The sequence below is a fragment of the Balaenoptera physalus genome (genome assembly GCF_965194825.1).
Source record: "Balaenoptera physalus genome assembly, chromosome: 2".
NCBI classification, from domain to species: domain Eukaryota; kingdom Metazoa; phylum Chordata; class Mammalia; order Artiodactyla; family Balaenopteridae; genus Balaenoptera; species Balaenoptera physalus.
In genome coordinates this window covers 97,340,250-97,394,578 of record NC_138883.1, presented here as the reverse complement: position 1 = coordinate 97,394,578, position 54,329 = coordinate 97,340,250, and the positions used below count along the sequence as shown (strand labels likewise).

Sequence of the window (54,329 nt, the reverse complement as noted above, 5' to 3'; positions counted from 1 at the left end):
GGGAGCTTGCAGGTCTGAGAAAGCGGGCGCCTGCTGAGGAATCAATAAAGGAGGCAGAGCAAAGCTTTGGTGTTTTGCTGTGTGCAGGGCAGAGCTCTAACCAGGCTGTGTCGGCCCGGCGTGGGGTTCCCTCCGAGGCCGAGGGCGCCTAGGGATGAGGCCCCGTAGCTCCACGGCGAGGGGCCTTAGCGCGCCCCGCTCCTCGCACCGCAGGGCCAGCTGGGTCCCGGCGCGCAGGGTGGAGCCGGGGCGTCGGCTGGGCAGCAGCCGGAGCTCGTTTCGCTCTCCTCCCTGCAGGTGCGCCAGGGAAGGCGGGACGCGTAGGAGCAGGTGCCCGCCATGGCCGGCCCGCAGCTTTCCGCCGCGGCCTCCAGCCCGCCGCCCCCGCGGAACGGCCTTCCGCAGCCCCTGTGAGGAGGAAGAGGAGGCGGCGGCGGACGAGGCGCCGCCCTCTTGGCGAGCTTCCCGACCCAACGGCCTCCGCAGGACCCATGGCTGATTCCTCGCCCGCGCGGTCCCTGCGGGCAGGCGGACCCCGCGCGCCCCGGCCCTCGGCCCCCTCGCCGCCGCCGCCGTCGCGCTCGCTCTCCGAGGCCGAGGAGGCCGAGCTGTCGCTGAGCCTGGCGCGCACCAAGACCCGCTCGTACGGCAGCACGGCCAGCGTGCGGGCGCCGCTGGGCGCCGGCGTCATCGAGCGCCATGTGGAGCACCGGGTCCGCCCCGGCGACACGCTGCAGGGCATCGCGCTTAAGTACGGAGTCTCGGTGAGCAGTGCTGGCGGCTGCGGGCGGGGGCGCAGCGAGTAGCGGGGCGTGGGGGAGGGAGCCAGCAGTCCCCCGGCGGCTCGGCCCCGAGCGCTCGCCCAGCGCGCGCTGCCGGGACAGCTACGGTCGTCAGAGCCTGTCTTGCAGCCAGAGGGGCGGGCCGCCAAGGCTCCCTCCCCGGGTGGGTGCATCCAGTTCTCGGTGCCCTGCCCGCACTCGGACCGGATCTGCCGCGTGAGGAAGGAAGGCCAAAGAGGACCAGGGCGTTGGCACCCTGGGAGCCAAATTCGCCCGATTTTGAGTCCCAGTCGTACTGCTATATATTTCCTGAAAGCCGAACTGAGGTGCGGACTTGGGCAGAGAATTTTGTATTCTGGGTAAACAAGCGCTGTGATGAGTCAGGAAGGGTACAGTTGTTCCCGCAGGATGGTTCTGTTTCTATTGATTATGCTTCTTTATTTAGAAGTGAAATTACACCCCTGGGCTCACTGGCAACTGTGAATGTGACTCCTGTCGCTAAGCAGCGGCCAAGAATGTGGTCTAGGTGAGCTGCAGAGCTGTGTTTATTATAAATTTATAAATGTGTGTGTCTTGGGCCTATTGCATTACACCTCTAGGAAGAACATGGAAAGTTGAGGGAACATACTGTTTCATTAAAATTACTTATAATTAACTCTGAACTATGTGGTGGCCTTTTTACATTTGAGTTCTATATCAGTTTTCAATGTTCTTTCCTGAAGCAACCTAGACAGCAGTGGGAAGAAAGGTGATTTATCTTTATCTTTCTCTTTAAGTGAAACTCTTTCTGGCCCTTCACCAGTGACAGAGACTGAGTCATCTCCTTTGCACACCCACGCTGTTATGTGTTTACCTGGCAGGTCCTTCTAGCCTTTAAACATTTTGAGAGCAGGGATCTTGCTGTGCAGGCATGTACTGAAGACTTCATGCCATGGTTAGTCCTATTCCGCCCTCTTGGGAGTTTCTAAATGTGAACATAGAACTTCAATTCTTGTATTTGCATTCATGGGGCCTCGTTTGAGTCAGAGCCAGAGGAAAGCAGCGTTGGGAAGTATCAGCAGCTACTTTCTGCTGAATGCCTGCTGCATTTGTCTTGTTCCATCTTGTTCTTATTCAATTTGATTTTCCTAGTAAGCCTTGGAGATAGGTGTAATTAATCTCCTTTTTACAGATGTGAAGGTGGATGAGAGGTAGGATATTTTCCAAGTATGCTTATTCATTGAGACCAGCTTGAATTAGCACAGTGACAAAGCATTTGCTTTGCCCTAGGTATTACTTCTGATTTCCATCCTTATTTTTATCCTAGTCTTAATCAAGAGCTCTCTTAGCATCTGAAGAAGGGAGGTCTTTTTTGTCTGGTTTCTGTGCATCTTATCTACTAGGCCAGGCTGACTGCACCTAGGAATCCATGATACCCAGAGAAATATTGTTTCCCTGGTCCCTACCCACAGCAATCTCTCTGCATCCCACTGCCCTCCATGACTTCATTTGGGTTGCTTAGAGCTCCCGAACATCTGCTCACTGCGGTTCTCCACCTTTAATCAAATGCTTTCTTTCTTTTTTTTAAAATAAATTTATTTATTTATTTTTGGCTGCGTTGGGTCTTCATTGCTGAGTGTGGGCTATCTCTAGTTATGGCGAGCGGGAGCTACGCTTCGTTGCAGTGCGCAGGCTTCTCACTGCGGTGGCTTCTCTTGTTGCGGAGCACAGGCTCTAGGTGCGCAGGCTTCAGTAGTTGTGGCTCGCAGACTCAGTAGTTGTGGCTCGAAGGCTGTAGAGTGCAGGCTCAGTAGCTCTAGAGCACAGGCTTAGTAGTTGTGGCGCAGGGGCTTAGTTGCTCCGTGGCATGTGGGATCTTCCCAGACCAGGAAGATTCTTAACCAGGATTGTTAACCACTGTGCCATCAGGTAAGTCCTGATCAAATGCTTTCTAATTCCTGTTTTCACTGATGTAGATCCTGTTACTTATAAATTTATCCCTTTTCATTAAAGCATAAATCAGGTTTTTCATTACCTTTATAAAGACTTGATTCTAAGATGTTAAGCTCAAGTGTAATGAATTGGGAACTATAATCTGTAGCCGCAGACAGTCTGTTTCAGGGTTTCTCAACTGCAGCCCTATTGATACTATGGACTGGATAATTCTTTGTCTTGGGGGGCTGTTCTGTGCATTGTAGGATGTTTAGCAGCATCTCTGGCCTCTGCCCACTAGATACCAGTAGCACTGCCCTCCTCCCCCCCATCCAGAAATGGCCAGATATTCCCTGAGAAGCACTCACTGTTGGTTGAGATTCACTGGTTCTCATTTACTTTGGACCCTGAACTCTAGTTGATGCAATTGTTAGAGACTCTTTCCACTGGTTCTATAGAACTAGTGAAAGTGAAGATAATCACCATAACAGTGAAGTGATATTCTTGCAGATATTAACTACAGACATTAATCGGATTTACTCATTGAAATTGATATTTTAGGTGGAAGTTAAAAAGGCAGAAATGTTTTTTTCATTCCCCGACTGAACAGAAAGAAGTTGAGTGAGTTAAGTTTCTAATATTGACTGCCAAGATCACCCACATCGTATTTCGACTGTTTTTGGTTTTTTTTTTGGCTGCTCGGCATGGGGGATCCTAGTCCCCCCTCCCAGCCCCAGGGATCCAGCCCACGCCCCCTGCAGTGGAAGCTGGGAGTCCCAACCACTGGACCACCAGGGCAGTCCCACCCACATTGTATTTAAATTCGTGTTTAAAGGAGTAGGTGATGAGATGTTGGAAATTTAGAGCCTACCTTGAACCTGCTGGATCAGAATATCCAGTAAAGGAGCCCAGGAATGTTCCTGTTTTACAAGCAGGGCCTCTTTGCTCTTTCTCAATGCACTGCCCCTTCTTGGGGTCTTTGCCTTTGCTGTTGCATCCATCTGTTGGGAACACTTTCCCTGATAGCTGCATGCAGGGCCACAGGTACGTGCAGATGTGGGACCTGTGTAGTCACATAGGCCCTATGCTTAGAAGAGCCCTGCACTTAATGCTCTGCTGTTGCTGTCTTGAAATTTTTAATAATTTGTGAACAGATGCCCCACATTTTCACGTTTCTCTGGGACCTACAAATCACGTAGCTGATATTGGCTGTGTGACTTCCTCCCTCACTGCCTTCAAGTCTGCGTAAATGCAGACCACTCCATGTCAGACTGCAACCCTCCCTCATCCCAGTGCCCCTCCCCCCTTTCCTGTTTTGTTTTCTCAACAGTGTTTATCATTCATCTGATTTTTCTTTCCTCTTTTTTCCCAGCTTCTACCTTTCTGGTGATACATTAGTGAATAAATAAAAATCCATGCCCTCATGGAGCTTATATTTTAGTCAGTGGAGACAGTTAGTAAACAAATAAATATGTTATATATCAGGTATTGATAAGCAAAATGAAAAAAAAATTAGGAAGGGAAAGGAGACGGGGCTGCTGGAGGTGGCTGCAATTTCAAATGGTGTGGCTGTGGAAGACCTCACAGAGAGAAACTGAAACTGCTGGGGATGAATTGAGAAACTATTAAATGTAATTCAGATCTCAGACACAGACGTTGGGCTGGAATTTCCTGGGCTTTGCTTATCTCCACTGAGACATTAAGTTTCCTCCCCCAACCCAGTATTCTAGATTTTGCTACAGCTTTTGTGGTGATCCCAGCTCCTTTCAGTTGGAGGCAAGCCTCTGGAGGGAACTGACCAGCTCCAGGCAGCTGCTGTGAACTTTTTGTTAGGAAGCCCTGTATATATAAACAGAAAGTGGGTGAAAGGCAGTGAGGGAAACTGTTATTTGCACAAACTTTTTCTTAATCTTTTTGTTCCCCCCTGGAAACTTCCCTGTCCTCTACCCTTTCCAGACCATTGCCCCCCATATCCTGAGTCATTTCCTATCCAATTTTATTCCCGGGGTCTTCTCTTTCTCCTCCAATGAGCTGCTAAGCCCACTTGCTTCTTCACACTTCTCCTATCAGATGTCACCTTGCTGAGAAAAGGTGAAATGATTATCATTTTAGGGGGAGCAAGTGCAGTGAGTTAGAAATATAAGTGTATATAAATCTTTTGTGTTTATAACTTTAGCTTCTGCTCTTGCTGGAAATTGTTGACCTTTGCTGGTCAAAGGGAAGAGAAGCATAACTAAATAGTGCCACCTGTAGTAAGAAGTATGGTAAAGTAGCCCTTAGTAGTTTTAGGTTTTAATAGATTCTCATGCATTCTTTATTTAAAAACAGCTTTATTGATGTATAATTTACATATTACAGAATTCACCCATCTTAAGTGTACAATTCAAGGACTTTTAGTAAATTTACAGAGTTGTGCAACCATCACCACAATCCAATTTTAGAACAGTTCCATCACCCTGAAAAGATCCCTTACTCCCCGTTCTCTTCTATTGTCCCACATAACCATGAATTAGCTTTCTAATCTATAGATTTGCCTTTTCTGGACATTTCATAAATGGGATCTCATATATTCTTCTGAGATAGCATGGAGAAGAAAAAATCCTTTCCCTTATTAGCACATGGCAATGGAGGAGGCTGATCGCCGCCAACACCTAGCACTTAACAGGAGACAGTGGGGTGAGGAGGTTGAATCCAGCACTTACTAGAACATGATCTTGAGAGAATGCTTTAATGTTTAAGTCTTTTTCTCTATAATGATGATAATAATCAAATGAGAGTTGTGTGTGTATGGAAATATTCCATAAGCAACACAGTGCTGTGTAAATGTTAGTTATCATGGGTCCTGAAATGTTTTCAGAACAGTTTGTCTTTTTTTAAGGAATGGAGAGGAAGAAAAAGAAGCTTTGAATGTTGCATTCCCAGTTAGGCAGGTGGCCTAATGAAGCTGATCGAAAGTAGCCTTTGGGGAGAGTTCTTGATCGTGCCCAGCAGCAGCTATTGAGATAACTTGGGGGCGGGGGACATTTTGTGAGTTCCCTCCAGAGTGAATTCACCTTTACAAATGTATTTACAGGGGAGTCATTTTAAACAAGTTGTTGATGGTATTTGTTCTACCTGATTTCACCACGGTGGACTTTGTGGTCATCTTGTCAGCTCTTACTTGATTATTCCATAAATTGTTTCTTAGTAAGCAGATGGTAAATTTCACTGAATCATGCTACTCAATCCTGATTAGGAGAGAGTTTTAAAATGAAAGCATTTGGTTGCTGTATCTCCCCCACTAGTCATTTGCTCTCAAGAAACAGAGGGTAGTTCTGCATTACTTTGAAAAGGTCACACTTTCTATTCTCAGCGTTCATTGGGTAGTAGGAGATATTGAACAGAGGGCAGGTGGTAAAGCTGTAGTTTTTCAGCTCTTCCTTGTATTGGATCATGACTTTTCTTAGTTTTATGTGAGGTGAAATTCCCAGAACATTAGACCCATCCAAGTTCAGATAAAACTATAAAACATTCCAAAGCAAATTAAAATATCATTTCACTGTTTGGGATTATTTATATTTCTTATCTGTGCTATTGCAGTTTCTTCCATAACTGGGCTTCCTGTTTCCACTAATGCCTCTTTCTTACCAATCCATTTTCCATAAGGCTGCTGGAGTGATATTCAAATCATGTCACTCCCTTCCTTTACCCTCCAATGGCTTCCCATCACATTTAAAGTAAAATCCAAATTTTATTTATTATATGAGTGGCCTGCAGCTTGCTCATTACTCCCTATTTCAGCCACACCATTTTTTCCTGCTCTGGGGCCTTGTAACTACTCTTTCTGGAAGGACTCCTTTTTTTCTTTTTCCCTGGCTTTTTGCGTGGCTGGTTTCATTCCTTAACTTCACTACTGGTAATAGAGTTTGGAGCCTATGGTTGTAAAGGAGAACAAGTTAAGATCAAATTAAATACCTTATGAAAAAAAACGCTCACACCTCAGGGCAGTGACAAGATATTATGTTATTCATCTGGGCTTGTTTATATGAAATTTTCTTTATATATTTTTACTTTGTGGGAGAAATATTTTTTATGGAGAAAAAATTCCTACCTCCTTCCTTCTCATTTGCTGAATACATGTTAGGATCTGCCCTTACTTGTTGCTTTCTCACTTTTAACCAAGTTTAATGATAGTTGCTAACATTTTTGAGTGCTTCCTGTGTGCCATCCATTGTTCTAAGTGTTTTACATGAATTAACTCATTTAATTCTCATGATAATCATATTGCGTGGAAAGTACTATTTTCCTTACTTTACAGAAAAGAAAATAGACATAGGGGATGATTAGAAAGTGGTAAAGCCAGGATTTGAACCTAGAAAGTATGGCCCCAGAGCCCTTGTTTCTAGCTACTACCTTATATTAACCTCTTTTATCTGTTTTCACCTTCAGTTTCAAATCTGCCCATCCTTAGATTGGTTTCCACCTTGATGCTAACAATGTCTGGATATCCCTGATGTCCTTGATGCTGGCAACCATGTGTCACCTTAGAGTCTAGACCATAAGGGTCAACATACACCTTAAATGCTTGCTGGCAATGCTGAGATGGAGAAGAAGCAGTCCCTGACACTGGGAAGCTCATAGACTTGTTAAAAGAGGCAGTTCTATTGGTGAATCAGTGGTAGAATGGCATGCACGAGAGCTAGGAGAGCCCTGCCCTTCACTCCCTATGGACTCCCTGACTACACCCAGCCTTTTACTCAGTCCATTTGTCTTGTGCTTCCTGTCTTCGGCCCCTTGCCTGGCTATGATGGCCTGTCTTTCTCTGAGTGATGGATGTATCAGCGTCCCCACAGAATACGTTTAGCACACTCAGAGGATGTGGCCAGAGAGGGTTTAATGCAGGGGCATTTACAGAAGTGTGAATAGGATTAAGAGAACCAGGAAGGGATGGTGCAGCACCCGAGACTAGCAACAGCAGGGAGACATTACCCCTAGGCCTGAGGGCCAGGGGAAGGAGTGGGGTACCCGACACCGAGGAGAACGGGAGGAGTGGACAAGGGGCTGCCTGGTAGGAACTCTGCTGTGGAGGGATGCAGGCACCAGAGTCATGGTGTAGTTGTTCTGCTGGTGCCTTCCTTGGGAACACTGACTGGAATTCCAAGAGCGAGGGGGTTTGGGGAGTGCAGTTCTGAAGAGGTCAGCCTCCTGCGGTTAGAACAAGTTCAAGAAGACTGAGGAATGGATTGGGAGGTGAGGGTGGGTTTAAAGGGAGAATAACCAACACAACAGATAACTCACCACCCCTTTCTGGTTACTTCTCTGGGTTCATCTTTTATGCCTGTTTCTCTGACCTGTATTAATTAATTAATTAATCCATCCATCCTAAGCACTTAGTGTGCATAAGATCTTTGTTAAACCTGGGAGGCTATAGAAATAACAGGTCTTGACCTGAGGGAATTCACAGTTAATGGTTGATGTTTCCAGCCCAGCTTCCGCAATCAGATCCCGGTGTTCCTGGCTGTTTCTGTCTTCCATCATTATTCCCAGGAAACAGTGTCTATTAGCAGTTGTAGGCCCCTGCCAATAAGTATTTCAAGGGCACTGTTTCAGTGAGGGTTCTTTCATTTACAAGTGACAGAAAACTCAAGTTGGCCTAAGCAATAAAAACGAAACAGAGTGGCATTTACTGGCTCATTACTGGAACTGAAGGGTGCGAGGGTATTCTGGCTTCAGGCTTTGATTCAGAGGTCTGATCGCTCTCCTTCAAGGTGGCGTTGTTGTTAGGTTCCTTGTGGTGGAAAGATGGCTGCCAGCAGCTCCAGGCCCATCTCTTTCTCACAGAAAAAAATAGAGGTCCTTCACCTCCCAGACTCAGCAGAAGTCTCCTTGCATCTCTGAATTGTTCTGAGACGGGACTGTGACCTTTCAGGAGCCTGGGCACTGTGATGCTTCAAAGGGCAGGAATGAGTCATGTGCTCACCCTGGAGCCAGGGGAGGGCTCCGTGCCCCTGGAAGCCCTTATACTAAGAGAGATGGTGAAAACAAGAGGTACTAAAGGCAGACTAGGATATACCTGAACCTGCTATGGATAAGTTTTCAAGTTCTTTAATTCGCTCAAATCTAAGCCTAAACTAGACCAGAGATACTTAGGATTTTTAGATGTTAATTCTGTCTCTAAAAATGTACCTGCCTATTCATGTTCTTTCTCACCCTTGCCTTCTCTCCTTTAACTAGAAACTAGAACATAAAAGACCACCCTACACAAAAGATACTTTAATGTAGTATCTTTAAAAGAAAAAAGAAAGCATTGAATGTACTATTTGTGTGGATTCAGCTTATAGCTAGAAAGCAGGAGGAACAGGGCCCATTTTATTCAACCATTATTTTTTCAGGCTCTTTGAAGCGGAAATCTGATTTTTTCACTCAGTCCATTTGGCATTAAAGGATCCCAGAATTGGGTTCCATTAGTCATGCACTTTAATCTTGGTGTTGTATGGACTTTAGAGTCAGACGGAAATTCTGGCTTATACAGTTGCGGAGCCATATGCACTTGGTCAAATCAGTCATCTCTTGTGTGCCTTAATTTCTTCATGGGAAAATGGACAGTAAGTACGATTTACTGCTAAATTGTCTCTCCCTTTCACATCTATATCTTTACACCTACATGTATATCCTCTATGCATATACATGTATAAACTCTCATTTAATCCTTCCAACAACCCTGTGAAGGGTAGATGATACCTGTTTTACACATGAGGAAATAGGCTCAATGAGAGGAGTAACACGCTTACGTTCAGACAGTTCGTGTTGGTGGAGCTGGGATTTGAAACTAGCTCTGTCACATTCCCAAGCCTGTGTGCTTAGCTGTTGTACCAAGCTGTCTTGGTGACAATACCTCACAAGAAAATTAGATGGTACAGTGCATGTAAAGAACCTAGCATGGTGCGAGTTCCCAGGCTAGTTGGGTGGAGAAGTCTGCAGATGCATGATAGTCCGGTGTGATGAACATGAGGGTAGGTATTCCTCCGACAACTCTGCAGGAGTCCTGTCTGCACTTACCCACATTTGTGGACTTAGGCATGCCACTTAACTCCCTTGAGTCTCCCTTTCTTCATCTGTAAAAAGGAGGTGATAATATCTAGCTTGCAGTACTGTTAGCAAAGTTAAATGAGGTAACATATGTAAATTCCATTCCCCCTTTCACCCCTAACTGCTATCCGCATTTCTTTGGTTTGGAGGAATTCACAGGGTATGAAAGAGTTTGAAGTTTTGAAACCTGTATTAAATTCTAGCTTCTTCATCTGCTGGTTGTATGATGATTCCATGGTACATAATCTCCTTGAGTTTTGTTTCTTTTATTTGAAAAGTGGATCTTCGAATACCTAATCCATAAGGTAGAAAAAATAAGATACTCTATGTAAAGTGCTCCCTACCTCTTTTCCTTACCTGTCCTACTTCTACCCATTCTTCAAGGCCCATCTAAAGTCAAAAGAATCAAAATCAGAACCCCACCTTCTCCATGAGGCCTTTCTTAATGACTGCAGCCCCAGCCTACACCATTCTTCCTAATTCTCGTACTTTTTTCTTTACCACCCCCTGTATCCATTAAATTTACCAAACACAATTCTAGAGATGGGAAGCACTCCATAAGGAAAATCACAGCACTAAGAATTTTGTTTTTTTAAATCAGATAATAGAAATGTTAAAATAAGATTGAAGTGTATTAAATAAGTGCTAAATAGTCTACATTTTTTAACTTCAGGGATTTAAGGCTGCTTGGTAAAAGCTGCCTTGTAGGGGAAATAATATAGCAGGGGAAAAACTAGTCTTTCTTCTTATAAAATTGTGAAAGAATTTTCTGGCACCTCTTGAAATAACCGGGGGTATCTGGGGAGGTGACTAACCCCGAATTAAGAATTTCAGATCCAGAGATAGCATTGCACACATTTTGCTTATGAATATTTTTACTTTGTGTTGTGTAATAAACCCTACTTTTGGATTTATTTATATGTAACTCTGTTGCTTTTTTAAAATATTTTAGATGGAGCAGATTAAAAGGGCAAATAAACTGTTTACCAATGATTGTATATTTCTGAAGAAAACTTTGAACATCCCAGTTATATCAGAGAAGCCTTTGCTGTTTAATGGACTTAACTCGATAGATTCTCCAGAAAATGAAACTGTTGATAGTTTTTCTCATGAAGAAGACCTGGTAGCGGCTGGGGAAGACCTTTCCCCTCCCAGTCCTCAAGAATCTGATGCTCAGCCCATGCAGCCCGAGGAAGTGTCAGCCAGAGATTTCCTGCAGAGGCTGGACTTGCAGATTAAGTTATCAACACAGGCAGCCAAGAAACTAAAGGAAGAGAGCAGGTAAAAATATGCTGGAAAAATGTCAGAGGCTGAACAAATTACTCTTAAGATGTCCTTGCTTGGTCAAATTCTCTTTTCTTTTTTTGCTTTAAAAGCTAGATTTTAATTCTAGACAGGCATTTTTAATGTATAAAGTCTAAACAGAGCCACTGCATTCTGCATAAAGCTTTATCTGTGGCAGTGCTTTTGTTTTTGTTACTTCTTATAAAAAGTTTATTTCTTTGCTTTAAGAGCATAACTATCCAGCTAGCAGTTCTGGAGAGCATCCAAGTAGACATCTAGTTGACACCATCAGAGGAAGCAGTGCCCTAGAGAATACTTGTAAAACACTGTTCTTTATAAAACTTGCCAAAGACATTTATTACTTGTTACCAGGTGTTTCCTATATAAGATCTCATGTGAGCTTTTTTCTTTGTTCTTTAATTTGGTACTAGGGCAAAACTTTCTCTCTCCTATAGAATTGGCTTCCTTCTTCCTTTATCATTCCAAGAATGGCACAACCTATTGTGTTTTCTTTTTTGCCCTGGCTACGAGGAAGCTTGCAGCCAAAACTGGTCCTCAGTTCAACTACAATATTGCTGATGGTTAATATATTTGTATCCTCCTTTCCTTAGTCGTGATTTTTAATTTCTATTTTATTCATATTATATGTATGCCATTTGTTGTAGGTACCTCAAATCCTTTTGAGAAAGAGGTAGAACATTAAAAATATAAACAAATATAAATGCGAATATAATTAATTTATAATTTAATATAAATTTATATAATATAAACAAATACAAATATATAACAAGTACCATTCTTTATTCCAATAACTGAGACAGCAGTAAAATGGGGACAATGAAGTATTCCTTAGTGAGTGTTTGCATTTCGTACAACTTTCAAGGCATGCATGATATTATAAGTTGATATAACTCCTGCCCTTCTTTGGCAAGTGGATATTAAGTTGTATAATGAATATGTGTGTTAGTTTTCTGAGTACAGTTTTTAAACACTGATTTATGCTGTGTTTCTTTTTTTCAGAGATGAAGAAAGTCCCTTTGCAGCTTCCCTCTATCACAGTTAGATGATCAGGGGGCATAATCTAACCTGGGTTAAGAGATGGTTAGATCATAAAGAAACCAACAACTGATGATGATTCCAAAGCATCCCTTTTGGATTCTCATAGCGTACATCTTTAAATCACGATTAAGTAGTTCCACCTACGGCAATTGCACTGACGTTACTAGCTCCCTCTGGCTTTCTATGATTTTCAGTCTTTATTATGGCATGATAGCAAAATTGTATCTTAAAGCTCATCACTTTTGCAAGCGGTGGTAGTTCTTAGACTAGCTTTTGTAAATACTAGTTGACATAAAGCCACAAAGACTGTTTACATATTCAAGGTAAAAATGTTTATTTCCTGAGAAATCCTAATTATGTGAAAAACATGGTTGCTGTTTAAGTGATGCTGATTTTGCTATGTGTTTATAACTTAAGTGCTATATATATATATATTTCGATATGTATTACATATTCTGTATTACTATAAAGAAACAAATTTTGTCTGCTATTTTGTAAAAATAAACTCCAAAAGTCTGAATGAGAAAATAAACTATGTTTTCATATTTTAGTCTTCAATTTTTTTCAACAAATGGGAATATTAAATTGATTTTTAAATTATATTTTTATAGGTGACAGCTTCTCCTCTACTTTAATGGTCTTTATTATTATTACTGCAGTTTTGAAAAAGGTTTCAATAATCTAAAAGCAAATACATTGCAATTACTAGTAACCTTTGCATTTAAATAATATCTGACTTGGTGTGTTTCAGATACAGTGAAAACATGGAATATATCAAAAGAAGAAGTAAACAACACCATGACTGGATACACTGGTGAATTTTAGCTTAGATTTCATTGATAAGTCACTTTATAGAATGTTTTACAGCATTTTACAGTCAAATGCTCATTTGAATTGAAGGGTTAGGTTTTTATTCACATAATTTGTCTTAGTTTTTTATATGTACAGGTTACAGCAGTAAAGTTTAAGCAATGTATTATTTGCAATTAAATTTTTTTGGATCTCCATTTCTATTCAAGTATCAGGTTAAATAAATCTTTAAGCTTCCACAAAAATTCCTTGTATTTATCCCTCACCAACATCGCAAAAGGCGTCTGCTTTTTGTGAGGCAAGAAGGACCTTGTTACCCTTCTCTTCTCCCTCTTTTCTTTTTCCTCATTTTCTTCTCCCTGCCTTGCTCCTCCAGGTCTTCCATTAAGCAGGAAACAAGTGCCCTTAGGTGTTGGTGCAGCAGAACTTGTAGAACCAGAACTGCGTACATCCACCCCTTGAGACTAACAGGGACATGAATGGGAAAACAGTAGCTGTTTGCCCATGTCTTGAATTTCTTGTTTGTTCATAACGTTCACAATCCCTTGTATTTTGGGTTTTTTTCCTCATTATTTTTTCTCATGATAACCTGTTTTTATTTCTCATGGTTTTTTTTCCTCACGTTATTATCATCTTTGCTATAGGGTGGTCTCCTTGTCATGCTTTGCTATTTTCTTGTATCCACCACTACCTGAACTATGGGGAGGTAGTTGGAAAAGCAGAAAGCTAAAAGAAAAAAATAAAGGAAGGGAAACAGTTATGTATGTAAGAAAAGGTCAAGGCCTCTAAAAAAAAGTCCAGGGATTTTTTTTTAATGTTAATAGTTTTTATGCTCTTTAACATAAAATAATCTGAAATTTGAGAGTAATCCAAAAGACACAAATCCAAAAACACTATCCAAAAGACATAAGTTCAAATTTGAAATGAAGACCACAATCTCAAAAACATTTTTCTGAGTATTTTATTTTTGCCTAAGGTCTCTCTTAGCAATTCCTAGCCAAAACATCTCTGCCCTCATCTTCAAGTTACTAAAAACTGAATTCACTGAGACCACAGTTGAAACGTCCTGGACTAGAGTTCTTTAGTCGCTGCCTTGCACACGGAAGTGCTGTGGAGGAGGGAACTAAGACAAGAACATGGGTTCTAATCCTGGCTTTACCACTTCTTGGCCATCAGAGTTTGAGCATGTCCAGTGCTCTTTTTTTGAACCTCATGTATGAAACAGGACTGAAGATCTCCCTTCTGTCCTTATCAATAGGAGCTAATGAATGTCAATGTGCTCTGAAAGCTACAATGAACTCCCTTAGTAAATGTCTTATTTTAAAAAGTACTGCATAGATATTTAGATAAACTATAGAAAAGTGAATGGATAAAATGCTTGAGTCACAATCAGTTAATTCTCTCTAAGGTAGAAGCAGCGTGTTTGGACTACAGGCCATGGTGAAGTCGAGTCAGCCATGTTATCAAAGATGACTCATTCAAACAGTCTGACTCATTGTGCTTTGGCAAGTATAGTTCCAGCAAAGACGTTTTTAGTTCCCTCTCACTATTCACCAGTGGGTATTGGATTCTCTAGAACATACTGAGTTTTGTTTCTGTGTGTGTCAGGCTGTGGTTTTTGTTTTTGCAATTCTAGAGAGGGTGGGGAAGAGCAGCAGTGGTCTCCTCCCTGTGAAAACAGCCTCTTGTAGCTTCCCGGTATGTTCCCCGGTCCTCTCCAAAAACTGAATATGAGGTAGGGACGTTCAAGACAGGTGTCAGAAGCCATCTGAAGTAGTGACAGCTGATATACAAAGCATTAAGTTATTTTTATGATTTTCAACTGAAATGTATAGAAAAATATTTATGTAATTAATTTATACTGAATAATAACATTTTCAAAGCATTCTTTGGTTTGTTAATTCGAAGCATTAACACTTCCGGAGGACCTTGGGTCACTGTGTGTTGTTTCCAGGACTGTGTTGGTGGTGGTGGCCGAGGAAGAGGGGTTGCAGGGATCTGACATTCATTAACCCTGTCCTCTAGGGAAACTCATCTACCAGCTGTGGTTCACAGGGGAGGGAATGATTTTTATCTCTATATCTACCCTACTTCCTGGCCCTCTTGCTCTCTGTTGAGAAATCTTGGCTTGGATCAAATTCCGTTTAGATAACTCAGACCTGGCATCAGTTTTTATCTTGCTTTATGTAGCATTTATGACCTCATTTATCTTGGAGAGTACATAGGTAGGTATCCCTCTTAAGAGAAAAACTCAATGTCTGAAAACTCACTAATAGAAAATGTTGAGAGTTGGGGGGAATTGTTAATAAATCCAGCAAATCCTATGCCCATTTTTCAGGTTCCTTTCTGTGCCATTGGGCCTGATAAAGAGCCAGCAGGAGCAGGCGAAAAGCAGATAGCTATACTTTAAGCTATAGAGGCTATGAGGAAATGTGAATTTATTTCAACTCCCCAAAGTGAAGAGGTATGGAAATGACATAACAGAGATATCCTATGAGGTGCTTTGGTACGCAGCATGCCTTGAAAACAGAACCCCCTAATTCTTCAGGGGGTGCTTGTATGTGTGACACAGTGGGATGAGGGTTCAGTTTTAAGTTCAGTCCATTACAGGCTTTTCCAAAGCAACATATATCTGCTTATAAAATGTAAATCTATAAGGAAATAAGGATTCTATATACAAAATCTCAGCTTACGTACAACTTTACTTTTTGGATAGTTTTTATGGCAAGAAAGCTATGTTTTAACCACTTCTAACAGATTAACTACTGTAAATTCAGCACTTTCTAATAATCCTTGGGTCAAAATAACTTTAATCACAGAATTAGAAGTGTTTTAAGCTACACTATGTTTTCTGAAACAGTTAAAAGACTCTTGGGTCATTTGCCATTTTTACAGGGTGCTGTAAATACGCTTAATGGCATCGGCTTCTTCTTTATCAAGGATGCCTTTCTCCACATAAGCATCAGCTTGTTGGTTGATGAAGTCCCTCATCTTTGAAAGGTCATAATCTGGAAAATATCATTAGAGTATCATGAGCAAAGATAAGGAAAGCACAGCCCATTACAGTGATTACCATTAACGAAGAAGCATTTTGTAGAACGTCATTACCATGCCCTGTCTTTCACGTTGGAAGGCATTTTAGTTCTTGGCATTTGTGCTATAGTTTGCAGCTTCAAATCATGTTTACACGCATTATGTTATCCCATCTGCTCTTCATCACAACTTTTCGAGGTGTTCAGGTGGGGAGAACAGCCCTCATTTGACCAGAGAGTGAACAGGCTCATAAACCAGGCCTTGGAAAACTTTAATATTTATACCAATCACCTGGGGCTTTTGGAAAGTTGCAAATTTGTATTCAGTAGGCCTGAGGTGGTGCCCCGGATTCTGCATTTTAAACAAGGTCCCAGGAGATGTTGATGCTGCTGGTTCAGGAAACACACTTGGGGTAACAAGACCCTAAAGCTTAAGTGCCTTATTCAAGGTCACACAGCTAGTAAAAGTTATGATCAGAACCAGGTGTTCTGACTTGAACTTGTTACACTGGTTAAGCCCATGTTGCTGTGACAACCCACTTTTTTTTTCCATATTAAGAATTACCTTGATTTTCATGTTGTTTGGATTACATGCATGGAGTGAAAAACGAAACCATAACCTCTTTGTGGTTCCTCTGTCCTACTTAAACAAAAAATTTAGGTAAACCATTGAACCGTCCACAAAAAACAAAGAGATCCTCAACCAAGTAAGGAGGCTGCTGGTGGCATCTTTCTGAAGGCTTGAAAAAAACCCCACATCTTCCCTTGATTCTTTAAGTGTTATATGCTTATTGTTTTAAAATATGGGAAATACAGAAACATGAAAATAAAATTTAAATCACCTGAATTCTATGAATCATTGATAACCAGAGTGGATATTTTGTTCTGTTTCCTTTTAGCTTTTGGATGTATCTTTCTCAACACAGTTATGATCACGGGGTACATTCAACCTTATACCTAATTCCTGTCACTCAGTTTACACAGTGAGCATTGATATTCCTCAGAAACACCATTTTTAATGGCTACATACAATACATCCTATGGAGGAGAAAGGAGAGAGGGGGATACAAAAGCTCAGGGCATTCCATGGCCACCTTTAGCTACCCTGAATAGAAGCTGAACCTGGGTCACTTGGGCATCTTTAAGCCCCTGCATGAAAGGAAAACCAGACTTCAAGGACCTCTGTACAAGCACCAGGTGTTTATCATACCACGCTGAGCTGAGGCTCAGAGAGAGGTTGTTTCCTCTCCACCCAGGAGGGCATTTGCTCCTTTCAGTTTGGGCTCGGCCATGAGAATGGAAGAGAGAACTCCCAGCACTGGACACTTTACAACCATCATCTTATTTGCTCCTCACAAAACCCCATGAGGAAAGCATTAGCGTCCCCGTTTCAGAGACGAAGAAACAGGACAGAGGAGGTAAGTCACTTGCTCTGGTCATAATAGAGTCAGGTTCTGAATTCAGGTCTGTCTGTAGTCACTGCTTTGACCACTCTACGGCCTTGAAGTAGTGAATATGAAGCATCTAACACGTGCAGAACATTCAATAAGTGTTTGGAGGCTCAGTTTTGTTTTGGTTGTTGACTTTCCCTTTCTCTCAGGCGCGAGTTAGAGAATCAAGCTGAGTGTACATTCTGTGTGCACCTCCCGAGCTGATTCCTGACCGACTCATAGGGCACAAAGGGGCACCTTTTAATCATCACTGGTTCTTCAGAATCGGTTCTGGGTCAGTATCTTTAGTGGGACAAAAGGCAGACTCCCCAAAACAGCTGTGAAGTGGTCCAGGTGATTTGAATGGACAAACAGGAAAATATTTTGCTTTCTTTTGAAATGGAAAAATGGTCTCTTGATGACATGGCTGTCACTGTGTGGCATGGGAAAACTGGCATGGTGCAGAGGAAAGGCCATTGGAGTCCATCCCAGCTCTGCCCTAGCTGGCTGTTAGAGTACACCAGGAGTAGCTAACTTGCTACTTAAAAGAGGTTTTAAGGCTGTAAGGCTCAAAAGAGATAAGGGCTATAATTCACTTTTCTAAAAGTACAGACTTTCTTTTTAAGGCTCCATAAGATTTCATCATCTTCCTCACTGTCGCATCACATGGACTTCCCTTTCCTGGATTTGGGAAGGAGATTCAGGTCACCCAGGCCCCTGTCAAGCAAAGGGCATCTGCAGAGGTTAAGGAAGGTCAGAACTAATAGACTTCCTGCTCCCACAGCTGCAGAAGCTGTATGGCTCTAGGACTGGGTCCCCACAGGCTTTGACAGATGGCCCAAGTCAGGCAGAGCACATATGAAGGCAGGGGAAGAAGAGCTCTGTTTCTGCCTTCAGAAGGGTGAACTGCATGTCACCCTCACTTCCTGGAGGCAGAAGGGAGCCTCATACCCACCACTGTCATTCGGAAGCTTGCTCACAGAGCCTTCAATAAGCATGCACTAGAGTTCCATGATTTACTAGGTTGGGCGTTTCTGGAACTGGAAGACTGAATTGCAGGATGTTGCTGATTATGATCAGGAGTCAGATTCATGTGTTAGTCAGTGAAAGAAATAACATAAATACTCTAAATGGTTGGTCCCTACAATTTACATTGGTTTCAGAATGCATTTTGGTACACACTGTATTACACTAAGATAAACTTTAAAAAATTTTTAAAGTCTTTGCCATAATTGATGGCATGTTCTAATTTTTCTTCTGTAGTGGTACATGAAACAATGGTGCATTTTTCAATCAATGACAGATTTGATGAAATATGGTTCATGTGAATTTTAATGGAACTGATAGCCCAGAAATTCGTGTCATTTTGAACCAAATAAAGTATGTGTGAAGACCTGATAATTGTTTCCATCTCACTCAACTTGTACAATCACAGGCTAAAGGGGTGCTGAAAATACATACCTCTTGCTCCCACTGTGTTCTTTCTCATCGGTTTTCAAACTTCGTTGCACAGTGGAATCATGAAAGTTTAAAAAATACTGATGCCTGGGTCCTGCCCCTCAAGTTTGATTTAGTGGTCTTGTGGGCATTAGGATATTTGGAAGCTCCACAGGTGATTTGAATGCATTTTCAAGTTCGAAAAGCACTGCTAATCTCATTTTAAAAGCATCACTTTGCAACTGCTCTGGCCAGACACCTGGGAATCATACTAGAATCCTCTCTCCACAGAGCTCTTGAGCCTCTCCCTTCTTCTTTATTTCCTCTGCTTTGCCTTGGTTTAAGCCGCATTATATCTGCTCCAGATCCTTACTTCCCATCTCTTGCCTGGCTTCTGGGGTTTTATTTTTTCAATCTGTAACCATACTGCTGCCAGAGAGATTTCTCAGTCCTTAACCTAATTAAGCCCTAATTTTAAGCCCTTGGGCTAAAATTAACCTCCTTTGCAGGGTGCACAAGCCTCCTCCTGACTTGGCCGCTGCCCACCCCCCAGCCCTGTCTGCAGACCTCAGTGCTCCTGGAAAACTGGCTCCAGTTCCCGTAAAGCATCACTCTCTTTTGTCCCTTCATGTCCTTGCACCAGTGTTCCCTCTGCCTCTATCTCTCCTCACTCGTAAATTCTTCCTTGCCTTTCCAGCAAAGGCTTTCCTGCAGCTCTTTCTCCCGATGTAAGGAGATGTGCCCCCTCCTCTCACCTCCTTTGCACCACCATGTTATCTGTGTTAGCCCTGAGCAGGGCCCGCCGGAGGTTTATTGATGGTGTGAGCAACCTGGCAGGGGGTGAGGGGCTGCATCTTATGGTCCTTCACATCTCTGGCACTCAGAACAGAGTCTGGTTGTGTTTTGTTTTAACTAAGTGAGCGGCTACCTTTGTGACTGCAGGGTGCACCTAATACGTGCTCAGGAAACATCATTGTTTAAGATACTCCAAGAGAAGGGGGGCGGGTGGGTACACAAAACAAGATTGGCAAAATGTTGATAATCATTGAAGGTGGGTAATGGATGCATGGTAATTCATTATACTGTTCTCTGCTCCTGTTTGACATTTTTTATGATAAAATGGAAAAGAAAAGAAAATGCCTTTGCTTGAAAGGCTGATTTGAAAAATAAGAGAAATGGAGGTCTATTCCCTTCCGCATCTGAGAAGCACCTAGAGTCTTTTGGGCTCTGAGAGGGGACTTTAGCCTACTTTGATTGTGGGAATCTTTAATAAGAGCTCCTGGGAATTCCCTGGCGGTCTAGTGGTTAGGACTCCATGCTTTCACTGCCGTGGGCCCGGGTTCAATCCCTGATTGGGGAACTAAGATCCCACAAGCCGTTCGGCCAAAAAAAAATAAAATAAAATAAAAAAATAAAAAATAAGAGCTCCTGACAAATTGGTGAAGTTTGCAATTTATAATGACACTAATTCCTTACCTTCTTTATTTTCTTTTTTGTTGTGTTTCTTCAACCATTCAATATTTTTTCTAATGGCTTCCAAATAGGCTTCTGTTTTCCCTGGAAAAGGCAAGAGAACCCATATTAAACACTCATAAAAATATCACTGCATCCCTTTTTAAAGACCACACTTATGTTTGAGACCATGAACTAATATTGGACTTATCAAGCACTTGGTGGGGACCGCCCCTAAGTAGGTGGTGTGAATATTTCTGTGGGTGGGTGGGATAAGAGTTCAGGAGGCAGATCCAGGCTGGCAATGTCAAGAGGCCATTATCCCCCAACACAAATAAATACAGTTTGATGTCCTGGCAGAGAAGAGTTTTGATTCAGTTCACTGGATGGGTGGGTCCCTACCAGTCTCAGATTGGGTCATTTCCAGTTAGGGATGGTTCTTTCAAACTGAAGAGTATTATCAGGTCAAGAACTGAATCAGAGTGGCAGATACTTAAGACTCCATCACCAAATAAATGATAAGTAAGTCCAAGTTTGTGGCTTTGTGTAAGCTGCTATACAGGTCTTCTGCCCAATCTGTTAGGGAGTATGTAAAAACTCAGATGAAGAAGAGACCTGAACCTCATTTCAAGGCTGGATAGTGAAACTTAGTACTCCTTCTAGTAAAATTCCCCTGGATGTAAACATTCTCTGATGGGCTTTAAGTGTGGCAGGAGAATACCAGGCATCACTGAAGCACCCGCCCTGTGACACCCTTTAGATGCCTTGTTGTCTGCAAGTGGGTATGATCATTAACTTAGAGATGAGGAAACTAAGGCTCAGAGAAGCTAAGTGATTTGGCTGAGGCCATACAAGAAATAACAGAGGTGAAATTTGGACTCTAGTCTGGCCAAGTTTCTGTTACCTGCACTATCTGAAAGATAAGACTTGTACTCAGACATGAGCACTGATGTACCTTTGTTCTGTCTCAAAGAAATCAACCATCCCCTTAATCAGGTGGGTCCCTAATGCTCAGAGTGTCTGCACCAAGAGGTCAGGTGATCTGGAGAGTACCGGATGGCCTAAGAAAAGAGGCCTTTAAAGTCCAGGGCCTTTGCAGAAGCAATGGCTGTCAGAGCTCAGTGTGGTGACCACCTGTTCTGAACCCCCTTTGAACCCTGTTACCCCTAGTCTACTGCCCAGACCTCTTGGTTGAGCTACCTGTACTGTGTGCTTACTATGTGCCAGGGGCTGTGTTTTGTGCTCCAAAATACATTCTCTCTTTCATTCTTCACAACAACCTTTTGACGCAGTCCTATTTAATCCCCGTTTTAGAGGTGAAGAAACTGAGGCTTAGAGAGAGGAAGTAAGGCTACTACTTACTAGCCTTGTGAAGTAAGATCACAAGGCTAGTAAGTAGTAGAGCCAGGCTTGAATCTGGGTACATCTGACTACAGTCCATGAACAGTAACATTGCCTTAAGATTTGCTGATGTTCCAATTTCCACCACAACAAACATTTACTTAAGTGACTTCCTGAGCATCTTTCTTCCTGATCTTGTGAGCTCACTCTTACGTCACCACTGGGGTTCCATGTTACCTGGTCCCCAGTGAAGCACAAAGAAACTCCTTTGCAAAAAGGGGTAAGTGGACAAAAGGAGAGAGCCACAATTTTCAGCCCCTATTCAGTTCAATTGCCTGTGTAAATGATTTTAATTCTTTGCTTTTAAGAACGTTAGAGCATGTGAAAGACCAATGTCCTCCTGACTGATGTTATAACATTGCAGCACAATGAATGTAGAGATTTTCATAGTCTGTTGCCCATTTGCTAAGAAGGTCATCAGATTTGGTAACAACAACAAAACAAACAAAAAGCAAAACCAAAAAACACAGCATTATTTCAAATTAATTCGGTTAGAAAAAAGCATTTTGAAGAAGGAAAGAAATCTTAGACTATTTCTAAAGAATGCAACTTCGTTATTTTTAAAGAATTTAAATCAAATTAGTGGTTCTCATAGGGCTTGCTTTAATGAATAGATAATAATGATTTGTCATTAGCACATGAGGTAATTAGGGCTTCTGAAACTTTTGAGGATGTGTGAAAATAGTCTTGCTCTAAAGACGCAGACGTACAGAATGGACTTGAGGACACGGGGAGGGGGAAGGGTAAGCTGGGACAAAGTGAGAGAGTAGCATTGACATATATACACTGCCAAATGTAACATAGATAGCAAGTGGAAAGCAGCCACATAGCACAGGGAGATCAGCTCGGTGCTTTGTGACCATCTAGAAGGGTGGGATAGGGAGGGTGGGAGGGAGACGCAAGAGGGAGGAGATATGGTGATATATGTATATGTATAGCTGATTCACTTTGTTATAAAGCAGAAACTAACACACCATTGTAAAGCAATTATACTCCAATAAAGATGTTAAAAAAAAAAGAAAGTCTTGCTCTTTGAATAACTTTAAGCATTCTTCCCACAATCTTACCTATGATATTATATCCTAATATGGAGAGCTTATTTTTTTAAATAAATTTATTTATTTATTTTTATTTTTGGCTGCATTGGGTCTTCACTGCTGCGCGCGGGCTTTCTCTAGTTGCAGCGAGCAGGGGCTACACTTTGTTGCGGTGCGTGGGCTTCTCATTGCTGTGGCTTCTATTGCTGCGGAGCACGGGCTCTAGGTGCACGGATTTCAGTAGTTGTGGTACGTGATCTCAGTAGTTGTGGCTCGCGGGCTGTAGACTGCAGGCTCAGTAGCTGTGGAGCACGGGCTTAGCTGCTCCACGGCATGTGGAATCCTCCTGGACCAGGGCTCGAACCCCTGTCCTCTGCATTGGCAGGAGGATTCTTAACCACTGCGCCACCAGGGAAGTCCCCTTATTTTTAATTTTTTTTAAGTTTTAAAATTTATTTTATTGCAGTATAGTTGATTTACAATGTTGTGTTAATTTGTGCTGTACAGCAAAATGATTCAGTTATATATATGCACACATATATATACATTCTTTTTCATATTCTTTTCTATTATGGTTTATCACAGGATATTGAATATAGTTCCCTGAGCTGTACAGTAGGACCTTGTTGTTTATCCATCCTATATATAATAGTTTGCCTCTGCTAATCCCAAACTCCCAATCCATCCCCTCCCCTGCCACTGGCAACCACAAGTCTGTTTTCTATGTCTATAAGTCTGTTTCCGTTTCATAGATAAGTTCATTTGTGTCATATTTTAGATTTCACATATAAGTGATATATGATATTTGTCTTTCTCTTTCTGACTTACTTCACTTAGTATGATAATCTCTAGGTCCATCCATGTTGCTGCAAATGGCATTATTTCATTTTTTTTAATGGCTGAGTAGTATTCCATTTACATACCACATTTTTTTTAAACATCTTTATTGTAGTATAATTGCTTTACAATGTTGTTAGTTTCTGCTGTACAACAAAGTGAATCAGCTATATGTATACGTATATCCCCAAATCCTCTCGCTCTTGAGCCTCCCTCCTACCCTCCCTATCCCACCCCTCTAAGTCGTCACTAAGCATCAAGCTGATCTCCCTGTGCTATGCAGCTGCTTCCCACTAGCCATCCATTTTACATTTGGTAGTGTATATATGTCAATGCTACTCTCTCACTTTGTCCCAGCTTCCCCTTCCCCCTCCCCGTGTCTTCAAGTCCATTCTCTACGTCTGCGTCTTTATTCCTGCCCTGCCACTAGGTTCATCAATACCGTTTTTTAGATTCCATATTATATGCGTTAGCATACGGTACTTGTTTTTCTTTCTCTGACTTACTTCACTCTGTATGACAGACTCTAGTTCCATCCACCTCATTACAAATAAGTCAATTTTGTTCCTTTTTATGGTTGAGTGATGTACCATATCTTCTTTATCCATTTATCTGTCGATGGACATTTAGGTTGTTTCCATGTCTTGGCTATTGAAAATAGTGCTGCAATGAACATTGGGGTGCATGTATCTTTTCGAATTATGGTTTTTTCCAGATATATGCCCAGGAGTGGGATTGCTGGATCATATGGTAGTTCTATTTTTAGTTTTTTAAGGAACGTCTATACTGTTCTCCATAGTGGCTGCACCAATTTACACTCCCACCAAGAATGTAGGAGGGTTCCCTTTTCTCCACACCCTGTGGAGAGCTTATTTGGGAAAAGGAATATCCCAGCTTAGACTCTGTTTAGGCACTATATTAAAAATTCTGAATTAGGAGAGTAAAATATAAATATGAGGTTTTGGCCATAGTGTAGCAGACACTGTTGATTCCCCACCCACATGCTTCCCGTATTTTAGATATGCTAATAGAGGAGCCCTCAGCCAGTGATGGACAGGATTGGCAGATACACACCCCAGCTTCCTCACTCCTCGGGCTCGGTCCACATGGTCCCCAGAGGTCCTCACGGGACTGAGCCCCACACCCACAGCTGAAGTCTGCTCATTAACACACCACAGTGGCTTCTTTCCCTTCCCTGTCTCATGGACCTATCCCCCAGTAGAGCTTCCTGGGGTCACCTGCCAACTAAAAACTCCACCTCAAATCCTCCTCTAGGTCTGCTTTGGAGGGAACCCAACCTAAGACAATTGGAAGTAGGGGACTCAGCGTCATCTTGTCAGGTTGCTTTCTGCTCAGTGACCAATTACCTATAAAAATGGTGTTGAATTTTTAGAAGTATGAAATGCATGAAAAATAATTTTATTCACCATATTAACATTATCATCCCACAATAAAGACTGAGTTTACTGCAGCTTAAAGAAAGCTAGACTGTAATCCATTAAAAGACTACTATCTTGTGGATCATAACATACATGATTAGGGCTGTTTCTCTAACTTAAAATAGAATCCCCCCGCCCCCATCACCCTCATTCCCATTTTCTGCTTTATTTTTATCCATAGTATGTATCACTTTCTACCGTATCACATAGTTTATTTATTAAGCTTATTATTTGTCTTCCTCCCTTAGAAATATATCTTGTTTGCTGATGTACTCCCATGCCTAGAATAAAGCCTAATACACAATAGGCACTAAGTAAATATTTGTTGAGTGAGTAAATGGATGAAGCCTTCTTATATAGAAGCTAATCATAATCAGAAGATTGTTTGGTGAGCATGGAATCCAAACTAGGGAAACTACAATTGTTAAAAAGAATAAATGGTATAAGTCTTCCTTCCTTCTTTCCTTCCTTCCCTCCTTCCTCAAAAAATGAATTGTTTATTTACAAGACTTGAAATTCAATGGATTCTGAATTTAAATGATAATTACATCAGAAACAATTTAAAACACCTACGAGGGCTTCCCTGGTGGCACATTGGCAGGCGGATTCTGCATTGGCAGAATCCTCCTGCCAATGCAGGGGACACGGGCTCGAGCCCTGGTCCAGGAAGATCCCACATGCCGCAGAGCAGCTAAGCCCGTGAGCCACAGCTACTGAGCCCACGTGCCACAACTACTGAAGCCCAAGCACCCAGAGCCCATGCTCCACAACAAGAAGCCACCACAATGAGAAGCCGCTGCTCACCGCTACTAGAGAAAGCCTGTGCGCAGCAACGAAGACCCAACGCAGCCAAAAATAAATAAATAAATAAAACACCTACCAATGTGCTAAACATACTATATCCATGTGTCACTTAATCTTCACAGAGCTCTATGAAATAAGCATTATTGTTCCCATTTTACTCATGAGGGAACTCAGGCTCAGAGAGGCTAAGTGATGTGCCCAAGCAGACAGCTGAGTAAGGGTCAGAGCCTGATCTTGAACCAGAATGAATCTGGAACCTCTAATGAGTGAAACTGGGTAAAATTCACCTTTTCGACTAGAGATTTAGTGACTGTTGTTGTCATTACCAAACCGGCTAACAGGCAGTGGTTCTCAAGCTTGGCTGCACATTGGAATCACTTGGGGGAGTTTTAAAAGTCCTGATGCCCGGGTAACTCCTCATACCAAATAGATCAGAATATCTGGAGGAGGGACTAAGTATTAAGATTTTTTTAAAGCAATCCTGAGATGATTCGAATGTGGGGCAAAATGTGGGAACCACTGCCACCAGTAGTGGGACGTCCACACATTTGCTGGGGCACTGGAAACAACGGGAATAAAAGCAGGTGTTCCTCTGCTCTTAGAGACAAGCAGCTGGTTCCTGTTTACATTTTCTCTTCTCCGGAGCTGTAAAGCAAATCTTCTATTTACACAGTGTGCATTAAAAGCCCATGAGAGTCCACTTTGGAAAACTGGCCTATTATTTTCAAATTAATTTCAGCTTCCTTTGGAAAAAAATAGCTCATGGCTGAGGTAATATGGCACAAGCCTTAAAACATATGCTGAAGCAGATGGGAAGAGGGCCAGAGTCAAGATGCAGCCCTATTTTTCTGGCTGTTCTTGTTCTCAGCCCTGCAAGAGAAATATCCTTTATTATACATGAATTTGTCCTGATCCTGATATGCTCCCCTGATCTGCAAACATGCCCCTCAAAAAAACTAAACCAAACCAAGACAAAACAACTCTGTAGAAATCAATAGCTCTAACCTACTGAATACTGGATATACTAAAGATATTAGATGTTTGAAAAGAGTGCTTATGAAAATTGTTTGATATGATGCTTAAAATTCCATATAGTAAAGATTATATGATTATAGGTTTGAACAAAGCAACTGATACTGGTATCATGGATGTCAAGGTGGGCCCCAGAGCCATTCAATTAAAGAATTTTTGTGGGAATTCCCTGGTGGTCCAGTGGTTAGGACTTGGCGCTTTCATTGCCGAGGGCCTGGGTTCAATCCCTGGTCAGGGAAATAAGATCTCACAAGCTGGGCTTCCCTGGTGGCACAGTGGTTAAGAATACGCCTGCTAATGCAGGGGACACGGGTTCGAGCCCTGGTCCGGGAAGATCCCACATGCCGCAGAGCAACTAAACCCGTGCACCACAACTACTGAGCCTGCGCTCTAGAGCCCGCGAGCCACAACTACTGAGCCCACGTGCCACAACTGCTGAAGCCCACAAGCCTAGAGCCCATACTCCGCAACAAGAGAAGCCACAGCAATGAGAAGCTCGCGCACTGCAACGATGAGTAGCCCCCGCTCGCACAACTAGAGAAAGCCCACGGGCAGCAACAAAAACCCAATGCAGCCCCCCCCGAAAAATAATAATAATGATCCCAAAAGCCAAATGGCGCTGCCAAAAAAAAAAAAAGAACTTGTGCAAAATGATGCCATTTGACATGCCTGCGAGATGCAGCATGGGATGCTGGGATGAGCGCTGGTGGGAGTCAAGGGACAGAAGTTCAAGCCCCAGCTCTGCCACTCTTTGCCTATGAGCTCTTGGGCGAGACTGTTCATCTTCTAAGGCTTGGTTTACTTATTTGTAAATTAAGGAGTTAATTCTGAAAAGAAGATCCGCGGTTTCTGTATATGGGGAGAAATTCTCCTTTGCTGTCCTGGAAAATCCTGTGTTGGTGGTAGGTCTCTGGCCTGCCTTAGCTCCTGGCACACTTGCTGACTCATAGGGAAGAAGACGGCCTCACTATTTTTGGACATTTCCAACAGAATGCCTTGGGGCTTGAATAAAGACACGAATTTTCCCCTCCTGTGTTGCTTTAAAAATAAAAGCATCCCCGTGAGTTAGTCAACTTATATCAATTTATTAATTAAATAAGCTGTTTTCTCTTTTCTGGCTTCTGTAAAGAAGATACGGGGGGACTTCCCTGGTGGCGCAGTGGTTAAGAATCCACCTGTCAGTGCAGGGGACACGGGTTCAAGCCCTGGTCTGGGAAGATCCCACATGCCGAAGAGCAACTAAGTCTGTGCGCCACAACTACTGAGCCTGTGCTCTAGAGTCCGCGAGCCACAACTAGTGAGTCCACGTGCCTGGAGCCCGTGCTCCACAAGAGAAGCCACTGCTATGAGAAGCCACACACTGCAATGAAGAGCAGCCCCTGCTCGCTGCAACTAGAGAAAACCCGCATGCAGCAACAAAGACCCAACACAGCCAAAAATAAATAAATAAATAAATTTTTAAAAAGATTAAAAAAAAAAGATAGGGGAATGATAGGATATTTAGGGGAAAGTTATCTTAGAGATGACCTTTTCATCTTAATTCCATTATCTAGCCATAAACTTGACAAATGATAGCATTGGAATGAGTTTATGGGTATTGTAATGCTTATTTCACCCCTTGGATGATTTTTTAAAAAGATTTTCAGTGACTCATACAGCAGAAGTGAATGAGTAAACATCAAACTGGCAAAAAGAGCCCCACTTAGATCATGGAATAAAACTTTAAAGTTCTTCGGTCTCCAGAGAGCAATTTATTTGAAAAATTAAGCACCATTATAGATATGGTTGAAATTGGAGTAAATTTGACTTCATTGGCATATCCCTATATTGAGGAATAATTATCAAATCATTCAAATAACTGCACCAACTAGAAATCGATATCTTAAAATATTATTCTTAGTGTGAGTCCCTGTAGAAAGCAAGGGTTTAAATAGTCTAAAGTATTTTCAAAGGTGAACGTGTCATTTTTCATCACTGGTAATTAAATTGGATTTTTTACATTTAGCCTGAAGTGAGATGCATGTAAACTTGCTTTGTAAGTTGAAGAGTGACATAAATGTAGTTTGTTGTTGTTGTTATTCCTCTTCCTCACAGGCCTCAGCATATGCTTGGCATGGTTAATCAATATTTGCTTTTGTTGGATGGGGCCATCACTTCACATCGCAAGACCAAAACAGACTCCCTACAGATATTCCTGCCAATGTGTCCTGCTTATAATTATTTCCTTAAGTGGTTTTAGCTATTACCTCATCTCTTGCTCTGCTCTGTAATGTCCTCCAGCTTTCTCTCTGAAGGGAGCCTCTTCTGCACGCTGCTGACTCATCAGTCAGGGAGAGACATATGTGGCTTGTGTTGTATTTGCCTACATATGACTTAAGTTCTATTCTTAGGTCATTTCAGAGCTTGCCTGAGTCCTCAAAGGCAGGCATTGGTCCTTAAATTCCTTCTGTAGCTTTCTGAGCACAGTGTCAGACATGCCATTGGAATAAATGTTTATTTATTGCTGAATAAATGTCTCAGGAAACCCAGCCAACCCTGCCTTCACCCACGTAGATTCTTTTATTTTTCTGCCTAGAGACAACAGGTGTTTTCTCCCTGGGTTTTATAACAGAGAAGCAAAATAGCCTTTGAGAAAAGTGCAAATAAAGCAACTGTGAATACAAAGATACATGTCATAATATGTCCTTTTGGGCATTAATTACATCTTTTCCAAGAAATGTTGGCCCTTGGCTTAAGCTCAGTTTGGTGTTTTCTAAACCATACTAGAATCAGTTTTTCTTATCCCAGAGTAAATAGGATCAGGGGTAGCATGAGTAAATTAAGTCTCTAAATAATGGGGGGGGGGGACTAATTTTAGCCCCAATCCCTACACTTTTCCTAATGTTTCAGGAGAGCCATTACAAAGATTAACACTAACTGGATGGAGTTTTACTCTTCTCTCTCCCCGTTATTACCTGATGGAAATCCTAATGAGAAATCTAACCTCATCATTAGTCTCCACACACTCACACCCTAAATAGGAAGTAGTGGGCTACCAAGAATCAACTCCTTCATATTCCTTTTTTACATAATGCTTTCCTAAAACAAGTAAGAGACCTGGTAGCACCCATTCCTAGGGATATTTGCACAGCGATATAAGGTGTCGTCCTAAGCAATGAGTATACTGCCTCGGCGAGTCAGCTGACCTAGATAGATATGGCTTGCTCTGTTCTAGGGAAGGATGGTCATCACACGTGGGTTGCTCCCGGAGGAGATGATCCAGGCACACTGAGCTGTAGTCCTTTGTGCTGCCCAATTCCTAGCTCTCTATCTCAGGCCACAGGACCACTCTTTTCCTGCTTAGCTATCTTTCAAAAGTTTACCACTCATCCTCCACCTCACATCCATTAGGATGGCCACCATAAAAACAAAACAAAACAAAAAACCACCAGAAAATAAAAGTGTTGGTGAGGATATGGAGAAACTGGAACTTTTGCACACTGTTGGTGGGAATGTAAAAGGGTGAAACCACTATGGAAAACAGTGGTTTCTCAAAAAATTAAAAATAGAATTATCATATGATCTAGAAATTCCACTTCTAGGAATATTCCCCCTGCCCAAATTGAATATTTTTTAGTCTTGAGATATTTGTTCAGAGGAGCATTATTTACAATAGCCAAAATGTGGAAGCAACACAAGTGTCCATAGGCAAATAGATGGATAAACAAAATGTGGTATATACATTCAATGGGCTATTACTCAGCCTGAAAAAGGAAGGAAATTCTGACACTCGTTACAGCATAGATGAAGCTTGAGGACATTATGTTAAGTGAAATAAGCTGGTCGCAAAAGAACAAATGCTGCATGATTCCACTTATCTGAAGTACCTAGAGTAGTCAAACTCATAGAGACAGAAAGTAGAATGGTGGTTGCCAGGGGCTGAAGAGGGACGGGGAATGGGGAGTTACTATTTAATGAGTTTAGAGTTTCAATTTTGCAAGATGAAAAGAGTTCTGGAAATGGATGGTGGTGATGGTAGCACAATGATATGAATGTACTTAATGCCACTAAACTGTACACTTAAAAGTGCTACAATGACAAATGAAGCAACTGACAAAGGATTAATCTCCAAGATTTACAAGCAGCTCATGCAGCTCAATAACAAAAAAACGAACAACCCAATCCAAAAATGGGCAGAAGACCTAAATAGACATTTCTCCAAAGAAGATATACAGATTGCCAACAGACACATGAAAGAATGCTCAACATCATTAATCATTAGAGAAATGCAAATCAAAACTACAATGAGATATCATCTCACACCGATCAGAATGGCCATCATCAAAAAATCTAGAAACAATAAATGCTGGAGAGGGTGTGGAGGAAAGGGAACCCTCTTGCACTGTTGGTGGGAATGTAAATTGATACAGCCACTATGGAGAACAGTATGGAGGTTCCTTAAAAAACTACAAATAGAACTACCATACGACCCAGCAATCCCACTACTGGGCATATACCCTGAGAAAACCATAGTTCAAAAAGAGTCATGTACCAAAATGTTCATTGCAGCTCTATTTACAATAGCCAGGACATGGAAGCAACCTAAATGTCCATCGACAGATGAATGGATAAAGAAGATGTGGCACATATATACAATGGAATATTACTCAGCCATAAAAAGAAATGAAATGGAGGTATTTGTAATGAGGTGGATGGAGTTAGAGTCTGTCATACAGAGTGAAGTAAGTCAGAAAGAGAAAAACAAATACAGTATGCTAACACATATATACGGAATCTAAGGAAAAAAAAAAAAAAGCCATGAAGAACCTAGTGGCAAGACGGGAATAAAGACACAGACCTACTAGAGAATGGACTTGAGGATATAGGGAGGGGGTGGGGTGAGATGTGACAGGGTAAGAGAGTGTCATGGACATATATACACTACCAAATGTAAAATGGATAGCTGGTGGGAAGCAGCCACATAGCACAGGGAGATCAGCTCGGTGCTTTGTGACCACCTAGAGGGGTGGGATGGGGAGGGTGGGAGGTAGGGAGATGCAAGAGGGAAGAGATATGGGAACATATTGTATGTGTATAACTGATTCACTTTGTTATAAAGCAGAAGCTAACACACCATTGTAAGGCAATTATACTTCAATAAAGATGTTAAAAAAATGCTACAATGGTAAATTTTATGTTATGTATATTTTACTATAAGTTTTAAAAGATATTAAAAAAAGTTTACCACTCATCCAAAGTGGGCCTAGGGATGATTGGAAATATCAAGGCAGCATGACTGGTCAGCAAAGGCGACACATATATCACCAATTCCTCGTTTCCATGCCCATGACAAACATTATTAATTAATCATCGCAACATTCTTTCCTCCTGAGTCCAGATGCAACCTCATAACCTTTCCCAACATAGGCTACTAGCAAACGATTAGAGTTCATATGTCAGTAATGTCAATATAGGAGAAAATTGTGGTGGTCTATGAAATCCATCCTAGAGAGAAGAAGGTGTAATAATCTAAAACTTCATGATATAGGAAAAATCGACATGAACTTGATATATTAAGAAAAAATTTCTTTTTCGGCCCTGTGTCAAAATGTCCCAGTAACTGGAATACAAGCAGTACCTTTGGCCAATATCACCACTCATTTGAACTCATGTAACTCAGGTTGGATTTTCTATATTTTCTACATAAAGGAACCAGAACTCTTTGAAGGAGAATTGATTTCAAGTTTTGGGACAGGAAAATTCAGAGTAGGTCTAGAATAGCCTGTTTAGGAGTTTGGGATTAACAGATACACACTGCTATGTATAAATAAACAACATGGACCTACTGTATAGCACAGGGAACTATATTCAATATCTTGTAATAACCTATAATGGAAAAGAATCTGAAAAAAAAATATATATATATTTTGCTGTATACCTAAAACTAATACAACATTTTTCTGTAGTTCAATTAAAAAAAAATAGCTTGTTGTTGCCAGAGAGCATAGATGCTTTAAAAACCACTGGGTACAGGGCAAAAAGGACAAAGGAGAAACTTGGAAGCAGGGCTACTGCCCAAGCTACACTAATTTAAACAGAAAAATCATCATCGTCATCATTATCATCATTAACTGGAACAACTTACATAAATGGAGAAATTTAATATAAAGTGTTAACAAAGAGTAGTAATATAAGAGAGAAATAGTTTGTACTTTTATTGCTGTTATTAAGTTACAAGGTATTAAATACATAGCTATCTTCTTTCTTTTCTACTTAATACATAGACACTGTTAAGCATGGGTCTATTATCAAGTATGAATGTGAACCTGTTTCTATCTGTATGAGCAAGAGGGATTGGGAACTTGTATGTGGGCCAAGCAGTCTCTTCAAAATTAAGAGCTATACCATGAACATGATCAGCTTTTGTGGTCTCATATCATATTACAGCAAGGAATAAGCAAAGTCCGTCAGTTCATTGCCACTAATGATGATATGTAATGAACAATGAAAAGGGAGCCCAATGGTGTGTTTCCAGATGATAAATTAGCTGAATGTCGCACTTGCTACCCCCTCCCCCAAGAGAGCAATGACCCATTCCCTCAGCTATGAGGGAAGGAAACCTCTAGATGACCCTACTAATGAGATACAGAAAAGATATAAATAGGGTTCCAGTTACACCAAAGAGTTCAATATATCATGACAAAAAAATAAAGTAGGTTTAAGCCATCTGTTCACAGCTTCTGGTAAAGACACTGAGTTTCAGAAAAAGAATATCTATCTGAGATACAGACATAAATGTTCTGTGATGTAACCAGCACACTTTGTAATTAAAGGGGCTTGAAACACTGAACTGTGCAACCAGATCCCGCATCCTGACCTGAAATCAGAGGGTTAATGACTTTGAACGTGCAACTTCATAGGGTCTTTTTCTTTGGGTATAGTAAAGTTTCTCAAACCTTGGAAGATGTGAATTTATATCATATAGACTTACTAGAGCTGAGTAAAAATTTGACCCCAGGAATGTGTAAGAATAAGGATAAAAACAAGTTTTATAATTACTGGGCTAGTTTAGTGTGCGCTTTTTTGCTTTTTAAGGTATTGAGGTTATTTCAGGAAATGTAATATATTTGATTTATGATTTTTAATCAAGTCTTTGAAAGTGTCAGATTGCAATCAGTATAAATGATTAAGAAAACTTGCTTTGTTAAATCCATAAATTTTGATGACTTTGTTAAATAAGTAGTATGTGACTATTAAGAGGAGTGTCAATTATGTTTAAATGAATATTGCTTAATAAATTCATAAGATCATAAATTGGACATTGAACAATGCACAAATGGTCATGAGTGTTCCTCCCAAAGTGCAAAAGCCCATTGGACGTTAAAGTCCATCAAAAGATGAAACCAGTTTGCCATTCCAGGAGACTCAAGACCATTAAAAAAATTGCTATTCAAATAAAGGTACCACGTGCGGAATCTTCTGTTTACAGATGATGTTAATTTCTCTGATTTGGTGGGGCTTGACTTTTGGATGACCCTTCAAGTGAAAGTTTTTGCTTCCCCAATTTCATTGTCAACGTAGAGCTGTCAATTCCATACCTTTTGGCTCATCTGTCTTTCCTCTTGGGCTGGAGTCATCATCTTTTGTGGAATCCTTCAAGGTTCCATATTCCTTTTCCATCTTAGCAGCTTCTTCCTTGGTACTGTCTGTTTCTTCATGACTCTTCTCTGATGGCACTGTAATCAGAATTGTGCACTATTATAACCCTATTTCCTATCTATTAATTAATTCCTAGTGTAGAAATAAATTTTATTAAAAAGGTATAGTTTGAGGTCAGATCATATTTTGAGCTGAAAGAGATCTTAGTGATTATCTAGTGTGACTCCTCCCTCCCCACCATTTCACAGAAGAGGAAACTGAGGCCCAAAGTGGGGAGAGATGTGCTGAAGGCCACCCGTTGAGTTAGCAGAAGAGCTGGGCCAACACCCCCCAACCCCAGCTTTCTGGATTCTGGTTGCGTTTTTTCTGTTCTGCCACACTGTGTTATTAGAGTGTAGATTATTCTCCTTATTTTAATCAATGTTGGCATTCAAGTGGGATAGGTCAGTTTCCAAAGTAAATTTGAGTCTTGATTCCAAATGAAAATAACTCTGTAGTTGCCCCGTCTCTCCTTGATGTTGTTTCTGAAGAACAGTCTGTTACTCAGAGTAGCACCTAAGCTGGACCCTTGCTGTCAATAATAACGCTTGCTCACTTCTCACTTAAAAATAACTATACTTCCTTCTAGAAATCCTATATTGAATTAAAGAATCACAAAACTTGAAGTAGGTAACCCCTTGAAAACAATGGTAATGCATGCCTGTAGTCAGTAAAATAGGGAATGTCAAGCAGTCTAATGATAAGCTTTTTTCTTTTTTCAATAAAAGGTTTATTACTACAGAAAAACAGGAGAAAAGAAAAATCAGTTATTGTCTCATTAAACATCCACTACTAGTGTTGTAGTATATATATATATACTTTTTTGATGCATATTTTTTTCATACTTGTGGCACAGTTTTGTTCCTTGCTTTTGTCATTAGCATCATTATGGAAGAATGTTTCCAGGTTATTAAAAACTGCTTGAAAACATCATTTTAAAGGGCTGTATATTCTATCAAATATAGGTACATAATTTCTGTGATAGGGACACAAAATTAAAGTGTAAGAGTTTGTGATCTTTTCTCTTTTTGCGCCTTCCTCATCCTTGAAATTCTCCTTTGCACAGACAGCTCTGCTCCATGGTGTTCGCCACGCTAAGCAGGGTGATGGGTAGAGATGCAGAAGTGAAGAAACCAAGAGAAGGTCATAAATCATACCACACGGGGGCACAGACTGTCCCAGAGGAGAGAGAAGAGCTGGGAGGGGACAGCATGGGAGGCAGCAGCAGGAGGGGACAGAGGGTCAGGGACAGTGGTGATCTGGGGAGAGAAAACAGATGCCTAAAGGAGAATTTTAGGAAGGATTGCTCAACTTGTGATATAGCTCTCACCTTTGCCCACCAGCCACCACTTCAGTAAAGTCCTCATTTCTTTTTTTTTTATTTTTTTTTAACTTTTTTTTGGGGGGGGTTTATTTATTTTAGTTATTTAGTTATTTATTTATGGCTGTGTTGGGTCTTCGTTTCTGTGCGAGGGCTTTCTCTAGTTGCGGCAAGTGGGGGCCACTCTTCATCGCGGTGCGCAGGCCTCTCATTAGCGCGGCCTCTCTTGTTGCGGAGCACAGGCTCCAGACGTGCAGGCTCAGTAGTTGTGGCTCACGGGCCTAGTTGCTCCGCGGCATGTGGGATCTTCCCAGACCAGGGCTCGAACCCGTGTGCCCTGCATTGGCAGGCAGATTCTCAACCACTGCGCCACCAGGGAAGCCCAAAGTCCTCATTTCTTTTCAATGCTTCTTGGGATTAAATTTCTGTGCTGACTAGCCAAGGTTATAGCTACTTAATCCCATGGTTGGATTTCAGGTTTTCAAACTTTTTGAAATCTGTAATTCTTTATCAGTGTTTATTGAAGTTCATGATTTACCACTCAAAAGGGTTATTTTGCTAAAAGCTGGCGGAAGAATACTAAAATAAATCATACCTGGGAAAAGCTTGCTCTTATTGTCAGTAACATTTTTTTCTAGCTTGTTCTTGGTCTGAAGAGCAATTGTTTCATCCAAGTTTTCTGGAGGGGAGAGGAGAAGAAATAAAATTTTATGTCCTAAAAGGTGATTTCAAAGTTTTACTAAAAATGTTTAAATCTCACCAGAAATAGCACAACAGCAATTCCACAATATTAGCAGTGCTAGTAAGGGGCTTTGATATGGATTATATTTCATTGACTCTCAAGATGGAAAGGCATACAATTTGAGATCCTCAAGTTCAGCCTCCTACTCAGTTAATTACAGAAGTCCCTTCCACATTTCTGTGACCACTGTTAGAAAACATCCAGGATTGGGGCCTATAATGGACAGCTGTGGTTTTGGCCTACTCAACGCCTTCTGGTAACTACACCTTGATTTTCCTCTGGAGAACCCAGACCTCTCCCACTTTCAGCATATTTGCTCCACTGGTGGCTGAATAACCCAGGCCTGGCTCCTCCAGCCCTCAGGCTATGGTGATTGGTTCAAGTAGGAGCACATGACTCAAGCCAGGCCAGTGAGATTCAATGCTAAGAGAAAGAGGCTCTCTTTCCACTAGGATTACTATACTGGGCGGATGTGAGATTGGGGCTGTACCAGCCATCTTGTTTCCAGAATGGAGCAGTTTATCTGGAATGAATCAACATACAAAAAGTCAGTGAGATGGGGAGGGATAGATTCCTCACACTGTGGTGGGCTTCACAAACCTGAAGCCAGACTACCCCCACCCCTGGACTTTTCAGTTACATGAGGAAATAAATTCCCTTGTTGCTTAAGCCAAACAGTTGGATTTCTGTCATTCAGGGCTCTCACTAATTCATGAGGCAGCCAGTTCTATTGTTACCCTTAAAAAATATTTTTTTCACTGATAGAACATTGTGTAAGTTTAAGGTATAGTACAACATACTGATCTGATACACTTATATTCTGCAAAATGATTACCACAGTTAGCTAACACCTCCATCATGTTAGATGTCTTAAGGGCGAGAATTTCTCTATTCATATTAAGCTGAAATCTGTATTCTTGTCTTTGTCCTAATTCTGCTCTTTGGAGTAACATCTTGTAGGTGTTACCAGGCAGGAATCTAGACTGTGACCACCTCAAGGCAGTCAATGAATTAGAATCCACAACCCTGGTATTCAGTTATTTAACCAGTCACATATCCATCTTACTAATAGGACAGGGCTATTTGCAAACAAGCATTTCTTTGCAATTAGTCTATAAAGATTCCATTATTGCTTTGTATTACTTCTCCCCAAGAAAATTCTTCCTTCTACCTTACCCCATCCCTTTTTGAGAAGAAAATCAGGATATCCTATTGTGTGACACATTCTGCTTTCTTCTTTGAAATAGCGACCACAGCTGGCAAACTTTGTAGTCATCATACATTGTTGGGAGCAGAACAGAAGGGTAGATCACTGATCATTGTTTGTCACATGCTGAGATGGAGGAGAGGAGGTTAGTTAATCCTCTCTCTTCTACCCATGCTGCCCCTGAGCCCTCGAGGGTCTGAGGGTGTAGCTTCATGGCAGCGACAGTCAAAAGCCAACATGCTTGTACAGAAAAATTCTCTATATACAACTCATTTTCTGATTGTAAAAGTTATATACAAAAATGAACAGAAAATTATAAGGAAAAAATAACACTTACTATGCCCAGATAATGTTTTGGTATATTTCTTTCCAACTTTTTTTTTTTTTTCCCAACTTTCTTTCTTTATGCATATCCATTTTTTAACACCAAAATTAAGGTCATATTCTAAATGGCTTTAAGCATTCAATAGTATATCATGAACATTTCCCCCATCATTAGTCTTTATAAACAATATTTATTTATTTATTGTTTATAAACACTATAATTATTAAAAATTTGTTTATAAAATATTGTTTATAAACAATATTAAAACACAATTTATAAACATGCAATGATTAAAAACGCAAACATTAAAAAATAAAATTTAGTCTAAATAAGAATTAATAATTTATTTATTTATTATTTATTTTATTTCTTTTAAAGTTTGTGGGTTTTTTTTAAATTTATTTTTATTTTATTTATCTTTGGCTGTGTTGGGTCTTCGTTTCTGTGCAAGGGCTTTCTCTAGTTGTGGCAAGCGGGGGCCACTCTCCATCGCGGTGCGCGGGCCTCTCACTGTCGCGGCCTCTCCCGTTGCGGAGCACAGGCTCCAGACGCGCAGGCTCAGTAATTGTGGCTCACGGGCCCAGCCTCCGCGGCATGTGGGATCTTCCCAGACCAGGGCTTGAACCCGTGTCCCCTGCATTGGCAGGCAGACTCTCAACCACTGCGCCACCAGGGAAGCCCAAGAATTAATAATTTATATAGTCTCCTCTTGTGGGGTAGCAAGTTTATTTCTATTGTTTTGTTTCTATAAGCCAGTGCTGTCCAATAGAACTTTCTGCAATGATGGAAATACTCACTTCTGTGCTGTTCAGTATGGTAGCCACAAGCTACCTGTGGCAAGTGAGCACTTGAAATATGCCGAGAGCAACTGAGAAACCAGATTTTAAATTTTGCTTAATTTTAATTACTGTTAATTTAGATAGCAACATGTGACTATCACACTGGACAGCACAGCTATAAATAATAGTGGAAATATCTGGCTTGCACACAAGCCTTTGCGGCATCTCTGATTTATTTCCATAGGATAAATGACTTGTGTGAAATGTGAGTCACAGGGTATTGATATGAAACAATGATTGATTTGAAACAATGTTTTAGATCTACTATTAAGTGGGTAAAGTAGTCCACAAAGCACCGTGTGTAACTTAAGCCCATTTTTTGTTAAATAAGATAAAAGAAAAAAATGACATAGGTATGTATGTGTATGTGCGTGCACACGCACACACACACACACACACAGAAACATCTGGAAGGATATAAATCAGAACGTTACCTGGATGCTAGTATTATGAGTGATTTTTCACTGTCTTTTAATATCTTTTTGCATTGACTGATTTTTTAAAATAAATATGTTCTTTTATAATCAGAAAAAAAACAGTAAAACTAGTTTTCATGTAGAAAAAAATGGCATTTATACAGAACAACTCTGGATTACTCTATCCTGAGATTTTCTCTTCCATCTAATTCTCCCTCCCCCATCAGTGATCAGAGTAAGGGGCCATGAGTTCATCTTGCCCAAAGGACCTCTGAGATGAATGGTATTTGGTGATTAACTAAACCAAGCAGGAAAACAAAAGGCTTTTCTTCTTTTAACAACCTACATGCAGAATCAAAGATTGTTTAAGCTGATCTATAAAGTTCAAGGAATCAAAGGGCCAGTTAGTAAGTATTTTTCTATAAAGGGCCAGTTAGTAAGTATTTTTGGCTTTGTGGGCCATATGCAGCTACTCAGCGTTGTCATGGTAGCACAAAAGTAGCCATGGACAACACTAAAACAAAGAAGCACAGCTGTGTTCCACTAAAACTTGATTATGGATGCTGAAATTTGAATTTTATATAGTTTTCTCATGTCACAAAACACTATTATTTTGATTTTTTTCAACCATTAAAAAATGTAAAAGCTATTTTTAGCTTGTGTGCTATACAAAGATAGGTGATGGGACAGATTGGCCCCTGGCCAGTAGTTTACCAGCCCCGGTTAGAGGTAACAGAGTCCTTTATTTCACAGATACAGAAACTGAGGTCCAGAAAGGTGAGTGCCTTCCCCAGCATGACAGACCTGGTCTGAGGCAGAGCTGGGACCAGGAAGCAGAACTTCTGATGCCTAATCCAGTGCTCCTTCCTCCTCACCACACACAGGCCGCACTGGTTAAAATCAAGACTCTTTTTGTCCCAACCATGCAAACACAATTGGGAAAAAAAAAAAAGTCATATTTTAATAATATTATCTCTGAGGAGATTATTTGAACATGTGAATATGACAAAATATAACAAAGGTGAAATGTTTGTATTTGAACTGGATCTATAAATATAAAGAGTTGAAAACGTCTGGTTAATTTTATTTGTATACGTTGTCAAGCTGGGCAACTCTGATTACCCAGATGATTCAGGCTACTTTGGCATAAATTATCAAATTAGTAAAATAATTGTTGCCCAATCTCTCATTCATTTTGGACAATGCAAACTAACCACTGTGAAAACAAAAGTGGTAGGACTCTCACCAAGGTAGGAAACACCTTCTTCTGGAGATATGGTGCCATATTTTACCATCATCTTCACAAAGTCAATCAACGTTTTCATGATAGTAATCAGGGTTTCTTTCTCTTTTGTCTCTTTTTCTGTATAAAAGGACAAAATAATTTTTTAAAAACTAGTGGAGTATAGCTTCATCTTTCAATGTTAATTTATGAAATACAGCATCTTATTGAAATAGTTCTCCCTACATTTATAGCTAAACCATTTATAGCTAAAATATATTTAATTTCTGAAAAGCCCAAGACTTGATTGGGAATACAGAACAATGTACAGGTGTACTGAACTTTTTCAGAAATGGGTAATTATAACTTCTCCAAAAAGGTTTACCTTAATCTAAAATATTTTATTGATGGAGTAGATGATAGAGACAGTTTGCAACCTGAGATAATATAAACTCAAAAGGAAAGTTAGAAGATTGGTAACCCAACAACCTTTCTCTACTCTGGTCGTATGTTTTTGAGGGAAGGAATGACCTGTTTTCATTAATCAAGCTTAATATTTGAAATAGGAACACACATGTTTCTTTATTTTTTAAATGCAGTGTTGATTTTTTAACAGTAGTATATATTGCTTTCTAACATTTATTTCATTTGAAAGAATAAACGCATATAGTGAAAATATTCCAATGGTACAGAAGTGAACAGTGAAAGCAATATTCTCTTCCTCTCCCTCCCCACAGCTCCTACTTCCTATAGGCAACCACTATTAACAGTTTCTGGGAAACTCTTCATATTTGACATACTGTTCTGTATCTTGATAGAACAAGATGGCCAATGGTTCCATAATAGTTCAGTGGCTATATTAATTCTAAAATCAGAAAAAAAAATCTATTTCCATTTTTGAAGGAAAGAAAAACTAAGTTGCTAGAGGACAGCTTCCCTATTCTTTCAGCTGCCAGGAAGGATTTTCTCTACATACTTCTAGCCTCTACCCCCATTTTTTCATCCTCCTCACAGATGAGGTTGGTAGCCAACAGCCATTAGTCTACTTTTCTTGACGGATGGGGATTTGGAATCTTTCTTCTTTCTGTTCCCCTGGAACAGTGGAAGGCAGGGACCTGAAAAATGTGCCTGCTGTGCAGACTCAAACTCTTCCAGGATCGGCTGTTCCAAGAGCTAGACTGAGGGTAGGGAGTAGACAAGCCCACTGCTGGCTCTCACACCAAGCTACATTCTACAACCCGGTCTATATCAGTAGCAAAGATATTTTGGTTTTCTGTCTGTTTTAAAATTTCTCAATTGGTTCAGACCTTGGGTAAAAAAGATGGGTACTATCAAAGACCTCAGTGTACGTATTTAAATTAAAAGTCTATAAAAATAAAGGCAATAAGGAATGGAGTCAAGGAAACTGAAAGATAAAAACACACAAAATAAAGAATATTCCATACAGTGGAATCTTAAAAATACCACAAAAGTCACAAAGTTGGGAGAGAGGAAGGTGGGAGAAGAGGTGGGGGAGAGAAATCCTGGAAAAGGGCAGGAAAATAATAACTTCAGCAATCACATTATTTGCTCAAGGTCACATCCATATAAATATTTGGTATTATGCTGATACACTTCACTGACAAGAAATGACTCACCAGGATGACAGAGGTTCTGAGCTGGGTATCTGCCAACCAGTGGGGCAAGATGGATTGGAATAGACCCTCAAGATGTACAAGCCCTGCAGACACCAGCAGGGGGGCTGGTGCCATCTGGCCAATGTCTGGAATTGAAGGACCAAAGGATGCTCCCCAGAAATGAAGTCTACTCTAAGGTCACTTCTTGGGGAAAGATGTTACAATTACAGAAATCTTTATTACAAATGTTCAATCTGGGGATGAATCTTTAAACAGAAAGAAGAAAAGCTATAAGGCAGCTCAGGGCAGCTATCTGGACAATAACAACAGAAAATTGGCACATTATTATCCTCCTTGCAGATTAACCCAAAATAAACATGAACTGAAATCTTCAGTCAACTTATTTTGGTGCACATATAAAAGAAAAGAGCGCAACACATTAAGGACTTTTTAAAAAAAAAAGCGGAACATTTCCCAAGCGTGTTTTGGGCTCCTGACCTTCATTAGTCCAATGTTTAGTTCAATTCATTTGAAGACAAGTTGAAAATATCTAAAAAGCAAAATTCTGAATCATTTAAAAATAATAAATTATGTTCCTTACACTTCTTACTAAGAGAGGAAAATAAAGCCTTTTTGAAAAGAGACTTGCAATAAAAGTTGAGGCTGAACTGGGTCAGGCCAGGAACGCTCTCTGATTCATCTCTATATGGGTACAAGGTTCACTACAATCCCAGGAACACAGCATGTGTTCAATACCTGTTTATTAAACAAATAAATGAACCCTCTGTTAACATGAAGATTAAATTATCCAGAAATTCCACCTTTCCTGATTACCCTTTCCTAAATATTTCCATGGCTAGTACACTTCTTTTGAAAAAAATCAATGTGAACTATTTTCCCCGAGGCCATAATATATGTCACTGATGGTTGAATTTAGAAATTGAAAACAGGAAGAAAAAAAACCCACCCACACATTTCCTGGAATTACTGTTTCTGTTCCACATGGTCAGAAAACAATGTTTACCTGAATCAATACTTTTCAGTAGTGCATAGAAGTTTGGGAAATACTGGAGTTCCTCAAAGTTGTCTTCACTGTAGGTTTTAGTTCTCCTTTCCAAGCCATTCGTCAAGGTTAAGGTGTTAGATACTGTTTCGTCATTTTCTCCATTAGCAAAACCATCTTGAATTGCTGCCATTGGAGTCTCCAGTGGGGGAAAAATCAATACAAAATAAACATTTTTGTTAGAATTGATGACAATCCGGGATGATTCTTTCCTCTGTGATGCCCTTGAATGTGAAGTGCAAGATTATCTCTTCCTTTGTAAGCTCCTGCAGGATCAAACTCTATTGCAGGCATGTGGGCATCTAGTTACATGGGAAGGTCATTGGGATTTAGAGACAGGTGCTTGACCTGAAGACCCTGGCTCCTGCTCAGGGGAGAATAGACAGGTTCCTGCTCTGGCCAAGTTTCCCTCCACCAGTTCTCATGAGTGTTTCTTCATAAAACTGCCTTTCACCAAGGAGGGGAGCTTTGAGTTTATAGAATCTACCAAGAGGGATGGTGCCAAGATACAGGAAAGCCTGTCACAATGTCTAATACTAGCAGAGCAGTCATACCTTAGTGATTCCTGGGTGACATTTTAAATGCCAGCTGGGAGGGTACATAAGACTCTTTTTCCTAAACCTGATGTGTGTCCAGTGTTCCCTATCTTAATGATCCATTCTCCATTGAGTGAACTGGACAGAAATGTAAGAGCCTTTCTTGCCTCTTCCTCTTCATCTCCCTGCATTCGATCCATCAGTAGCGTTATTGGCCATACTGTCTAAATTTATCCCAAATTTGTACATTTCTCACTTTCTCCACTACCCCACTCTAGTCCAAGCTACCTTCACTCCTTACTTTTTAAGTGGTACACCACCCACCTTCCAATCTATTCCCAACCCTGCATTTTCCACGTTCTAGCCAGTTATCTTTTTTAAAATATGATCATGTAACTCCTTTGCTTAAAATCCTTCAGTGTTTTCCCATTGCTCTTATGATAAAGATCAGAATCTGTACATGGCTGATAAGACCCTGCTGATCTGGCCTGGGTCCACCTCCCCAGTCTCATCTCTCATTGCTCTCTCTGTGTTTCAGCTACACTGTCCTTGTTTCAGTTACTTGGGTACTCCACACATCCTTCTCTACATATTGCCTATCATATTCACAAGTTAACTCCTATTCAGCCTTCAGTTTTTGGCTCAAGTCACCTCCTCCGGGAAGCCTGCCCCAAGCCTAAGTCCAAGACAGGTTCCTTTTTTATGAGTTCTAGTAGAACCATGTTTCTTTTCTCAGAGCACTTAATGCAGTCACAATTAAAATACATGACTGGGCTTTCCTGGTGGTGCAGTGGTTAAGAATCCGCCTGCCAATGCAGGGGACACAGGTTTGAGCCCTGGTCCAGGAAGATCCCACATGCCGTGGAGCAACTAACCCTGTGTGCTACAACTACTGAGCCTGAGCTCTAGAGCCTGTGAGCCACAACTACTGAGCCCACGTGCCACAACTACTGAAGCACACGCGCCTAGAGCCCGAGCTCTGCAACAAGAGAAGCCACCGCAACAAGAAGCCCGCGCACCGCAACGAAGAGTAGCCCCCACTCGCCGCAACTAGAGAAAGCCCGCGCGCAGCAATGAAGACCCAACACAGCCAAAAATAAATAAATAAGTAAATTTATTTATTAAAAAAATAAAGTAAAATAAAATAAAATACATGACTATTTGAAGACCATCTACCTCTTCCCTTAGACCTTAAGCGTCATGAGAGCAGGGATTATATCTTTTTAAATGAGCATTGTATCCCCAGTGTTTGGTACATAGGTGGTACCTCAATAAACATTTACTGAAAGAATATTTTGTTTGCATTTATGCATTTAGATCATATGAGTGAGCAGGTCAAGCATATGGACATTTTAGAGATGGGAAGTAAGGAGTACATAATAAGAGTGAAGGATCATGAAAATTGCTATGTCAGTTTTAGTTCAGTTTGGTAAGTTTGAGTAAAAGCCATGAGTTCTGTGATAAATCTAGATAGTTTTTTTTTAGGGTGGGTGGATCTTCAAAAGCTGTTTTTAAACATGGCAGATGGTGGCGATTGGAAGTAGGGAGAGCAAAGGAGAGTTTTTGGCTAGCAGTAAAAAACAAAACAAAAACAATCCATAGCAATTTCTGTTTTCTAGCCTTCCCTAAAATAGGACCATAAGTCTATACACCCTTTTTCCTTGTATTTGGGATAGGGTGTTGGAGAGCCATGGGGTATGGGTGCTCTGGTGGAGAAAATGAAAGGAGAGGCGAGGAGTTTGATATCCTCTTATACCCTCCTATAGTTAGCTCCATCTAGAAGTTTAAAAAGAATTCAAGGAGGAGAGAATGATTTTAGTAGTTTGGCTGAGGCCAAAGAAAAGATGAAGAGGCAGGGAGTCCAGCAAGGACAAGGACGAATGAATGGCAAGTCTAAGTAAAGGATGACAGACAGGCCTCTGAGCCAATGGAAAGAGGAAGGAGCAAGTGGAAGAACACAGGGTAGACAGAGAGGCAGCATGAGGCAACTAGCTCTGAGGAATATAAAAGCTGGTGTGGAAAAGGATCAAATCAGCCCAAGTTTCTTTTTTGGGGTTTTGGGAGCAGATGATGACATCCACTGTGAACAGAAGTTGGATACCAACTTCTGCTGTGAAATACTTGGATCCAGCACACTGTGATTATACGAATTATTATGTGAAATAACCGTTTCACAGTATATTATGCGTTATTTTACTCTGGGGTATAAGGCATAATCTTTACTATGTAATATAACATGCATCTTTATATTATTTTCAAAGTGGAGTTCATTTATATCTTTTAACTCATTGTATTTCATTAATGTATATATTTTAAGGGGGCTAAAAATGTCACATACCCCAGTTCTTATTTGGCACAAACTGAAGTATTAATTATACACAGATTGTATTAATTATATACAAATACAAGTATACACACACATCCATGCACATGCATATACACATACATAATAGATGCATATACATTTGCATATACATACCACTTTCTCTGGTATTTTTCCGGCCTGACTCTCAGTCCTGTTTGTTGGCTTACTGAGCTCCTCTTCATAACTGTTGGCTTCCTTAGAGATCAGTTTTTGTAAAACCTCTGCAACTTCATCTTCCAGTGTGTGTGCCTGGCTTTCTGTGATCTGTTATAGAGAGTCAAAACATATAACTGTTATTCCCATTTTTGTGATTTAAAAAAAAATCTAGACTAAACTCTTCAGTTGAACACCTATTTGTAGAAGACAAGAGAATGTTCTGGTCCCTCTTCTGAACATCCCTTGATTATGCCTCTACTACATGCTGGCCTTCACAGTGACTGCTCAGCACTCCTGGGAAGAAGTGTCTTTGGGCCCATTGTGCAAGCATCAGTCCTGTCTGTTGGAACCCACAGAATACTTAATTTGAGAAACAACTTGAGGGTTGTTTCTCAGTCCTCAGCTGCAGATCATAGTAGGTAACCTTTGAAACCTGCAAATTTAGTGCTCTCCTAAAGCCTGCCAGGTCTGTGTTAGTATCTGGGAGCCAAGCTGGGGCGGGGTCAGTTTGGATTGCTTATGGCTTCCCAATCATTGCGTGGCTTTGCACATCTTACTTCCTTCTCATCTAACACATTTTTTTTTTTAAACTTCTGCTGGTTAAATCCTAACCATCCTTCTAAGCTCACTTCAAACACCTCCTCCTCTGAAGCTTGTCCTTATTGCACAACTGGATATAATCCATCCTCTGGCACACTGAACCACTCAGATGGTTCTTAGGCACCTTGCATCATGAGCACTTGTGTACTTGTCTAGTGCCTCTGATAAACCATAAATTCCTAGAGGGAAAGAATGGTGTCTTACTTGTCCTCGAGACCCATGGTGACTGGTATAAAGTAGATGCATTATAAACATTTGGCTCTTTGAATGAAGTGGCTTGGCTTCTCAGCATATTCCAACCTAAGATTTGGTTTATTCTCATGCATATGACTTACTAGGCCAAGATTCAGCAGTTTAGAAACGATCTTGTCAAATACTCCTCTGTCATTTTCCTCATAAATCCTGGTAGCAATTTTCTGGACAATGTCTTCAGCAGTTAAAGAAGTTCCATCTAGTTGATGAAGGCCATCTGGATCATCTAGACAGAGCAATCACAACTTCACGTTGTGGTGATCACAGACCTATTTCTTGGATTACATTAGATTTATAATCTATATCTTGTACACTCAAATATGTTTGGAATACGTTTAAGGTGGTGCTTAGTCCATGTAAACGCTTGGTTTAAAATAAAATTTGACTTCAAGTTAAGAACCTAGGATGATAATGGAAATTCTGAAAGCTTCTTATGTGATTATAAGAGGAAGATCTGAAAACAACCCAAAAGGCCTCTCCGTTTGTAGCACTAATAGTACAGAAAGTAAAATACTGTTAGATAGTATGCAGTATTGTTCAAAGCACTCTTCTATTTATTATATAATTTGATATTCCATTTCCCCACAAGAGTAGATTGGTATTATCTGCACATATACTCCCTTTGCAGGCAAATTCCTGGGCTGAGGGTGGGGAAATCTGCCTTACACCCAGAATCAGAGAGTATGTACTGAAGATTTTATGACTTACCTGGAATAACTGTTTACTTGTATGTGTCAGGGCACCTTTATGTAAGGCAGCTTAATGTGACAAGCCTCTTTCTCCAGAGAATAGGGAACTTATTTTATGTGCCTGGAATTTAAGCTTTTAAAATGTGATCACAGGTTTGCACAAAGCAATATGTAAATCTATGTAAATCTCAGCAGAGAAGCTTGCAGATATGTATCCTTGGCTTTCCTGGGAATACATTTGGCAGCACTACTCCAGACTAAAGAAAGCAAGGGCCTTCCTGAGGGAAAGGAAGGATACAGTAGGGTTGGTGGCAAGGAAGCTTTGCACTATGTCCACAGAGCACTCCCAGGAATTAATTGGTCTTTTCCAATCTATGCCACATGGAACAGTATATTCATATATGCAAGTTTACAAGGCATTTAACCTGTCACTTCTAGGCAGCTTGGAAAGATCAGAAATTTAGCTCCAGTGATCCCTCTTGTTATCTATATATCCTTGGACCACTGTAAAGGAAGTTAATAAGAGTATCTATTTCATGGGATTGTGAGGATCAAATGGAATAAAATGTAAAAGCACCTTTTAAATTGCAAAGTATCGTATGAAAGTTAACGTAGTTTTATTATGATGGACCGTAGATTTGTACCTGAAATAAAGGAACTACAATTATCTTCTAGAGAAAATAGACATTGCATCCCTAGCCAAATCCTACCCTAATAATTCTGATCATATTCACTCGAAGAAAGAAGAACCTAGTACATGTTTCTATTCTGATTCTCTCCTTTTCTTCCATAGCTCCTGGGGATTCGTAGACTTTTTCTAGACTCTATGAAGCTGGAAGTATGTGCAGCCTCAGGCAGAATATCCTCTTCTTGGTGTTTGGAAAGAAGCTTAGGAAAATGAGCAGGGTGAGTACACACAGAGGGCTGGAAGTTCTCTGACAGTATATGACTGCTGAATTGTTGGCCAACCCATGAGCTGTGAGCCCTTTGAGTCCTGTGTAGCAGAGTGACGAATGAGCAGAAAAGTCCCTTAGAAAACCCTGTAAAATCAGTTCCCCTCCTGGCTGACTGAAAACTGGGTTCATCACCCATGTTTTTCAGGAGCAGAGACTCACTATCACTTAGGTCTGATTTTTCCATTTGTGGGTTGCAAGTCAGACTCTCGGGAATACGTGGAGCAGAAACTTCCCTGGGTCTATGCAGAGGTGGAAGCATTTATTTCCCTTCCCACTTATCCCTCGGGATCTGAAAAAGGAAGAATAGTGGTTGCCTGCTGAAGCTGGAAAATAAACGAGATGACTGTTTTTCAGTTCATTTACTTCACAACAGGAAGAACATTAGCAACACTCTGAAGAAATAGCCTCCTCCTCTGCATTGTTGTATTCTCTTGAGCCAGGAACTTCAGGCTCCCCTAGCAGAGCTTAGCTAGATGGGGTTGATAGTTGAGCAGTTGGGCAATGCTCCTTGCCTTCCAGTGATTTCCCCTGCTCCTCTACAATGGACAGAATTACTCAGAATGGCTTCTCTACTGCTTGTAAAGGGGTGTTTCACCCTCCTATACAGACCTCAGAGGGAAACCAAACATGAGTTCAACATTTATAAGTTTTTAAAGCATTTACAACTCTAAGTGGATGCAAAAGGGCCTTGTTCAAAGTTGTCATCTGCTCAGTTACATTTGAATCTCCAGGCATCTAATATGGCACTTGACCTTCATTTATTCAATATATTTGTATTAAAGTCTTAATATGGGCCAGGACTGGAAATAGAGTGATAAAGAGTTTAGATGTGGTCCCTAACTGCACAGAGCTTACTGTGTAGCTCATAGACTGATACATAGTAATTGCTCAATGAATATTTGTTTGGTGAATGCACACAGGAGCCACAAAGCACTATTTCCTAAAAGAAACTTAAAAAAATCCTGAATCATACATACTGTAGAAAACACTGAGAATGAGAATTGGTGGGTCCTGTAGCACAAGCCCATTTACAGGTTTCCTAAAGGTATAAAAGCACCCTGCAGAAGTTAGGCCCCTTGCCCTCCCTTCTGGGATGTAAGTCTGCATACCTCTGAGGTTCTAGTCACCTGAGTGGTCCCAAACCTTCTGGTTCCAGGATTACCAGGGTATGAGAGAAAATCAGCAATTCACTCATATCATTCTCTCCAAGAATCTTTTCTGTATACTCAAGTGGACTTAAAATGACCCCTAGGGTAAACCTAGAACCATCAAAACTAGCACTTGGTAGTTCTGAACCTATTTGCATGCTAATAAAATGTTGAAAAATTTAAACATAAGTTGCTCAAGTTAGTGACAGATCACAAACAGATCTGCCTCTGTCTGCATGTACAGCCCATCTGACCAAAAAATGCAGTCAAACTTTAGACTATTTTTTTATTTTATTAAATCAAATGGTTGATTCAATCAAAGTGGTTAAATCTGTTTTTCATGGGGCTATGCCCAGTGCCTATTTATTTCTAGCCCAAATACTTTAGTTTAAAAAGTAGAATTCAAAAAAAAATTTCCCTGGGAATTCCCCTGTGGTCCAGTGGTTAGGACTCATCGCTTCCACTCCCATGGGTCCACGTTCAATCCCTGGTTGGGGAACTAATATCCCGCAAGCCACGCACAGCACAGCCAAAACAAAACAACAACAACAAAAACAAAAACAAAACCCTCACACAAAAAAAACCAAAAAAATTTCCCTGAATAGTAAACAATATGAAATGTGTCAAAATATAGACCATCTCCCCCACCCCATACATATAAAACACACTTCTGAATTCTCCTCAGGCTACAATAGCCTATAAAAGTCATTTAATTGGCAGTTGTTTTCTGACAGAGATAATCAGTATAACTCTCTTGTGGTCCGTGGAAAAGAATTAAGACACATAAGAAAATCTGTAGTCACTCCTAAGCACCAGTATTCAGAATGGAAGACACACTGAGGAAGACCTCAGTGCCTAGGTACAATAGTTAATTTATTCCCTCATGTATTCTTTTATTTGTGCATTTGTTCATTTATCAATTCATGCAACAAATTCACGAGCTCCAGACACTTGGACTACACCATCTCTGTTCCATGGAGTTTTCAGTTTAGTTTAGGAGAAAAAGATAAATCATAAGTAGTCATACTCAAGGATGTAAAATGACAAACTGCAATAAGTGCCATGAAGGAAGGAAATAAGGTTTCTATCAGATCATGTGTGCTGGATGAACCTAGAAAAGTAGACAGCCCATGTAGGACTGTAGAAGCCATGTTAAGGATTTGGGGTTTTATCCTAAGAGAAATGGGAATCTATTAACAGTTTTATGCAAAACAGTGGCATGCTCATGTTTGTGTGTTGAAAAGATCACTCTGGCTGCTACATGAAGAATAAGATGGAAAGGGTCAGAGCGAATGCTAGAAGATCCATTGGAAGATTTTGCTCTAGTTCAAGTGAGACATGATTGGAGCTTGGAAAAAGATGGAGGTGACTGGGGATAGAGAAAAAAATTTTGAGAGATACATAGGAGATAAAATTGCTAAGACTGATGGATTAGAATTTGAGAGGTAAGGAGAAAAAGAAATAGTTTGACTCATAGATTCGTATTGACAAACGGGATGTATAGTAGTGCCTTTCCTACAGGAAAGAGGGCTAAGTTGTAAGGTGTACAGAAATTATGAATTTAATCTTAGACATGTTAAGTTTGAGGTGCATCTGAGACTTCCAAGGTAAGATAAGTCAGTAGTTAGCTAGATACAGGTCTATAGTTCAGAGAAGTCTGGGCTAGTGATATGAAACATCAGGATATAGATGGTAACTGAAGCCGTGGAAAGGTTAGAATGACCTAGGGAGAAAGGATATAGCTAGGAAGAGAACACTGAAAAGGGAGTAACGAATATTCCACTTGGGGAGGGGTGGTATTTTGTTGATTTAATTGTTTGAGAATTATGATATTTTGCTTGTGCTAATAGTTAAATTGGAATGTTAAAATGAATTCAATAACATAAAATATAGAGAGTAGATTTAAATTTTTTTCAAAGCATCAGTAAAGGAACCTTTAAAGAGAAAATAAAATCTGGGCTTCTGTGGAGCTGGAGCTTTGCACATTATCAGTAAGTTTGGGCTTTATCTCAATTTTGGACATGACTAATAAAGGATTGTAAGTGTGTAAGAGATATTTTTAAAATATAGGACTTTCTCTTAACCCATAATGGGAAACTCCAAATTAGAGAAAATAGGTAGCAAAACTTCTTTTTCTTCATTTACCTTGAAATTTATGATCCAGTCCACTCTTAGTAGAGTCATAATCATCAATCAGTCTTCGATTCTTGGTTGAATCAACATCTTCCAGGTTCAATTTATTATCATTTGGAGAACTTTTTACAGACTGTCTTTCTTTGTCATTCTTTTCCTTTTCGGTTATAGCCTTTAGCAGGTTCAAGTTATCAACAAAGGAATAATTGCTCTCACCTGGCTTGTTTTCTGGAAGAAAAGCCCCCGAGCCAGGCACATCCATTTTAGTTAAGCTTCTCATAGCCTACATTATTTAAATTAACATCAGTGTAATTTCTTATTACCTGAAGGGTATGTTTTTTTAATCTTGTCTGCTTCTGCTTCAGCAATCTGTGAAAGAAACAGGAGATAGACCTGGTTTTAAATCATTACTCCACCACTTACCAAATATGACAGCTCAATAATTTAATCTCCGTGGGATTTAGCTTTCTTGTTTGTAAAATGTAGTTAATAATTTCTATTCAAAGTATGTCATAAGGATTAAATGAGATAAAATAAAGGGCAGATGGTCTATAAATATTAATTACCACTCTGATAATATTGGTAAAAGATAAATCTCTGATAAAGAAATCTTACAATAGAATGGACGTGATGTTGAGCTTACTGGGTTATTATGCAGTCAGCTTTTTGTATTATACTGAACTCTATATTTAACTGTTGGGACAGAGAAATTACCAAAATTATATTTCCCTTCATAATTTCAATGTTTATTATTAAGCTCCTGAGGTTTGTGAATTCAAAATGGCTAAAAATTCACAGCATAATTACATTAAATAATAATAACTAAAATAAAATGGAATAGCATTTATAATTTTACTTCTGACCTACCTGCTCATTCAGAGGTCTTTCTGCACTTAATTCTCTATTATGTAGGGGTTTGTCTGGAGTAAACACACACAAATACAAATTTAATTGTTCATTGGAAAGACAATATGTCTCATTAAATAAAATCTTCAAAAAAAAGGAGAAATATTTTTGGATGACTGTGAAACAAAAATATATATTAACAAAGATTATCAAGATTATACAATAACGATGATTATCAGTGTTGCCTTGCTTATTATCTTGGTGTATTTCCTGAGTTAACAGAATTACACTTTTTTTTTTTGACCAGAAATCTAACATATTGTTCTAACACTTGGTTTACCAGCTGTTTTCAACTAGACAGAGCATAGTCTGGATTGGTATTATTGGCACATTAAAAGCTTTCTTCATACACTGCACGTTTTATGAATAGAATATCTGAGAAAGGCTGTAAGATGACTAGGAGAAAAAAAAAAACCCAAAACCAAAAAACAAGCCATATATTAGGCGGGAAAGCCACCCCCTCCCAATTTCAAAATAAGATCTTTCAAAACAACTTATGTTATTGTTCTAGCATGTAAAAAGTGAGGGAGGAAAATCTGTCTTCTGGCTCTAAATTCGAACTGATTTCTCTGTCAACATGCACGGATATGACGTGATCAGAAAATGAGGCAAGGTGATTTACAGCTCGCGGATTATACCAAGCTGTACCTTTTCATGGCGAAATAAAAGGGAGGTGGGAAGAAAAGCGTCCACGTACCTTGGCTGCCTGCCGGTTTGGGGAAAGCTTGAACTGGGCTGCTGTGGAGCACCAACACCACAATCCAAGTGCCGGTCCAAAGGAACCCCATTCTTCCACGCTTGGCTTCAGAAACAGCCTGGCGCCGGGCTCCCGGAGCTATAGCTTTTGTTATGAATGAAAAGGAGGCGTAAAAACAGGAAGAGCGAGGAGGGCGGGCGCGGGGAGGGCGAGTGGCGGGGACTCGGAGCTGGTGGAGCTCTCTGGGGCTCCGGAGTAAAGGGATTCGAAAGACTCTGGGCGCTCGGGACTCAGGTCTTCAGGTGGAGGAGAGCGCTGTCCGCCCCGTGGGTGCTGAAGTTCCTGTAACGCGGAGCGGGCAGCGGGTCTGCTAGGGCGTTGCCTTCTTCTCGCTCCCTCCTTGAGAGGAAGTGGGGATGGAAGCGCATGCTCCCTGCGAGCCAGAGGCGGGAAGGGATGGCGTCAGCGACTCCGACGCAGCTCCAATCCCCACAGCGAGTGGAAGGGGGGAGGACGACAGACTAGCTAGCGTATTTTCTGCGCCGCAGTCCTAGGGGTGCTCCTGCGCTCACGGTCACCTGGATTGCTGTAAGCGTGGACATCGTTGTCGTAACCTCCCAAGTAAACGTTACCTCAGGGACCAAGTGC

At 40.7% G+C, this 54,329-nt stretch overlaps 2 protein-coding genes across 6 annotated transcripts; one reads left to right on the top strand and one right to left on the bottom strand.

Annotated features, from left to right (window-relative positions):
* The first annotated feature begins 244 nt into the window (after positions 1–244).
* On the top strand, positions 245–12,650 carry LYSMD2 (LysM domain containing 2). Of its 4 annotated transcripts, XM_082448228.1 has the most exons (4): positions 634–764; positions 1,228–1,308; positions 10,714–11,042; positions 12,066–12,650. In XM_082448228.1, exons 3-4 carry the CDS (start codon positions 10,714–10,716, stop codon positions 12,106–12,108), a joined length of 372 nt encoding a protein of 123 aa, XP_082304354.1. In that variant the 5' UTR covers positions 634–764; positions 1,228–1,308; the 3' UTR covers positions 12,109–12,650. The 4 variants fall into 4 exon arrangements, with proteins under 4 accessions (XP_082304352.1, XP_082304354.1, XP_082304353.1 ...); XM_082448226.1 differs by lacking the exon at positions 1,228–1,308 and having other exon boundaries at positions 245–764; XM_082448227.1 differs by lacking the exons at positions 634–764; positions 1,228–1,308 and adding an exon at positions 778–1,108.
* A 2,948-nt stretch (positions 12,651–15,598) lies between these two features.
* On the bottom strand, positions 15,599–54,097 carry SCG3 (secretogranin III). Of its 2 annotated transcripts, XM_082447231.1 has the most exons (12): positions 53,682–54,097; positions 52,946–52,998; positions 52,402–52,447; positions 52,091–52,306; positions 47,236–47,378; positions 46,259–46,408; positions 43,205–43,382; positions 40,589–40,705; positions 36,409–36,492; positions 34,393–34,530; positions 20,290–20,370; positions 15,599–15,922 (listed from the first exon to the last, which is right to left on the bottom strand). In XM_082447231.1, the coding sequence occupies exons 1-12, from the start codon at positions 53,770–53,772 to the stop codon at positions 15,804–15,806; spliced, it is 1,416 nt and encodes a 471-aa protein (XP_082303357.1). In that variant the 5' UTR covers positions 53,773–54,097; the 3' UTR covers positions 15,599–15,803. The 2 variants fall into 2 exon arrangements, with proteins under 2 accessions (XP_082303357.1, XP_082303358.1); XM_082447232.1 differs by lacking the exon at positions 52,946–52,998 and having other exon boundaries at positions 53,682–53,811.
* Positions 54,098–54,329: the final 232 nt, after the last annotated feature.

What these genes read in the sequence shown, in the direction of transcription:
- LYSMD2 (XM_082448226.1), top strand. Translation starts at nt 492, where the DNA reads ATGGCTGATTCCTCGCCCGCGCGGTCCCTGCGGGCAGGCGGACCCCGC. An exon ending in CGCTTAAGTACGGAGTCTCG is followed by an intron (nt 765 to 10,713) that starts GTGAGCAGTGCT and finishes AAAATATTTTAG; the next exon opens with ATGGAGCAGATTAAAAGGGC. An exon ending in AAACTAAAGGAAGAGAGCAG is followed by an intron (nt 11,043 to 12,065) that starts GTAAAAATATGC and finishes TCTTTTTTTCAG; the next exon opens with AGATGAAGAAAGTCCCTTTG.
- SCG3 (XM_082447231.1), bottom strand. Translation starts at nt 53,772, where the DNA reads ATGGGGTTCCTTTGGACCGGCACTTGGATTGTGGTGTTGGTGCTCCAC. An exon ending in ACTGGATCATAAATTTCAAG is followed by an intron (nt 47,379 to 52,090) that starts GTAAATGAAGAA and finishes TGCTCTGTCTAG; the next exon opens with ATGATCCAGATGGCCTTCAT. An exon ending in CAAAAAAGAAAATAAAGAAG is followed by an intron (nt 15,923 to 20,289) that starts GTAAGGAATTAG and finishes GATATTTTCCAG; the next exon opens with ATTATGACCTTTCAAAGATG.